Source organism: Panicum virgatum, chromosome 5N, assembly GCF_016808335.1.
Source record: "Panicum virgatum strain AP13 chromosome 5N, P.virgatum_v5, whole genome shotgun sequence".
Taxonomy (NCBI): domain Eukaryota; kingdom Viridiplantae; phylum Streptophyta; class Magnoliopsida; order Poales; family Poaceae; genus Panicum; species Panicum virgatum.
In genome coordinates this window covers 28,815,578-28,887,666 of record NC_053149.1, presented here as the reverse complement: position 1 = coordinate 28,887,666, position 72,089 = coordinate 28,815,578, and the positions used below count along the sequence as shown (strand labels likewise).

Here is a 72,089-nt window from a genome sequence, read left to right as displayed (position 1 = left end):
GGAGCCAGAGGAGGAGGACATCGCAATGGCTGATGTGGGCTATGGGAGGAAGGTGAGTTTGTGGTGAAAGGAGTTGATTCAGGGTGAGATTAAATAATAAAGAATGGAAGATGGATCGGCATATTCACATTCTACGAGGAGCTGGCTGCAGAGACGTTGTTGCGTCTTCCGTGGTGGTTGTAGTGCGTTTTTAATGAGCATCAACAGGAAGATGAAGCAATGAGATGGTTTTGGAATTATTATTGCCAAAACCAGGGGGCATGTGTTATCGTCATAAATTAACAGGGTTAATTAATGGGCCGCGAGCAAGTTGGGCTTAAAGCAGGAACTAAAGAAGGCTTGTGAATTGGCTTTTGCGTGAGTGTTTGGGCCGTGTGGGCCATGTATCTTTAGATTTAGTTCAGTTTGGGTTAGGGATAGAGTCCAATTTGGACACGTTAGTTTAGATTGTTTTCCAAGTCTCTGGACTATAAATATGTACCCTATGATATTTGTAAAGGAGAGAGAACATCATCACGTCTCGCAACAATAATTCTCGGCGCACCGCCACCCCTAATCCTAGGGTTTCATCCAAGTAAGCGCCATGCTGCCCTGATCACTTCTTGTGATCAGGGCAACATTGTTCTTACGTTTATCTTGGTATTACTCGTACTGAAGCATTTTTTATGGCGAGTAATGCTAGTTATCCCGATGTGGATTGGATTAACTATATCTAATTGAAGCAGTTTTTGCAGTTATTTTCTTTATCTTTTAACATCCAGATATGCAGATCTGATCTGACACCGGGACTCGATCGGCTCTTTAAAGCTGATGCAAGAGTCGTCCCGGGGAGCCGACCACGGCTCGGACTAATGTTTACATGTGTTTGTGCATGCAGGCAAACCATTGAAAGCACGTTTGCACCTTCCTAATCGGGTATAGGTTAGGTGGCACGCCCTGCATCTCCGGAAGCGTCGGTGTGTGCCAGGATCTGGGCCGTTCACCGAGGGACCGGTGACAGCCAGCACCCCGACAGCCTCCCGGCTCTTCGTGTTGCCTGTCGCTACTCGCCGGTGGGTTTTGACCGACAACACTATGGGTATTAGATACTTGTGTCAGTAGTTCTTGTGTGAGTCAGAGAATTTTATGCCAAGTCTGTGTTTGTGTATTTGATAAAGTATTATTCGTTCCTTGAGCAACTATTTTACATTGATTGTCAAGTTTGTGAGTTGTCCGTGAAACTCTTTGTACATTGTGATGTTGTTCTAAATAGTCTATAGTCTACATCATTACGTGGGACGATAATGATATACCGACTAGCACGTGGATTAATTGAGGATTACATTTCATTAATCATGGATATAGAGATATCAAATTAATGATGTGGTCACATGTTAGTGAACGTGGTGTTAGATTGACTTACTCCGAGACACTGTTGGGATTGTTATTGTATATGTGCCATCAGTTGGTCTCGAACGATACACCTACTAGATCCTTAGACCTGAGATCATCATTGTTTCTTACTGTGTGTAGAGGTGCGCTTTGGAGCTGCCAAACAATACTCCGTAACTGGGTAGCTATAACAGCAGTTTTCGGGTGTATCATGAAACATGGAATGGGATGTGTGTGGATCAAGATGAAATTTGCCCCTCCTAATAATGCGAGAGATATCTCTGGGCCCCTCGAGGTAGTTGGATTGGGAAGTGCATGGCAATGCCAAAGTGATTAATGAATTAATCACACTGACTAAAGGTTAGTCATATTGGATTCACTATTTGATCGAGTGAATGGTTGAGCTATCATAAGGGTGGCACAAATCTCGCCTTGAGCTTGATTGGTATCGTGTGGCAAAAGGACTAGTGTATGTGTGTATCTAGGTTTAATTTGGCCAATATGATCTTTATGTGCATTCGGGAGTCAGTATGCCCTGCTAGGTGTCGCTATTGACTTGTGGATTGGAAACGGTTTCTTCCACCAGCCGTCTACACATGAACCTAACAGGGCACACACTTAAGGGGTTGGAATGTTGAGAAAATTGGCTAGATGATTGTCTCTAGTGCAAGTGGGAGATTGTTGGTGATATGCCCAAGAGGCAATCATAACAATATGGATTAAAGGCCCACATGGATATTGATCTATGAGCGATTAGGGTTACTAATGGGCCTACATGGTCGATGGCCCATTAGCATGCTCTATATATATGTGGGAGGGGGGCTAGGGGCGCACCTACCCCTGCCGCGCCCCAAACCCGGCCCTCTTTCCTCCTGGTCGCCGCTCTCTTCTAGCCTTGCGCGCAGTGCTAGCACATCGATGCACGGCATTTCCTTCTCCCGCACGTGTGGACTCCGTGGTGGCACTACTGCTGTTGCAGTGCTGATCGGCAAGGAGAGACTGTCAGACCCGGTGCAGCGGGACTGCTTATAGGCATAGAATGTTCTAGAGTAAAGGATAGCTCATGGATATACCTTACATCTCTTGTAAATTACCCGAATAGGCATAGAACTAGCTACAGTACAAAGGAAACTACCCGATCGTGCTATAGTAGGACTTCATCTGTACTCGGCTAGGACTTTCTATGTAACCCTGTACCCCCGGATATATAAGAGCGGGAACGGACCCTTTTGAAAGAGATCAACACCTAAGGCAATACAAACCACCACACAGGACGTTGGGTATTACGCAACTCGCGGCCCGAACCTGTCTAAATCTTTGTGTTCCTTGGACCATCGAGTTCCAGAGCCGTCGATCCCTACCTACAAACCCTACTGCTAAGGGTATCCCTGAGCAGGCTTGGCGGTAAACACCGACAACTAGCGCACTAGGTAGGGAACTCGACGAGTTCATCGGCGAGTTCGATGGCCACCTTCGCTCTCAGCACCATGACGCCTCCCCGAGGCGCCACCTTCATCTTCGGCTCGTGGGGCTGCATCGCCAATGGTTCGGGCGGCTTCGACATCCACCTAACCAACTCTTCCACACTAAAGATCTCTACGTCGGAAGATTCCAACAAACTCGCCAGATCTCACGATCGTGGCATTATGTTGCTTCCCGACCTCGCCAAGGAGATCGAGACGAAACTTGAAAACAACTTGAGTTCCACTCGAACTCAGATTGATCTCAAACCGAAATCTACTCGGATTGGGACTCCTCTTGCGCAACCCATCTTCGGCTTGCGCAATTCATCATCTGCTTACAAACAAACAATTAAATCCATCTATGAAAATAGCTTGGATCATCTACTCTGCGTCGAAAACCACTCAGTCACCGCTAGTTGGGAGGCACCCGTTTTCGACGTATACCCAGATCCAGTCGAGTCACCTCAAGACAGCCTAAATTTCATCACCAATGTGCTGGCTAAGATGCAACTCAAATCTTGCCAAAGCCATACCCTCGCAGAACTACTCGACAACCTGCGAGAAGTCGCCAGCATCGATGATCTTCCGTTCCAACACGGTACTCCCCTCGCAACCGAGAGGGAAACTGGGTCCGGAGGAACTATCCTAGCTGACTACGATTCAGACCTAGAAAGCTTCTCTACCGAACGACTGGTTCCAGTGATCATCCAACAACCGGAACCTAGCTAGCACGATCTAAACGAAGCCTTGGATTAGATTTCAGCAGACAATCTGACCCAAGATGCTCCACTAGAAGAAGATGAAGCCACTCTCACGGCCCGCAGGGCAAGGAATCGACGCAAAGAGGAGCACAGGGTTCATGCAGCTGAACGCGCCTGTCTTCCCCCCCCCTCCCCCCCGCAACCTCAACCACGAATTCGACAATGTCGCTGACCCTGCCTTCAGAACACCAATTGCTGCGATGACAGAAGCGACCCTGCGACTCATGCAGATGCCTCAAAACCCGGAGATGGAGCGTGTCATACACCTTGCCCAGAATGATGTTGAACAACTCGAGAGACAAAACCCATTGTCCTCACTCCATGGCACCCGATCAAGGGTCACTGCAACAGTCATACCTCAAGCAAGTCGCACTCCTGGAGGCCATCACCGACAACAACAGTTGGAGGAGCAAAATCAAAGAAACTAGGAGGATCAAGAAGTTGCAAGTAACCATTGACCCAGGGCAAACCAAGCCCCTGGGCCTCAGCCAAATCGCAACAACAACAACAACAACTGCGGGCGCAACAGGGAGGAAGTAGCCGATTCCATTGTGGACACACGGGACATCATCAACGCAAGACGCAGATCGCAGCTCGCAGACAACTCCGACTGCTTCCAAGCCATTAGCAGAGTATTCGACAACGCCGAGTACCCGAAGGATTTCAAGCCCACGAATATCCAAAAGTACGATGGTAAGCAAGACCCTGCCCAATGGTTACGTTTATATTCGACCGCTATTAGTGTTGCAGGGAAAGACACCAACACCAAGGTCCTCTACTTCCCGATGGCCCTGGAACCTGCACCCCTCACGTGGCTCGAAAGCTTGGCGCACGAATCGATACACTCATGGGAGAACCTCAAGAAGGTGTTCGTCGACAACTTTCAAGGGTCACTACATCGAGTGGCTACTCGCCATGCCCTGTCCATGTGCAAGAAGAAGCAAGGCGAGTCGATCAGATCCTACGTCAAGCGCTTCTTCGACACAAGGGCCACCATCCCCAACATCGCCGACGACGACATCATCGACTACTTCCAGAGCGGCATCACCGTCTAGTCTCTATACCGTGATTTTGGGTGTAACCACCCCAAAACGGTAGTGGAGCCACGAGACATGATGAAGCGCTGGGTGGACGAAGAAGAGCAAGAACGCAGCCGCTTCCCGCGTCGCAACAATGACAACAATGGGAAGCGCCACAATGACCATGAAGGGCCTAGCAACCAGCGGGATCCTACGCGCAAGCGTAAGCTTGACGATACAGTCAGCACTATGGATCGCACCCCGCGTGGTAAGAAGGGCGACAAGCCGCAGGACCAGTTCGACAAGATTCTCCACAACAAGAGATGCCCAATTCACCCCAAGAGCAATCACTCGATGTGGGAATGCACGATCCTGCGCAAGTCCTTCCAATCGGCACCTGCAGAAGCTCCTAAGAAAAAACAAGACAAAGATGATGAAGATGACAAGAAAGACCACGACGGTTTCCAACAGCAACAAAACATCGTCAATGTCATATTCGGAGGAGATCTCGGCTTCTCCAAGCGAGCGCAAAAGCTCCTACTCAGAGAGATCCTCTCAGTCGAGCCAGCAATTCAGAGGCCACTGAAACATAGCGAGGTCCCCATTACCTTCTCCAGGGAAGATCAATGGACCAGCTTCTCTGAACCTAGAAAGTTCCCGCTAGTACTCGATCTAGTCGTACAGGACTCCAAGCTTACTCGAGTACTCATTGACGGCGGAAGTGGGGTCAACCTGATCTTTGCAAGTACTTTGGCAAAGATGGGCCTCAACTACATGAGTCTACTTACTCCAAGCAAGGCTCCATCCTATGGCATCATCCCCAGGAATTCCTCTACACCAATCGGCTTAGTTACTCTCCCAGTTACATTTGGTACAGAACAGAACTTCCGGACAGAATACATCAAGTTCGAAGTAGCTGACTTCGAATCTTCTTACCATGCTATCTTGGGAAGACCTGCTCTAGCCAAGTTCATGGTAGTACCGCACTATGTCTACCTGCTCCTCAAGATGCCAAGCAACACAGGAGTACTTTCATTGCGTGGAGACCTCCTCAAGTCCTTCGAGTGTGACAAGGAAGCAATAGATCATGCAGCCACAATCCGGTCCCTAGCTCTGTCAGCGAAATACTTGCTGCTTCTAGGGAACTCTCACTCATGGAGTCGATGCCTTCCAAGAAGCCAAACCAATCATCGGTTAAACCAACTGGTGATGTGGGCACCAAGACTATCTAGCTACAAGAGGGAGACGACTCCAAAACAGTCATCATCGGAGCAAGACTGGGCGACAAATAGGAACTCAAGCTCGTCAACTTCCTTAGGGTCAACCGAGACGTGTTTGTGTGGAAACCAGCGGATATGCCAGGAGTGCCCAAGGAGTTGATCGAGCATGCCTTGAAGGTCGACCCTAAAGCCACACCAAAAAAGCAACGGTTGCGGCGTTTCTCACCGGACAAGCGAGAGGCCATTAAGAAAGCGAGAGGCCACACCAAAGAAGTCTACCATCCCAAATGGCTGGCTAACCCTGTGCTCGTCCAGAAGAAAAACAACAATGTATCGAGGATGTGCGTCGACTACACCGATCTAAACAATTATTGCCCAAAGGATCCTTTCGGGCTACCACGTATTGATCAAGTAATTGACTCGACAGCAGGATGTGTCCTGTTATCCTTCCTCAACTGCTAGTCAGGGTATCATCAGATCGCAAAGAAAGATGAAGACCAAATCAAGACAACCTTCATCACACCCTACGGGGCATTCGCCTACAAGACCATGTCCTTCGGGTTGAAGAATGCTGGTGCCAACTACCTGCGTGCAATACAGCTGTGCTTCGCCGATCAGCTACATCGCAATGTTGAAGCCTATGTTGACGACGTCATTGTCAAAACCAAGACCCAGGATCAATTCATTACTGACCTGGAAGAGACCTGCAATAGCCTCCGAAAATTCCGCTGGAAGCTCAACCCAACCAAGTGCGTCTTTGGCGTACCCTCTGGAAAACTACTCGGATTTATCGTCAGTAACCGAGGAATTGAGGCCAATCCAGAAAAGATCAACGCCATCATGGCCATGGATGCTCCAGCTACCATCAAGGACGTCCAGAAGCTTATAGGCTACATGGTAGCTTTGAATTGATTCTTGTCCAGGCTTGGCGAACGGGGCTTACCCTTCTTTAAGCTCCTAAAGCGACAAGATAAATTCGAGTGGACTACAGAAGCCGCGGCAGCACTCGAGAACCTCAAACATCATCTCCAGTCACCGCCGATTCTAACAGCTCCACTACCTAGCAAGGAATTACTCCTCTACATCGCTGCGACTAAACATGTAGTCAGTACGGCGATAATAGTCGAACGCCCGGAGGAAGGCCACGCCTACGGCGTTCAGAGACCGGTCTACTTCATCAGTGAAGTACTCTCTGAATCAAAAGTTAGATATCCATCAATTCAGAAACTTCTGTATGGAATTCTAATCACCTCCTGGAAGCTCTGGTATTACTTCGACGAGTACAAGATCTCAGTCATAACTGACTTCCCATTGGGGGATATACTCCACAATCGGGATGCCACTGGACGAATTTCAAAGTGGGCAGTTGAACTGGGAGCCTTGGAAATCAACTTCAAGCCAAGAACAGCAATCAAATCACAGGAACTAGTCGACTTCTTAGCTGAATGGCAGAAAAATCAAATTCCAGCACCCTAGAATATTCCAGAGCATTGGGTGATGTATTTCGATGGCTCACTTAAGCTCGACAGAGGCGGCGCGGGAGTTCTATTCATCTCCCCCAAGGGAGAGCAATTGAAGTATGTGTTCCAAATCATGTTCAAGGTCTCCAACAATGAAACTGAATACGAGACACTGCTACATGGTCTTCTACTAACTGTTTCTCTTGGCATCAAGCGACTACTCGTTTACAGCGATTCTCTACTCGTCGTCCAACAAGTCAATAAAGAATGGGACATCAACAAGGATACAATGGATGCATACGTTGAAGAAATCAGAAAGCTCGAAAACAAGTTCTCAGGATTGGAAATCTACAACGTAGACCGAGACAACAATGTGGGAGCCGATGTCCTCTCGAAACTTGGGTCCACTCGAGCAGCTGTTCCACTGGGAGTTTTTGTCCATGAACTTCACCACCCATCAGTTAAGGTACAAAGCCAACAAGCCACTGACACGGAGGCCCCAGCCACATGCAGTGAAGTGCTGATGATTGAAGAAGATTGGCGGACTCAACTTATCGACTTCATCAAAGAGTTCAAGCTTCCACCACATGTCGATCCTAAAAGTGCTGAAGCTGCCCGCATCATCAGGCGTAGCAAGGGTTTCGTCCTGGTTGGCGACAACCTATACAAGCGCTCTGCTTCAGCATCCTCATGAAGTGTGTTACTCTTGAAGAAGGCAAAGACATCCTCAGAGAAATACACGAAGGAGTTTGCGGCAATCACGCCGCATCAAGGACACTAGTCGGCAAGGTGCATATGTTAGGTTTCTTCTGGCCAACAGCTGTTTCAGACGCAGAAGACCTTGTCAGACGATGCCCTGGCAGCCAATTTTTTGGCAAAAAGACTCACGTCCCAGCACACAACCGGATAACAATCCCTCCATCATGGTTGTTCGCCTGTTGGAGTTTGGACATGATCGGACCTTTAACCGTAGCTCCAGGAAGATTCAATCATGTGCTGGTAGCAGTCGACAAGTTCACCAAGTGGATCGAGTACAAGCCCATTGTCAAGATTTTATCTGACAGAGCAGTTGATTTCATCTCTGGCATTATCCACCGGTTCGGCTTTCCTCACACCATCATCACAAATCTTGGCTCTAATTTCACATCACAATCTTTTTGGGATTTCTGTTACAACTCCTGCATCGAGATCAAATATGCTTCAGTGGCTCATCCTCGGGCAAACGGTCAAGTTGAGCGCATCAATGGTTTAGTACCCGATGGCTTGAAGAAAAGACTCTATGACGCCAACACCAAGAAAGGTGGCAAGTGGATTCAAGAATTACCTCATGTAGTCTGGGGGCTGCGAACCCAGCCAAGCAAAGCAACAGGATGATCTCCTTTCTTCCTCAGTTATGGGTTAGAGGCTATACTACCCGCTGATATCATGTAGAAATCTCCAAGAGTAGAAGCCTACCAAGAAGGAGAAGCAGATGAAGCTCGACAACTCAAGCTAGATTCAGTCGAAGAAGCCAGAGTCAATGCTTTCACTCAATCGGCTAGATATCTTCAAGGGATCAGACGCTATCATGACCGCAATGTCCAGCAAAGATCTTTCAATGTCGGAGATCTAGTATTACGAAGGATCCAAGACGAGACGGGACTGCACAAGTTAAATTCCAGATGGGAAGGTCCTTTCACCGTAATCAAGGTTACAAGACCAGAATCACTGATGCAGATGGCAATGAAGTACCAAATTCCTGGAATATTGAGCACTTGCGCAAGTTCTATCCTTGATCCAAGCAATATGGTGATGTCAGTTGATTTCTTTGATAAAGAAAGGGTCTTTACCAGTATATCGACTACATTAAAGACAATTTCTCTATCTGATAGCATCACCAGTCTAGGATAGCTTACACAGTTTTCCATCAGGAAAACTACACAAGGCACATCCTTGTCCTTAATATAAGGGCACAACCTACTCACCTAGCTCGAGAAGGTGTATGGATACCTTTACTAGTTGTCCATCTTGGGTAACTCGACGGAGTTCATCCTCACAGGTCAACTATAAGGAACTCCAGCCTTGCTGTAAAGGCAAAAGTACTCGCTTGCTCGAGTATGTTATGGATACTACTACATTTTGTCCATCTTGTGCAACCCGACGGGGTTCGTCTTAATAGATCAATCTTAGCAGTTACTCAAGTCTAAAAGTTAGACACCTTACTCGCTCCGCTCGAGTAATTTTTGGATATCTTTCTGGCATTTACGTCTTGGATAGCCCGACGGGGTTCATACCTTCTGCCTTAAGGATTACTCCAGTCCTTAGATAAAGGACACCTTACTCGCCTTGCTCAAGTAATTTATGGATATCTCTTCGACATTTACGTCTTGGGCAACCCGACGGGGTTCGTACCTAATAGTTTTGTCTTATGGATTACTCCAGTCTTTGGTCAAGACACACTACTCGCTTGCTCGAGTAGTTTATGGATATCTTTACATGTTTTTTCTATTTGGATAGTTTGACGGGACTCATCCTAACTGATTAAATTTAAAGATTTGTAACACCCGGTTTATAAAAGAACATAAACCGAGCAATCATATACGTGCCAGGATCAAGTCACACGTATATACAACAGAATGAACAGTATATCACAGCACATATCACGAATAAGACATAATAAATCGAAATACGAATGTTATTTATTACATTAATGACAAAAATGTCTGATACAGCGGAAGCAAAGTACAAGTACGATAAAAGCTCTCCGAAGCTAAGCAGGGCGCCACAGGGACGTCGACTGGGAGACGAACACCTAGAAGTCCTCGTAGTCCTGGTAGCGCTGGACGAACTCCCTCGAGTCGGCAGGAACTGAGCAGCAGTAGCGTAGCCAAGAGGAAAAAGTAGAGAAGAGGCAAGAGTGAGTACACAACTTGTACTCAACAAGTATAACACAAACTATGAGGCTCTAAGGTTGGCTGACTCAACTGCATTAGCTTTTAAGTATTGGCAAAATTTTATTAAAGCTATTTACTACGAGTTGATGAATTACCATTAACCCAGTTATATAGTACTTAGTCAAATTTACTCATGATACTACTGAGAACCAGACCAAAACCAAGCCACCAAGGTAACCCCGAGAGGCACCCCCTCGTCGGAAGGGGCTAACCCCACTAATCAAAAGGAGGATCTGGGCCACTCATAACCGTGAGCACGGCTAGTATACCAGTTTTACACTCTACAGAGGTTGCACATCTTTACCCACAAGTCGTGAGCTACGCTAGAGGTTCATCACACTTCCTTAGGTGAGATGACTAGCGACTCACTACGAGGCCGTTACAAAGAATCTCGTTGGTAAGGCGTAACCGCGAGAGTTAGGTCAGCGACGATGGGGCCCACCTCCGGGGGTACAAGCACAGGAGCACAATCCAAGCACAGACCAAGCCGGAGGAGCAGGGACCATTGAAGCTTACTACTCTTGCCCCGCAGGTAAGTTACTCCAAACCAAAAAGACCTAATTAGTAAGCCAAGTCTATCCCATTCTAGCCTTGTAGTAGCGCTGTTGTCCCAGGTTGTCGCTCTATGAACCGGTCCTTATGAAGAGTGGCCAGCCAAGCACTAAGCACCGTGCTGGCCCCCTAAACCATGTTTCTACAAAAACCATCTTTTAACGAGACGTGAGCCACTCATCCACACAGAGTGCCACTCTCAGAATTAAGTTCAAGTAAACCATTAGTCAAATTAATTAAAAAGGACCAGAGTGTGTAAAAGCGCAGCAACCTAGCACAACTAACCAAAATGCAACCCAAAGGTAATTATATAAAGGATAAAAAGTGGCTAGGAAATCCTTATAGGCATACAGTATTAAAATGCAGTATGTAAATGTATTTAAAAGTGATAGGTTGTTCATGTTATACTTGCCTTCCTCGTACTGCTCCTGCTGCTGCTCAAAGTGCTCGGAAGACGGCTGCTCCGGGTACTGGTACTGGGGCTCCTCAGATGGATCAACGTCTACTCACGAACACATGGCCAAAACAAAGCACAATAATAAGCATACAAGCAAACACTAACAAAAACTAAGAAACAGTACATCAATACATAAAAACAGCACACTAAACTAGTCTAAAACTATTCTACGCATTACAACGATCGCATGGATATAAAGAACGCTTAAAACGGAGCTAAAACACGTAATCTAGGCTAAAAACAAAGTTCAGGGGCTAAACTACAAGAAAACTAAGGTTCCAGGGGGTTTTCTGCAAAAACCGAGGACCTAAATGTAATTAAATGTTAACTCCAGGGTCTAACTCATAAAAGAACTAGGGCTGGACTGCGGGTACTAATTTGGGAAAGCTTAGGGGCTTAAGTGAATAAAACAGGCCTAATCTGTAATTATTTTTGAAAGGCTGTGGACCGCGGGTTGATTTAGAAGAAAGCTAGGGTCTCTTTAGAAAAAGAGCCAGGCCGAACCGTTATGCGCGGTTTCTGGCCGCTGGATCTAGATCTGAGGGCTAGCAATAGATCAGCGCGGGATCTAATCGTGGCCGTCCATCCGATATCGGGCAGCCAGGGCGGTTCGGGCGCGTGGGGGCGGCGGCGCTCAACGCCGGCGGCTCTGTTTTGCGGTGGCGCGGGCTGAGCTCGCCGGAGTTCGCCGTATATGGCGTTCCAGGGGTTAATCCGGCCGGGGTTTGGCTCTAGGGCGGTCAGTGTGATACGCGTAAACCACCTGAGGCTAAAGCACGGTGGATTAGGACTCGGGGCGGGGCGCTCGACGGCGAAGGCGGGTCTGGGCGGCGCACCTCGTCGGCGTGCGATGTGCTGACCTCGGGAGCGGCTAAGGGCTAACACAACTAGCGCAAATGAACCAAGGGGGAACAAGAGATGCTCACCGGGGTTGGATCGAAGAACGAGCCCGGCGCAGGGGGTCGACGGCGTGCTCCGGCGGTGAGGTCGGCGCTGCGCACGTGGAGAAGGGTGTTGCGGGGGTCGGGGTCGGAGAAGAAAGGTCCGCGGAGGCTCCTGGCGCCGTGGCGGAGCGGGTGCGCTGCTCGGCCGGAGCTCCGGTGTGGCGGAGCGGCGTAGCCGCGGCGGCGCAGAGCGGCGGCACGGTAGAGCTGCGCTGTTGCGGCGGCTAGGGTTTGTGGGTTGTGCTGCGGGATAGGCTGGACGCAGGGGGGTCTGCGGGGGTTTAAAGAAGGCACCGGGGATCTTGGGGAGGCGCGCCCGTCGTGATCCCGGTGGGGATTGCGGCGAGGCTGTTGCAGCGCGGGGAAAGCGGGGGTGGGGATGACAGGCGGGCCCGGGGGCGCAGCGAGAGAGGCGCGCGCGCGGGCGTGGGAGAGGCGACTGACACGCGGGGCCCAGTTGGCAGGGACAGCGCGCGCACGCCTGAGCGGAGAGCGGGAGCGGGCATGGGCCGTGCGCGCAGCTGGGCCATCGCAGAGTGAAGCTGGTGGAGACGGGCCGAGCGTGAGAGGGGAGGAGAGGAGCTGACCCGGTGTGGGCCGTGCGGGTGAACTGGGCCGCGAGAAAGGGTGCTGGGCCGGCACAGGGAAAGGGAGAGCTGGGTCGCGCTGGCTGGGCTGCGGCGGTTGGGGTTTGGGCCGGGTTTCAGGCTGGGTTGGGTTTTCTAGTTTTGGGTTTTCTCTTCCTTTCTATTTCTAAACTTTTCTTCTCCTAATTCAAACAAGGTTTGAATTCAAATACAAATTTGAATTCAACCACACTCAAATCATTGAAACTATGCACCAGCATGAATGCAACACAAAAATTAAACCTATGATAAATTATAATTACTTAAGGAACAAAAATTAGATTAAATGCCAACTAAACACAATAAACCTTAGAAACTTAAATAAAGCCAATTAAATTTATTATTAATTACTGAAATTTAAATTAGGGTGTTACAAGATTACTCCATACGAGTATTCTGCTCGATTGATCGATTAGTTCATACTTATCCTACGATATTAGAACATGCTTCTGAAGACACACCAACAGGATACAAGCTATGAACAGTGACGAAATCTTACTGAAGATTACAAGAGTTGTTACAAGCAGTTTACACTGCCATATTCTTCAGAATTTCCTCAGCAATCACCTCTGATTTTTTACATTAGTCCCGGAATTTCTCATCAGAGCAATTGGGAGCTATTCCTTTAGCTATCGGAGCTAAATTAAACTGAGGCAAGTAAGATTTGACAACTCCTATTATATGGGTTAGATAATTCTTGGAGGTAGCTGTCATAACATCAAAAATCTTTTTGGGAGCTTCTTCTAAGCGCTCCACCAAGGACTTGCTATTTGACGACCCCACTTCAGAATCAATCGTCTCCACAAGGACTTGAGCTGCTGGTATCAATCGAGCGTGGTCATCTGGAGAACCTGGTGGAAGGATATTTCAGTAATTATTATTGACAAAGCAAATATCAAGACAACAGACCGAGTACTCACAAGCTTGAGCAGTCTGCAATTGTTCTTAAAGCCTGGAATTTTCTTCTTGAAGCTTTGACCATTCTTCTTCAAGGCTCTTAATTTGCCGCTTCATATCACAAAGTTCCAGATGATGCTGTTGGTTTGTTTCATAAAGCTTGTTCCGAGCAGCAAGAGATTCATCTAGTCGTTTGGCAATCATGGCATTTTGTTGCTCCAGGGTTTTCCGATTATCTACAGTCTTATACAAAGCCTAAGACTTCAGGAAAGATCGATTGGCAACATCCTATGACATACAGGGCAAGACTGGTCAGATGTCAATAACTACTCGAGAAAAACAAATAGCAGTAGAATACTCACCTTGGTATATTTGAAGCTCCATTGCATATAATCAGCAAGCTTTTTCATGTTGTCTATAGACAGCAGTGGATCATCAAACAGTTCTTTTCCCAACTCCTCCTGGGTTGACTGAGGCATAGATTGAAAAGGCACTAGTCGAATGGCAGGACTTCTCGATCCTTCAGCTCCACTACTACCAGTCCCACCGGCATTGGAGTCTCCTTCAGCTGCCCCAGGAGTATGATCAGGTGTTTCAGGGTTTGGCTCGTTTGATTTTACAGCCGTGTCTACATTTGGCAAACCGGCAACTGGGTTCTCGATTAACCCAATTACAGGTGATTCGGGGGCTGATCGACTAGTTCCCTCTGAACTACTCGACACCCAGTTGCGGAAATCTTGAATCTGTTCCTTCTCATGCACCGGGAGATATTGGATCCTAGCCAAGCAAGATTCTGATTAAAAAGCTGAGGCAAACAGGATGAAATCAAAAGAATATCAGATCCTTACTAGCTGGCATCAAAACGAGGAACTTTTCTCTGCAACAAAGATCCGGGAGTTGCCTTCCGTTTCTTACTGCCATCAGAGTCAGCATCTACAGACGTCGGAGGCATACAATACCAGGACATATAATTTTTCTGCAAAAGAAGCAAAGAATTCATCAAAAGATCAAAAATGTTAACTACAAGTACTCGACATGGTTTTCGAACCACATACCCATGCATTCTCGGGAGGATTGTTTGCCCAGAAGAGTGTTGGAAGCTTCAGAGACTTGTCAAAGTTGTCGAGTACCTTGCAGCACCTCTTGACTACCTTCAACTGAGTCATTGGTTCTGGAGACATTCTGGTAGGGTCTTGTGTGCCTTCATATCTGAAGGTAGGATGCTTCCGATGCTAGAGAGACTGGACCTGACGGCTTACAAAAGAAAAGACTACATGATCACCAGTGATTCCTTTATTTTTCAAATGAGCAATGACTTTTAGGATGCAGTCAACTTGCTCGCCACCAGGTCCTTTACTCGACCAGCTCTCTTGGACTTGGGGGGCCCCAGGAATTCTTTCTGGGAGGGGAGATTCAAAGTTTCCAATATGAAACCAGAATTTTTTCCACTCGACTCCTTTGCCCGATGGATCATAAGCCAAGTACTCGTCTCGGGTCTCAAGACGGAGTACTAATTCACAACCCCCGACAACGGCGAGTTTGGTGGAATTCGAAATGGGGACAATGGTGAAAAAGTGTTGGAAAAGGTGAAAATGCGGAAGAATGCAAAGGAATGCTTCGCAGAAATGGGTAAAAATGGAAAGATGCAAAATGGAATGAGGAGTCAGATGATGCAGTTGGATTCCCCAAAACTGCAGAAGAGCATAGAAAAATTCCGATACAGGAAGCGCAAGTCCACGTTCCACGAAGTCACGAAATACAACGGTCTCGAGGGTACCTTCCATGGGGTAATCCTCTCCTTCCCCTGCACGCTATTGGATCACACCTTGAGCCAGGAGGAAACCCAAATTCTCCAATTCATGCACTGCTGCTTCAGACATTTTGCTCTTGTACCAACCGGTTGACATATTGGCGATGGATTCCTCTTCAACCTTGGATTTGTTCTTCTTGGGAGCCATCTCAAAGTCATGAGTTTTGACTCGGGGGCTACGAGAGGGCCTATGAATCTCACTGAGAAGGGACAAGTGTGAATCTAAGTTTGACGGCGGCCAGGAGTTCAAGGGATAAAACCCTCAGAAGTTTTTAGATGGCTTTATATGGTCTCCGGTTGCAATTCCATGAATATTTGGAATATCAGTGGATTCTTTCCTTTTCAGGAAAGTTTCCATTTTGCCACGAGTTTACTTTGATTCTTAAATCCAAATGGAGAGATTTAAATTCAAGACTCGGGGGCTGCGGAATATATGTATCAGAGATTTATTTTTCAAATTTTTTGGGAAATAAAGAAGAGAAAAAAGACTGAAGTGACCCTCAGCCTGATTCTGCGATTCAATCTAAGGCTCGGGGGCTACTCCATATGGAGCGCGAGTACTTCGCGCACCATATATGATCAAGATTTCGGGGCTTGAGCACCTCACAGCCTCAAAGCAAACGGAAGTACTTGGAGGATTACTCGGCATACCTGGAGGAAGGCCTAGAAGCAGCCAGAAGGATATTCTGACCACTTGAAGTACTTGAAGATGCCTAGCCAAGTACTCGACGCCTGCAGGACTCGGCTACGAAGAGCTCGGGGGCTTGTCAGACCTGGGGCAGCGGGACTGCTTATAGGCATAGAATGTTCTAGAGTAAGGAATAGCTCATAGATGTATCTTACCTCTCTTGTAACTACCCGAATAGGCGTAGAACTAGCTGCAGTACAAAGAAAACTACCCGATCATACTATAATAGGACTCCATCTGTACTTGGCTAGGACTTTCCATGTAACCCTGTCCCCCCGGATATATAAGGGCGGGAAGGGACCCCCTCGAAAGAGATCAACACCTAAGGCAATACAAACCACCACACAGGACGTAGGGTATTACGCAACTCGCGGCCCGAACCTGTCTAAATCTTTGTGTTCCTTGCACCATCGAGTTCTAGAGCCGTCGATCCCTACCTACAAACCCTACTGCTAAGGGTATCCCTGAGCAGGCTTGGTGATAAACACCGACAGAGACTATCTATTCGTGACGTGATCGACTACTTCCTCTACCTCGACGTGCGACTATGTTGGACAAGTCTACTCCGACACATCTTCCACTATGCTGCGCGTCGAGGGGTAACGATCCAAAATCATGCTTACATGAGATCTTTGGTGAACACGGTAGAATTGGGCATTCTTGCTAGCGTAGCGTTCTGTTTCCTCCTTACACCAACGGCCAATGTTCGTGTCGCCCCGGCCTCGTTCATTTGCGTTGATGTCGCGCCATGGCCCCCTGATGCCGCGCGGCTGTGCCTTCCCGCTCGCATCGCCTCTGCCTGCACCGACGCCCGCACCAAGCCTACACCAACGCCCGTCGTCCCCGAGGCTGCCTGCACCATCGCCGTCGCGCGCGTCGCCCCGAGGCCGTGCACTGTCGCAGCTTGCCTCGGACGGCTCCGGTGGTGGCCGCGGCGCCGGCCCTCAAACAGCACCACTCCCTTGAGCTCCTCCTCCTCGTCATCCATCTCTGCCATGGACCCAATGCCGTGCCCACCGCCCCAACGCCGTGCCCACCACCAGCAGCCGACTACGCATGCCGCCCCATGTTGTGGGCCCACGCCAGGACAACGGCCATCACCCCAACACCGTGGCCACGGCCTCCGCAACGCCGTGCCGATGTGGTTTGTAATCAATGTATTGTAACACTTGTTATAACATTTGATGGGTTTACCATGTGAGCTTGATATGTATTTACTTTATGTGTACTTTTTTTGACGCAAAAATTGTGGGGCCCCACAACACTTTTTTATTAAGAAAGAGAGAAATTTACAGAGAGTTTGGGAATACTAACAAAAAGAGAGGAGAAAGGGGGAGAGGGCACTGGATTACAAAGTGGAACTAAGCCATTGTAGCACTATTGGTCTAAACTCCTCACTGAGCCTCTGGAGTTGGAGGAGGCTTTGCTCTTTGAAGCTCACAGTCCAAAGTTGAAAGCTTACTGGACGCAAATTTTCCAAGCTGCTATGATGAAGATTTCGATGAAGAAAGGCAAAGCCATCTTGATACGACCCTGTGTAATACGATAATGAATATCATCAGCATTGTTCCAGACGAATCCCAGCTTTTGCCAGCAAGCCAAGGCTGTTGGATATGATCCGAATTATAACGTGTGTCTTGTGGGGACGCCTGGAGGGCCCACGGTTCGGGTTATGTGATTAGCGGATTTATTTTCGTGTTTGACTCCAGTCAGTTCAGTCCGCCCTATATATACATCTTGTAAGCCGCACGGGAAGAATTGACGACCCATTATATTCTCTGCGTTGTAACTCTCCTCATTATAGTGAAGATCGCCGGTTGGCGCCTGTGGTTTTTTCTGCAAGGGTTTTCTACATAAAAATCGTGTCTCGTGTTCGATCTTATTTTCGTATTATTTACTAACAAGTGGTACCAGAGCCGTATACGAGATCGATAGAAAAAAAATTAGGGTTCCATCCTGTTCACCGTGCGCCGCCGCCGTCCGAGCAAATCTGTGTTATTGCTGACGCCCCGCGCCGTCAGCTCGCTTGCGCTACCCCGCCCGTGAATCCCGTCGCCAGCCGCGCCCAGGCGGCATTCGCACGCGCCATCGCGCAGATCCACGGAGCAGGCCGCCCGCTGGTTTCCATCGGAGAAGGAATTTGCTGCTGCTCCACGCGGATCGAGACCACCAGAGCCGCGCGCGTGAATTCCCCCCAAATTGAGGACCTTTGCTACGCGCACACATGGAAGTCTACCAGGGTTTCTTCGATTTTCTCCTGAACGTACACGAAAGTGTACACAGGCTGCAGGTTATTTTCTAGGGTTATACAGTTTCATACCTAGATTATTTACTGCAGATTATTTTTGCTGGTTATTTTTTCTAATGGCTTTGATGAAATATGATCTTCCACCTTTGGATCATGATACAAGGTTCGCTCTATGGCAAGTCAAGATGGGGGCTCTTCTGACTCAGGCTGAAGTGGATGATGCTCTTGAAAAATTCGGTAACAAGGATTCAAAGTCTTGGACCGAAGAGGAGAAGAGGAAAGATCGTAAGGCCTTGTCTCACATTCATCTTCATCTTTCAAATAATATTTTGCAAGAGGTTTTGCTAGAGAAAACTGCAGCTGCTCTATGGCTCAAGATGGAGTCAATTTGCATGTCTAAAGATTTGACTAGCAAGATGCATTTGAAGATGAAGTTGTACACGCATAAGTTGCAAGAAGGTGGTTCTGTCTCTAACCATCTTTCGGTCTTTAAGGAGATCGTTGCTGACCTACAGTCTATGGAGGTAACTTATGATGATGAGGACTTTGGGTCTTATTCTTTTGTGCTCACTGCATAGTTCTTATGCAAACTTCAGAGATACTATATTGTATAGTCATGATACTCTAACCATGAATGATGTTTATGAGGCTTTGCAAGCTAAAGAAAAGATGAAACAAATGGTGTCTTCTGAAAGTTCAACTTCCAATGGGGAAGCTTTGTCTATTCGTGGCAGGACACATAAGAAATCAAATAATGGTTATAGAGGCAAGAGTTCGAATGGCTATCACAGCCGTTCAAAGTCAAGAGGCAAGGATGAGAAATTTTACAGATATTGCAAGAAAAACACTCATTTCATATATGAGTGTATTAAATTGAAAAGCAAAGAAAAGAGAGCTAGCACATACAGACCGAAAGGTAAACCCAATGAAGAAGATAATGCTTCTGTTGCTACCGATGGTAGTTCTGATGGTAATGAGGTTCTTGTTGCTTTTGCTGGATGTGCAAATAATGGTGATGAATGGATTCTTGATTACGTTGCATCCTTTCATATCTGCATTAATAGAGATTGGTTCATCACATATGATTTTGTCAATGTTGGTTCTATTAAATAGGGTGATGTCAGTCCATGTCAGATTATTGGTATTGGTTCTGTTCAGATCAAGATGCATGATGGTATTATCAGAACTTTGACAGATGTGAGACATATTCCAGATATGAGAAAGAATCTTATTTCTTTGAGTACTCTTGACGGCAAAGGGTACAAGTACTCCAGTGGAGATGGGGTTTTGAAGGTGTCAAAAGGCTCTCTTATTGTTATGAAAAGAGATTTGAAATCTACCAACCTGTACCGTCTTCGTGGTACTACAATTACAGGTGATGCTGCTGTAATTTCTAATTCATTATCCAATTCTGATGCTACTAATCTTTGGCATATGCGTCTTGGGCATATGAGTGAACTTGGTTTGGCAGTGTTGAGCAAGAGAGGACTTCTCGATGGGCATAGCATCAGCAAGTTGGATTTCTGTGAGCATTGTGTATTTGGCAAACACAAGAGGGTGAAGTTTAATACCTCTACTCATACAAGTAAAGGTATTCTTGATTATGTGCATTCTGATTTATGGGGACCATCTCGCAAGCCTTCTCTTGGTGGTGCTCGTTATATGTTGACCATAATTGATGATTATTCTAGAAAGGTATGGCCTTATTTCTTGAAAGATAAATCAGAAGCATTTTCAACATTTAAAGAGTGAAAGATTATGATTGAGAATCAAACTGAAAAGAAGGTTAAGAAGCTTCGTACTGATAATGGGATGAAATTCTGTTCTAAAGAATTTAATGCATATTGTAAATCTGAAGGCATTGTTAGGCACTACATTGTTTCTTATACACCCCAACAGAATGGTGTAGCTGAGCGTATGAATAGGACTATCATCTCTAAGGTTTGTTGCATGTTGTTTAATGCTGGTTTGCATAGACATTTTTGGGCTGAAGTTGCTTCCACGGCTTGCTATCTTATTAATCGTTCACCCAGTATTGCTATTGACAAGAAAACTCCAATTGAGGTATGGTCTGGTTCTCCAGCTGATTATTCGCAATTGAGAGTTTTTAGTTGTACTGCTTATGCTCATGTTGATAATGGTAAATTGGAGCCTAGAGCAATTAAGTAAATCTTTTTTGGTTATAAATATAGTGTTAAAGGCTATAAGTTGTGGAATCCACAAACTTAGAAGGTTGTGATTAGCAGGAATGTTATCTTTAATGAGTCTGTTATGTTACCAGACAACCTATCTACTGATGCTCCAGTTGAGAAATCAAGTGTGCAGGTGGAGCATTTTCTTGATATCGATAATACACCAGAAAATGATGATGCTGCTATTCAAGATGCACCTGTTATTGATGATCCGCCAATTGTTGTTGATTCATCTGCTGATGAGCATTCTTCTCTAGTTGTGCAGCCTCCACAACATTATATTGCAGCTAATAGGGCCAGAAGGGCTCCTAAACCAGTTAAAAGGTTGATCGAAGAATGCAATGTTACTTATGCTTTGAGTGTTGCAGAACCTTCCAATTATTCTGAGGCTATTACTTATGCTGATTGCAATAATTGGTTGATCGCTATGCAAGATGAGATGGAGTCACTTGAAAAGAATGGTACTTGGGATTTAGTCAAATTGCCCAAGGATAAAAAGTTTGTCCGTTGCAAATGAATTTTCAAATGGATTTTCAAAAGAAAGGAAGCAATGTCTCCAAGTGAGCCAGCAAGGTATAAAGCAAGGTTGGTTGCTAAAGGCTATAGTCAGATTTCATGTATTGATTTCAATGATGTCTTTTCCCCAGTTGTGAAGCACAGTTCTATTCGCATATTACTCAGCATTGTTGCTATGCATAATTATGAACTTGAGCAATTAGATGTTAAAATAGCTTTCTTACATGGGGAGTTAGAAGAGGACATTTATATGGACCAACCAGAAGGTTTTGTTGTTCCTGGAAAAGAAAACCTTGTTTGTAGATTAAAGAAATCTCTTTATGGCTTGAAACAATCTCCTAGGCAATGGTACAAGAGGTTTGACTCATTTATGCTCTCTCATGGTTTTAAGTGGTCTGATTATGATAGCTGTGTTTATTTGAAGACAGTTAATGGTTCAGCTATTTATTTGCTTCTTTATGTTGATGGTATGTTGATTGCTGCAAAAGATAAATCAGAAATAGCTAAATTAAAAGGCACAATTGAATACAGAATTTGAGATGAAGGACTTGGGTGCAGCTAAGAAAATTCTTGGTGTGAAAATTATCAGAGATAGAAAATCTGGTATGTTATACATCAGTCAGCGAGGTTATATTGAAAAGGTTCTTCGTTGTTTTAATATGCATGATGCAAAACCAGTGAGTACTCCATTAGCTGCACATTTCAGATTATCTTCAGCTTTATGTCCAGTGCCAGATGATGATATTGAGTACATGTCTAGAATTCCATATTCGAGTGCAGTTGGTCAGCTTTATCTTCAGCTTTAGGGTTTAGGGTTTGTTCTCATCCTGATTTATCTCATGCATTGAGTGTTGTCTGTAGATTCATGGCTAATCCTGGCAAAGAGCATTGGAAAGCTGTTCAGTGGATTTTCAGATATTTGCGAGGTACTTTCTAGTGCTTGTTTGCAGTTTGAGAAATCTAGAGATGGACTTGTTGGTTGTGTTGATTCTGATTATGCTGGTGATTTGGATAAGAGGAGGTTTCTCAAGGGGTAAGTTTTCACCATTAGTGGTTGTGCTGTTAGTTGGAAAGTAAGTTTGCAGGCTACTATTACTTTGTCCACTACTGAAGCTGAATATATGGCTATTTCTAAAACTTGTAAAGAAGCTATTTGGTTGAGAGGTTTATACTCTGAACTTTGCGGGGGTTTCTTCTTGCATCACTATACATTGTGATAGTCAAAGTGTTATTTGTCTTACTAAAGGTCAAATATTTCATGAAAGAACAAAGCACATTGATGTGAGATATCACTTTATTTGAGGCGTTGTTGCTGATATTGATGTTAAAGTATACAAGATAAGTACTCATGACAATCCTGCTGATATGATGACTAAGCATGTTCCTATAGCTAAGTTTGAGCTATGCTCAAGCAGGTTGGTGTTAAAGTTTAAGTCCTAGTGACTTTTGGCGTCGACGATTATTTATTATTGAAGTGAGTTAATTGATGGTACTTCATTTGCTAAAGATAGAATTCGTCTCAAGGTGGAGTTTGTTGGATATGATTCGAATTATAACGTGTGTCTTGTGGGGACGCCTGGAGGGGCCCACGGTTCGGGTTATGTGATTAGCAGATTTGTTTTCGTGTTTGACTGCAGTCAGTTCAGTCCGCCCTATATATACATCTTGTAAGCCGCACGGGAAGAGTTGACGACTCATTGTATTCCCTGTGTTGTAACTCTCCTCATTATAGTGAAGATCGCCGGTTGGTGCCTGTGGTTTTTTTTTCCGCAAGGGTTTTCCACGTAAAAATCGTGTCTCGTGTTCGATCTTGTTTTCGCATTATTTGCTAACAAAAGCAAAGGGGCAATCAAAGAAGAGATGGGCTAAGTCTTCCACAGCTTGGTCATTGCACATGACACAATGAATATTGGGCTGCACGTTGAAATTCCTTCTCTGAAGCATGTCTCTGGTGTTAAACCTATCCATCAGAATTAACCAAGCAAAGAACTTAAGTCTAGGAATGCATTTTTTCACTTCCAGAACCCAAGAAAAAATTGGTGGTACCGCAAGATGCTTGAAGGCCAATTTATAAAATCGTCTGGAGGTGTATTTGCTGTCTCCCCAGAGGAAGGACCAGATGTCTGTATCATTAACATCATAGAGAACCCTCTGAATATCAATCTGCATGGAGAGAAGTTCATCCACAGCTTGCTCAGAGAGTGGCAAGTTGAAAAGTTCTGAGAGATCATCTGCTTGCATGGTTTTCTGTACTGATATGTTTTGGTCTAGAGTAAAGGAAAAGAGTCTCGGATACTTGGCAGACAAAATTTCACTTTATGTGTGCTTCATCATATTAAATCATTGAAATGTGGTTTAATTCTGAAAATTGAGGTGGAATAAATGTTGCCTCGGTGAAAAAGTTATCACTATCGGTCTCGAGAGCAGATAGGCAGACTGCTCTTCCCTTTGCCGACGCATGGAGCCAGCGTAGTGGAGGGCTCGAGAGAAGGGCGTGCTCTCCCCGAGCCTTGCCTATCGCCTATCGGATCTGGCGAAGTCATCCGATGGTGGACTTCGGATCCGGAGCTTGCTAAGACAAGTCCTCGCTCTCCTCAAAGCCTCAGCGTCCGGATCCGGAGCTTGCTAAGACGGCATGCAGAGGATGAGAGGAGGCACATCAGCGGGGAAACCCGCGGCGGCGTGCTTCATACGAGTAGCCGCTAAGGGTTGTGAAAACTAGCGATGGAAGCTTAAGCTGGACAGCTGGGACTGACGTTCCTGAGATCCAACGGATACCATTACTGGACGACGTGGTCCAATAGCGGTTGAGAAAGTTCACCTATTTTAGATTCTACTAGAAAGCCATATGCAGCATTGCTACGCAGCTTAAGTTATTGGACCATTATGTAATCAACGAACGTAGAGCGGATTAGCTGAAATATTTTTTTAAATGCATATGATGTTTTGGTATGCAAGCAATGTACTTGTTTTTAGATTCGAAGTAAGTTCAGTTCATGTTAGCTACATATTTTGAACCCTATTATTTAAGTACGATATTATTTTGGGTACAAAAATGAAACTATCTGTTTTTTTGTTATATTTACTGTTTTTGGTTGTAGTGTTTTTGGTATGACTTATTTTAAAATTTTGTTGTGTAGTAAAGCTTTAGGTTATGAACATTTGAGCAATGTTTGTATTCAAATCTTTTTTTACGTAAAGATGTTTCAGTGTTCGAATCATAGGTAGAATGGATCCTACATAAATAATTATGCGGATGAACGAATGTGAAATTGTAGTATATGATGAACCTGTAGATTTTGAAATTCTAAGCAATTTTTGTTTTGTTTTTTATTTTAAGTTGTTTTGATGTCCAAATCGTAGGTACAACGGATCACATGGAAGTATTTGTGCAAACGAAGTGTGAGAGCGTTTTGAATTTTTAAAATTTATTTAGATTTTGAATTTTTGAGTAAATTCTATTTTGAACAACTTTTGATTTCGACGTATTTTGGTGTTCAAAATTGTATATAATGCTGCTCGTGTAGAAGTAACAAATGGAATCGGTTGTGGTTTAATTTAATTGAAAGCCAAGGGTTTTACTAAAATAAATTTTAAGAGAGTATTAGACAGGTTGATTTCATAAAAGGTAAGGTTTTTTTTGCAAATTTTCTAGAACCGGGTAGGTTGGACTGCGCGTTAATTTCTCTAATGTATGAGGGTTGTCTGCAAAATTTTCTAAGAGAAGTGGCCAGACCACGGGTTGATTTCCGGAGCTTTTTGCAAAATAACCGGTAAATGCATGGGAAAACTATGTGACTCAATAATAGCTCGAGCTCGAGACGGAGATATATTTTTGAAAACATTTGCAAATGGTACTTCAAATAATTGAAATGCTTGAACTGACGTGGCCCCCGCAAACACGCCTCAACCCCTGTAAACCTGTCCAAGGAGCGCGAGCACAGCCGTGACCACCTCTCGTTCTCGTTAGCCTGTGCCGCCGCAGGCCGCACCCTAACACGGCACCACCCTAGTACATCGGCAAGGCAAGTAGGCGGCTGGCGGCCATGGCGGCGGCGAATGCTGGGGACGTGGAGGTGGTCGACTTCGACTCCGATGACGACGACCTCATGGACGACGACGCCCCCGAGGCCAACCCGGCCCCGGCCGCCCCCCGCCTCCGCTCCACCATCGCCGCCGGCGGGGACTCCGCCGCCGCGCGCAAGACCAAGGGCCGCGGATTCCGCGAGGAGCCTTCCTCCTCGCGCCCCCTAGCCGGCCGCGCCGATTTCGATTCCCTCGGCTCCGACGACGGCCCTGGACCCCTCAGATGTAAGATTCTTTGGGCCTTGCCCCCTTTCCCTCTCCAGCTACGATCCCCTCATAGCCTAGCTTCTTGACGTGGTTCTGGCTATAGTTCCTCCTTTCTTGGCCGGATTCGACTCTGGCTGTTGGTGTCCTAAGATCTTTCTATGGTTGAAACAGATGCTGCGATCTTGCGAGGTTTGTAGGGTTTGATTTTCTTGGGCGATTCGCCGATTCTAAGCTTACATGTTTCCTGCTGGTTGTGCTGGACTACCAGCTCCGAAAGGTTACTACTTTGTTTGCAGTAACAAAGCTAGGGACCTCACGCAGTAGGGTTCATAACTGACGCTGTAGTTTGCCTTGCTCAGCGGTCAATAGATTAGATGGTTTGCTAGCTGTTCTATTTTTAGGAGCAATTCTTTGTGTATAATAATTGAAGCATGGCAACAGCAAGGAGCTTTGATCTCGGCTATTAAATTGTGGTCACTTCCTTTTGGTTTCTGAGTTGGAATGTTGCAAAGTTCTTCTGGGTGAAGGTATTGTCATTCTTAATTTTTCTTATTAATGTGGCTTTGGGATGTATTTTATGCATTCGTTCTGCTTCTGCATTCAAATAATTACAGCAGCAACACAATAACAAAGCCTTTTAGTCCCAAGCAAATTGAGTTACGCTAGAGATGAAGCTCCAAATGTTTGACAGAAAAAAGGAGTAACATAAAAAATAGCCCTTTATTTATGCATTGAAAGGATTAAAGTTGAAGGAAGATATGGCTGGGAATTAGTAGATTGATTATGGAGGTGCAGGGCACTCATACATAAATAGGCAAGGGTCTCCTAGGGTTTGGTTTATAGAAGCACCAATCAAGGAGAGACTTGCCTAAACTACTAAGGCCAAGGGGCCTGCGCACAAAGGCAACAAGCCTGTGCGGCATGCCCATGGGCCAGCCGGATAGCCCACTAAAGTAGTCTAAAAAAATTTGCAAAAAATCGACTATTCATGCTTTACTCTTATAAGTTAGGTTAGGTATTCTTCATTTAACTGCAAATGCAAAAGCTGATGTGTTGATTGATTTGAACAATGTATAAAATTGATTTACCTTTTTTTCCCTAGAGAACGAGCAGTAGCTCGGATGGTAAAGGCTCGAGTCGCACGAGCCGCCGGTCGCGGGTTCGAGCTTTGCTCGGCCCGTGATTCTCATCGGGGTTTTCCCCCATTTCTTTCAGGTACAGGTGGCCCTCATCCGATCGTGCTCTGCACATGAACAGGCAACAATAGAGAATAGGTTGTAGGTCTTAGCTCCCTTGTAGGGTGGTGTTGAGTGAGTTGTGAGTATGCTTGTGCGGTGTGCATCTACATGTGAGTTCAGATACTACAGCTTGTACTCTAGTATAGGACCCTCAAAAAAAAGTATAAAATTGATTTACCTTTTTTTCCCATCTTTCATTCAAATCTATTCCTTGTTTTTGACGAATAATGCTATGCCTGCAAAAAGTTCTCTGGAAATACGACTATTCTGATGTATTACCACCCAATTATGCAAATGAAACCTTTCAATTAACAACTTATCAGATTGCAAGGTTGTTGTTGTCTATGTCAGCATGTAAGTACAATTTTTATAGAGCATTCTGTATGTATAGCTGTCGGTACCCTGTAGCAGGGATATCCACTCTTACTGCAGCAAGGTAGGACTCGCGTAGTCATCCGTAACTACGCGATGAGGGGCGAAGCAGCCAGGCCCCACGGGTCAGGCTCCTTCCTCACCGGGCCAACGGCCTAGGACCCGCTCCCCATTCTAGGACGGGTCCGGTGACGCCATGTGTCTCTAAGGAGGAGAAGCTCCGAGCCAACAGCCGAGGGCTCGGACCACCCTAGGGGTCTGGGACCTCCCGCGTCCATCCGGACCTCCCACACGCGCGTAGAACCAACATACCGCCGGGGGGGGGGGGGGGGTCCGGAGGCGCCACGTGTCCTGCAGGCGCGGGCGCGGGTCTTCCACTGGAAGACTCGCGCACCTACCGCATTCAATGTGGGTGGTTGAGGCGTGCTCTGCCGCCGCGGCACGCGGGGCAGCCTTTGTCAGGTCTCACTGTAGACCGCGTATTACCGAGGTGCACAGTGCAGCCGCCTGCGCCGCATCCGCGCAGGGCCCGTCTGCCGGATTAATTGGATACGACGGCACGACACTTTTCCATCATGCCGCCTACGCCGCAAGCTACACGGCCCGTTCAGTTACGCTGCAGGCGTTGCCGCAAGCTACGCCTGGCGCCGTTTCGACAAGACAGCGCATGGGTATGCTGGACGGAGGATTCCCAGGAGCAGGCAAGAAAATCCAGGAATGCGATCTCCTTCGCCTGCAACGCCATAATGTATGAACAATATGTTATTTTATACTACATCGATTGGGCCCACCTGTCGGGGACCCAACGGCCATGTATGCGCCTCCCTTGAGATATAAAAGGGAGGCACTCGCTGTACACGTGAAGCACTCAAGCTGTCCAGACTCTCTCAGACTCCCTCGAGACGATGGGAACACATGCAATACATCACACAGTGGACGTAGGGTATTACGTTCCGGCGGCCCGAACCACTCTAAACCTGCTGTGTTCTTCGTGTTTTTCCAGCGAGATCGAACTAGTCCTAGCTAACCCCCGAGTACTCATCCTCTGGGCTTAGGCGGGTGCATTACGCCACCCGGCTGTGGGTTTCCACTCCACGACATTTGGCGCGCCAGGTAGGGGGTTAGCTAGGACTACATCGACATTCCACTCCATGACATTACGCCACCCTGCTCGAATCCCCCAGGTAGTCTCCTGAGAACTCCACCCAAGCAGGCGGCGCACCGTGTTCAGCTCCTCTGTCTGGAAACGGCGGGGACGAACGAGGGACGCCATCTCGCTATGGAAGTGAGGAGCAATCTACGCAGAAGAGCAAGGGGCGAGGAGGCTCGAAGGCAAAGGGGCGCAAAGGTTGGAAGGAAGAAGGCGAATGTGGAAAGGTAAGCGCGGTATGCGGTTCGTCCCTTTATGAAGCCTGACCCAACTGGCGCGCCCCGAAATCGTCGCTGGAAGCCAATCGACGCTCATGCCTGGTGTTAGCCGCCTAGTCCATGGCAAGGGGGCCCAGGCCCGCCTGTCAGGGAGGGCGGGTAACAAACAAAGGTGTGAAAAGGCGGGATCTGAACCGTCGCCCGCGCGCGAAGCAAGGCGGAAGCTGAGTTGACGTGCGTGCATAAAGCGCTGGCATGACCAGGCTCTTCGGGAACTGCGCTGGTGGTAAATATCCCGTTCACTCTGGACGCAACAATGCCGAGCGTCGCTCGCGTGACTAGGTGTACCACTGTATGTGGGGACCGCGAGTCAGTAAGCCGTTGCGATGTGATGAGGCAGCAAAAACCCGATGGATGGTCAAAGCCAGTCAAGACTCCTGCAGAAAGAGGCTTCAAGTTATGCAGTGCCAAATCGCAGTAGTGGCCCCACCTGCGGGTTCGTCACCTCTCCCGAGGTGGGCCCCGCGGCCACTGTCGGTACCCTGTAGCAGGGATACTCTTACTACAGTAAGGCAGGACTCGCGTAGTCATTCGTAACTACGCGATGAGGGGCGAAGCAGCCAGGCCCCACGGGTCAGGCTCCTTCCTCACCGGGCCAACGGCCCCGGACCCGCTCCCCGCTCTGGGACGGGTCCGGTGACGCCACGTGTCCCTGAGGAGGGGAAGCTCCGAGCCAACAGCCGAGGGCCCGGACCCCCCCATAGGGGTCCGGGACCTCTCGCGTCCATCCGGACCTCCCACACGCGCGTAGAACCAACATACCGCCCGGGGGGGTCCGGAGGCGTCACGTGTCCCGCAGGCGTGGGCGCGGGTCTTCCACTGGAAGACTCGCCCACCTACCGCATTCAATGCGGGTGGTTGAGGCGTGCTCTGCCGCCGCGGCACGCGGGGCAGCCTTTGTCAGGTCTCATTGTAGACCGCGTATTACCGAGGTGCACAGTGCTGCCGCCTGCGCCGCATCCGCACAGAGCCCGTCTGCCGGATTAATTGGATATGACGGCACGACACTTTTCCATCATGCCGCCTACGCCGCAAGCTATACAGCCCGTTCAGCTACGCTGCAGGCGACGCCGCAAGCTACGCCTGGCGCCGTTTCGACAAGACAACGCATGGTTATGCTGGACGGAGGATCTCCCGGAGCAGGCAAGAAAATCCAGGAATGCGATCTCCTTCGCCTGCAACGCCATAATGTATGAACAATATGTTATTTTATACTATATCGATTGGGCCCACCTATCAGGGACCCAACGGCCATGTACGCGCCTCCCTTGAGATATAAAAGGGAGGTGCTCGCTGTACACGGGAAGCACTCAAGCTGTCCAGACTCTCAGACTCTTTCGAGACGAAGGGAACACATGCAATACATCACACAGTGGACGTAGGGTATTACGCTCCGGCGGCCCGAACCACTCTAAACCTGCTGTGTTCTTCGTGTTCTTCCAGCGAGATCGAACTAGTCCTATCTAACCTTCGAGTACTCACCCTCTGGGTTTAGGCGGGTGCATTACGCCATCCGGCTGTGGGTTTCCACTCCACGACAATAGCATTACTCATTTCTGATTGAGGTGAATGTGCTATAAGTTAACAATTTTATGGCAGTAATATTGTTGTTTCCTTATCTCTTGGATGGTTGGATGTTATAAGTGCGTGCTAAAGTTGGAATTGATTGTGTGCGTGTGCGCTCAGAACAGGGATACATGATTGGGGAAGTTCTGAGCATAATATTTTGATATGTGACCTTTCCTTTGTGGTCTGTGTCATATATTGTTCGGTTTGAGATACCAATTAGAGGCATGTGCTACATGCTACATGCTACATTTGTCAAACTATTCTTTTTTTCCGGTCTTATGATTACATATTGGAAGACTTTTAAGATGGTTGTACTATTTTTTTTACCAAGGATTGATCAAAATGTATCGTAACTAAGTCCTATATTATGAGATGCATGTATTATTACTTGTTTAGATCCTTACATGTAAGAACACTACAGTTGCTTGTATGGAGTTTTAGTTGTTGGCTGAAATTTTGTAGCTCAAAGTTTATGTTATGTGTCAAAGATTTGTTGCCTGTTTAACTTTTTTGTTTTACAGCTTTACGTAATGTCTCTGTCAAAATGTATATATCCTGAAGTTGGTATGCATCTTTCTTTCTTCGGTTTTGAAGTATGTAATTCACTTTGCTCTTGCTCAAATGCAAATTTAAGGAAGTTTATCAACAAAAACAAGAACCAAGTACATTACTTCCACGACTATATATCTTTGGTTGAAGCAGTGCTACAAGGACAATCAAACCTTATTGCTTTAGCTCATGCACTTGCCCCCATTTCTGTGTGTTTTCAGCTATTGAGGGGTGGATTATTTTGGTAACCGGCGTCCATGAAGAAGCACAGGAGGATGACCTACATAATGCTTTCCGGGAATTTGGGCAGGTCATGAACCTGCACTTGAATTTAGATCGTCGTACTGGGTTTGTCAAAGTAAGTATTTGTTCATTTATATCACATGTTCTTGCTTTTGTGGGAACTCTATCCAATTCAAGTTGCTGTATTCTTTGAATATATGTAAAAGGTTGTCAAAGTGTTACAAACAGTTCCTGTGTCTGATATAGGTAGTTACCTTTTTGTTGCAAATAAATTTGCAGATGCCATTACTTATGCTTCTAGAACGTATGCTAGATTATAAGACTGATGCAAGATTACAAAACATTTCCCTTCTGTCATTCAAATTTGACTTTAAGTTGGGAAGTCAGGTACTATTAAGGTCATAACTGTCATACTTTCTTGAGCAAATTGACAAAGAACTATATCATAAAGTTATAAGAATGAAAGGGTTTACTTTTCCTTTTCGTGTTCATTTGAAGCATGGAAGTTGGTACCTACAAAGTAAACTAAATTGATATAGTCTGGAATGTGCCAAATACTAAATGAAGCTTGAGCCCAAACGACCCTGGTGCACAACTGAGCAATATATTTTAATATTGGTGAATTCTAGAACTAACAGTGGAAAAAATCGTGTGTACCCTGGTGCCAGTGCACCAGGCACCATCAACGTGGCTTCGCCCCTGTAAAGCATAGTTTCTGTTTAGTAGTCTGTGAGATTTTGTGCTTATACCTCAATAGATGTAAGATCCCTGGACATGCAGAAAATAAGATGCTGCTGAAGCTTTTGTCTTTTTTTGGATAAGAGTGATGCTATAACATGGTTCTCAGTAACCTTTTAGCCATTTTTTAAATATTTTTTGTTTGTTAATATAGTTGCTATATTGTTACATTACGTTCTTGTGGGCTTTGTGGCACAACCTGGTATTACAATTTTCTTGTTAAGTTTTCAACTTCTCCAGAAAACAGGATTTTGATATTTGATATTTGCCTTCAGTTTAGAAAAACTCGATTTCTTAATTTTGAAATGAAGAAAGTTTTAGGTCGTTTTTCATATTTGCCTGAACTATCCTGATGATTAATTATTCTTGTACACGTGGTTGGCACATGCTGGTACCAGTTTTGCTTTAGTTTTCGCTCTCTTAAGCCTTTTACATTGTAGAAAGCAGTCTGTTCATGTAAACAGATCTACGTTTATGTGTTAATATTTGTTCTGTGTGCTTCCAATGAATGTGAGAAACTATCATTTTTTCTGTTGATGTATGCATTTACTTCTTAAATTCTGGCAAACTTTCATAGCTCGTTCCTCTATTTAAAGCTGAAACATTATGTCAAGTAGTAGATTTTCTTAACTCTGTATACAACCTGACTAATATCACGAATGTGCACAAGAAAGAGTGTTAACTGTTTTCTGTGTATCATATGCAGGGATACGCTTTGATTGAATATGAAAGCTTTGACGAAGCTCAGGCTGCAATAAAAGCAATGGACGGAACTGAGCTTGTTACACAGATAATAAATGTTGACTGGGCATTTAGTAGTGGCCCAGTCAAACGAAGAAATGTTCGCAGGAGGTATATATATATATATATTTTTTTTTTTTGATATTATGAAGTGCATCCGGCTCTTTATTTGTGTTGAACTTTTGGTTCGGGCATCAAGCTACACAAGTTCCATATGAAAGAGATGATGTGGCCCACAAAGTGTTGTACTGTCATTCAAACTTATAACGTGCTTATAGGGAAAAATGATAAGTTTGCTTTGAATAGTAATATTGGTCCTTTTTAATTGTTTAACATTTCATAATATCTCAATCATGTTCCATTGGGTAACGTTTGTGCTATACTTATTCATAGGCAGATTGAATTGAAAATACAATGTATTCAACTTGATATTTTTGAGCTTCTCTTATAGATTCAGTACTTGTGAAACAAAAGTATTCCTTGGCTGCACCCTAAAGGGTGTGACCACTAGATATATCTCCATCTTGACCTTGTACTCTTGTCATTTGTTAATTTTTTGCCACATCAAGGGGAAATTTTATGTGTATGTAGTTGCCTTCCAACTTAAAAGGTTTTCAGTCAAAAAGTTTTTAAAATTTTTTTTACCCATTTAGTTCACAGAATATATGAAACATTTCTAATAACAATTTGCATGCTTCATAGGCACTAATGCCTTTTCTTTATACTTGTGCATTTGGGGACATGCTATGATTGTGTTTTTATATACTTGTACGCATGTTTAACAGCATTCACGAAAGTATTCATTATTCTTATCTTTGATGCTTTGTTTGGTTGTCTCTATGGCTAACATTTGTCATGACCAATTTTGCAGATCTAGGAGCCCTGCCAGGAGGAGGTATTGAGCTTGCCTTCACCATGTCATAAGGAGGGCTTGTGCGATGAAACCTGAGCTCGCTTTCTCTATATATTGTCATAAAGAGAGCTTGTGTGATGAAAATTGTCTGTTTTCCAGGTTTTGCAGTTCCCGATTTCATGAGTTCAGTTTGACGCATGATGGTTTGCTTTTGATTTCCATCTATGTAGTATGACTGCTGTATCTAATTTCCTGTTTCCTATTATTTTGGTGTACGTTGGTGTTTGCACAAACATGCCATGAGCACAAATGCCTGGATTGTAATTGCGATCTGTTACTCACTTACTCTGAAATGGATGCTTCGACTTTTATGCTATCTGTGCCACCGCCGGCCCATTGTATAGTATGGTTCACATGATAGGTGCCTAAATACATGTAGGAAGCCATGCAGTGCGAATTCGAGCCACTCTGTTTGCTGAGCAGAGTACCTGAGGAATGCTATTGTGAATGGTGATTCAATGGTTGACCCAGTGTCCTTACGAACCCAGCATAACGATGAGGTGTAAGTAGGGGCGGTGAAGGGTCTTGAAATTTTTGATTTATATAACTCAGGTCGGGTCTTAAAATGTTTGGGTTTTAATTTTATATAATTTTGAGCTAAAAATGTATAAGGGTCAATATGATTGTGAATCGTTACCACCCTGGTGTACGGGACCAGAGAATCAAATACGAACACAATCTATAGACTCAATATGAATCTGATACACATGAGTGCTACTTCGCTAGATACAGTTGATAACCTGGATTGAATTTTCCATGGTTGAACACATCATTGTTACAGTTGATAGCATGTGTGCGTGGGGTGTGCGTGTGTGTTGTGGTGTGAGTGCTACAGTATGGTGCGTTTCAAGTACGGTTAGCGTGGGCGCCCAAAATCTTACATGACTCCCCAATGCTCCTGGGTGCTTTAAAAAAATATTTTATGTGAAAAATCGGTGGAAACCATCTTCATCACTCCCATTGAGAAATCAAATTCTTTTCCAGTTTTTACATAGAAATAATATTGATCTAGTGATTCAGATTGAAGTTTGCACGATTTGCATGAAAAAGTTAGTTTGCACTAATACGTTCCCTAACTAAAAAGAGCACCTTATTTATAACATGATTAAGTTAAGTGCCACATCAGAGGGATGCAAGACATTTGTTAAGTACATACGGCATTATGCAAATATAGGTACTGTGCACACGACTGTTATAATACGATGCTACAACCTTATGGAAATGTTGAAACTTCACTCAATTGAACATGTGGGGTAACATAATAAAAAGTTAATATTTTTTTGCTTCTTGTGAGGAAAATCTTCTTGGTTGGACAGGGCGCGAAATCATGGGCGAAGCTGAGAGGGGTAAAATCGGAAAGACGCACATATTCCTTGGCACTAAGAGCAAGAGGCATCCGTAGCGATTACCCGGGTCTTCCTCGCCTCTCTTCGGTCGGCAGCAATCATCGGGGCAAGGAAAGGAAATCCTCGATCTCCCGTCCCCACTCCCAACTCCCCAGCAAGCGCGTCGAGAGGAGGAGCGAAGCCATGTCCATGCCGGGGGCAGGGCAAGCGGCGGAGAGAGATGAGCGCGGGAGGGACGACTACGAGCAGCAGCAGGCCCGGGTGCTCATGGCGCTGATGCAGGGTTTCTGCGCCGCGCGGTACCGCAAGGCCGACAACACGCCATGCCCCATCGAGCAGGTCTCGCCGGCGGCTCCATCTTTCGCTGTTTCCAACTCGATCTGTTTTCTGCGTTTCTTTGCTCTCTGTTCCGACCCTGACATGGATTATGCGCTGGCACTAACGATCTTGGTGCCCGACATTGGGATATTGTATTTAGTACATCGATCACCTTCTTTTTGTGGTTTTCTTAGAAGATAATAGCGTTTATCTTCAGTAAGAAGAGCTCCCCGTCTCAATAAGTTCATCTGATTTGTTCTCGTTAAGAGAAACGAATATTGCTTGTGTAACATATTTTTTAATAATGAAATTGTTATGTTAAAACTGCTGCATATGTTTGATTGTCACACCTTGTAGGGTCTCTACCTGGGATCTGTTGGCGCAGCATTGAACAAGGAGGCTCTTAAGAGTTTGAACATCACCCATGTATTGATTGTAGCAAGATAACTGAATCCAGCTTTTCCAGCTGAATTCAATTACAAGAAGATCGAGGGTAACTCCTGTCCTTTCTTTCTTGATGAATTTGCAAAAACTGCACATGTCTTTTCATATCTGTTGAAAGCATAGTTTAGTTTTCATTTTCTGAAATTATACACTATAAAATTTGAGCAAGGAATCCTGATGCATCACACTGACAGAAATTTAAAGGGTCTGCACATAAAGGACTCGTTGACGTTTTGGCCCTGTGCCCCTGCTATACTGGGCAAATTACTGGTCATGTGCCCATTATGCAAAATTTTTGAACTACAAAGGAAACTGTCCATTTAAGCAAAACGCAGTAGTCATTGATGGCAACAGCCCTAGTGACGCAATTGTGGCATTATTATGCTCCTTATCTTCATGATGATACCATGAACTTCCTCATTCTCCTTGACGTTTGCACCATGCGGCAAGGCTAGATCAGAGGAGACCCTTGTGCCAGACTTCATCATTTATATAGTAGCCACAAAATTTTCAAGCGAAGCTTCAATAAACAACACTATAATTTGATTTGTACTCTGGTGCCTATGCACCATGGTGAATGAACTTGGCGTTGCCCCTGTGTGTGATATGGTCTATCACCTCCTTGGGCTCAAGAAAATTATCATCACCTGTCTTGCTGATATATTCATTTGATGTATGTGTTGCCACATGTCCCATTCTTCAATCATAATTACTTACTATTTCATGCACTATTTGCTAACGGATTATAGGAAAACATATTTGAGTTAGGAAAGTAGTAAATTGGTGAAAATCCGTAGATTAAAGGCCAGATGTATGAAACATAGACTAAGTGGAGCAAAACCAGATGTGCCATCTTCACAACCTACTACAGTGACCAATTGTGGCCCCATTTTCTCTGGCTGCTTGAGCAGATCTTTTGTGGGATGTGTTCATTGAAACTAAAACTTTGCAGATATAGTATTAGTTTAGTCAACAAATCTATTGTTGTCAAGCCCATATGGAAAATGCTGCACTGCTATGCAGCCAGCAGGCCTGCCCTGCTTGTTTCTGTCAGGTATGACAGATATGTTCCTTAATCAAATTGGTTGAAATGTGTGGCAAAAGAGAAAAGTGTCCTTCCCTGGAAAATTGAGTCCTTTTTGTCGTCTGTATGAAACAGAAAAGTAAAAATATTAATTGTTCAATTTTCTTATAGTTTTTGCCACCTTGTTCTGTTGACATTTTTTCAATCTTCATTGATTTGGATATACCTTTATCAATTTCATTGCTTTTTTTTAAATATAAGCTCCATGCAGTACTAAGCCATGCTTTGTTTTATCAATGTAGTACTTGACAGCCCTGACACTGATCTGTTAATGCACTTTGATGAATGCTTTAGTTTCATAGATGAAGCTATAAGCTCTGGAGGCAATGTGTTAGTCCATTGCTTTGCTGGGCGGTCAAGGAGGTAATCCCTCTCTCCCTCTCACTCCCCCTCATTTTAACTACTAAAACTACGTTACCAGCAACCCAGTGAGGTGGTAAAGGGAACAATAAGGTTATCATGAGGTGGTGTGTGGTTTCATACAGCACCTGAATTTTCTTAGCATGATCATGATTTGCCTCCAGTAGATCATATTAATATATTTAACAGTAGAATTAACAATGTTGCCAACAACATGTTGCTCGATAGCTGCCAACACTGAGGTAATCAAAATGCTCTCCTCTGTCTGTCAAACATGACTTATCAGTTCATATCTAACCAAAGAGTTAGGATCAAGATATAAGTCGCCCATTACTGCAGTATTTCACTTCACAGAAATTTTAATGCAACCTGTGTGGCTTGCTAAGTTTGTCAGTCTGATTACTAAAGTTGGTTAATTTGGGACCGAGTGATAGAAATTCACAGCAAATTGATAGAAGTCAATCTAAAGACTTCTGTTTTTTGATAACACATCTACTATGCCTGGATGTTTACTTAATAATGGAAGACCTATGTGCTACTCTAGAATAATCTCTACAGTTACAAAATCTTTTATCACTTACATGGAAAGATTTTTATCAACATTTTATACTTACTAGATCTGATTAACTGTTTGTGATCAATAGCAGAATATATCAATAGTTATCACTTTGCCTTTCAGAAGCTAGTTGTATTCCATAATTCATCCACTCAGAATTCATTTGTTAGATAAAGGATGCAATGATATGTTCCTTAACCGTTTCACATTGACTGTCTTAATTGATAAGTATCATATTATACTGCATTACTTATTTTTTGTTTGCCACTAAGTTATCTTTGTCAAATGTTTAGTGTGACAATTGTTGTTGCATATCTAATGAAGAAGCATCAAATGAGCCTCGAAAGTGCCTTATCTCTAGTTAGAAGCAAACGACCTCAAGTGGCTCCTAATGAGGGGTTTATTTCCCAGCTGGAAAACTTTGAGAAATCCCTGGAAGGTAAATCACAAATAGCTGCACTGTTCTACTTTATGTTAAACCGGTTTCAGAGGAAGGTGTTATCTGTATCTTGGTTCATGAATTTTTTTTCTTTCTTTTCTCTTTGTTGTTGATTACCTTTATTTTTTAGCGGTAGCAACACACATCTGTTACTCGGTTGTCTTTTCCTAGTTGTTTTAGTTGAAAACTGTAACATGCTGTTTCCAACTTGTGCTATACTATGGACTGCAACCTAGGCACTTGTATGCAAGCAAAAGAATCCCTGACTAATGAAAATTGTGTGAAAACACAATTGAGATTTGAACCACAATACAACTATTTTATCTGAAGGTGTTTCATCTAGTTGAACAGCTATATGGGGGTCTGCAGCTGCACAGTAGATTTCCATCTTTAGTTATGAGTTATTGCTTCATAAATGATACCAGTGTCATCAGCACATATCATTCTTTTAGTAGTTAAATCTTTATGCATATTATTTCTTACCTTGATTTTGTAATGGGGTTTCAGTTTTGGTGTTCTGTTACATTTTTCTGTGGATTTGTTAAACAACATTAGCTGTCAACTTTTACGAAAAACCTGGTGCAGCATGCATCCTTCCACATAGTCCTTTTTTACAAGTTGCATAGAAAATGTAATGGTAGGGGAGGTACCTACCCTCGGAGGGTGCCACGCAAAGCCTCTCACCCACGACACTGACACCTCACCGCCATGCGCCACCCTAGCCACCTCGGGGAAGAAGCATTAGGTGGTCTCTCCCTTCTTCTCATTCTCCACAGGAAGGCTTTGGAGCCGCCGGATCCGAGCCGCACAGGGAGGAGGAGGCGCAGCACAGGAAGGTCTTGGGGCCACCGGTTCTAGGCCGGATAGGGAGGAGGAGACACGGCGCAGGGGCCCAGATTCGACGAAGAGAGCCGACGGCAGCATGGAAGAAAGTGGCGGCGGCAGGTGGCATCGGGAGGGGATGAGATGGGGAAGAGGAACGGAGGTGGATGAGTTAATGCGTATGGGCTACGTGGATGGACTCACTGTTGGGGGAGCCACCTTCGGGTGACGAGCGAAGGCGCGGCACCCGAAGGTCCAGAGCTCGAGGTCAAGACGACCACGCATTGACGTGGCACGAAGGTCACGGGACGAAGCCTCTCGGCGAAGCCCATGAGCAAAGGAGCGAAGGTCACGCGGCGAAGCCCGTGAGCGAAGTCCCGGTGATCCGAAGTAGGACTCTCAGCAGGACACGATGCGGGGCGAGTCGGACAAAGTCCAGGCGGCGAAAGCCTGCGGGCGAAGACCCGCTGACGAAGGTGCACGTCCGAAGGAAGAACGGATGACTGGGTCTGTGGAGGCCAATCCCGAAGGTCCAGTGGAAAGCCGGACAGGCGAAGGTCAAAGAAGCCCGCGGAGAGGCCCACTTGCCAGTCCAGCTGTAACCCACTACCGTTGTCTTTGCTGTAATGTTACATTAATACTCACGGAATATTCCAGGAATATAGCAGTTAGAGGGCATTACGGAGAATTTACACTGGCGGGTACTTGAGCTGCCGGCTATAAATACACATGTAAGTGTGTTTGATGGGACATTGAATACTTAGAGTTATTGCTTGTGCTTTGATTTTCGTGCCGCTGTCCTTGGCACTACTCTCTCTGGAGGTTTCGCCCTCCAAGACTTGAGCTGTTGTGATACGCCTTCGCCCTGAAGGGTATCTTGCACCAACAGTTTTGGCGCCCACCCGCGGTTCGTTCCGACACGACCACATGGCAGCGAAGAAGAAGACCAACACCAGCGCTTCGACGGAGCCCCCCGCCTCGGCGGACGCTTGGGCTTCGGCGGACAACACCCTCGTCACAACCAACGACACCGGCACCAAGAACCGCGAAGACAACAGCGAAGACACCTCGGTCGATGACCTCACTGACGGGGAGTTCGAGGTCGAGCTCCTCAACATGGGTGTCTCCAGCGAAGACATCCAAGCCATGCGAGAATCGACGCGCGCCTCGCAGAGCGCCTACGCCATGCTCGGCAGGCAGCAACCTAGGCCGGTCCATCAACCACAGCAGTCATGACAAGATCGAAGTGCAAACAACGGGAACTCACCGCAGAAGAGGTGGAAGAGCAACTCAACAGGCTCAAGGAGGAAGAGCTTCGCTACAAGGCTATGCGGCAACAAATCTGCAAGCGCATGGCAATGCTACAACAAGATCAAGCCCCTCGCCCAGAGCCAGCGCCGACGCCGCACGGACCTCAGCCTGTAAGGCCTCGCCCAAGACCCATCATGTACTCCGACGAAGAATAAGGTGAATACAAAATGATGCAGCAGCAGCATCGGCAGCACTGAGGAGGCCTCAGCACTCCTCTTTCGGTGGAATTCGAAGAGCTCCAGTTGCCGCCACGCTTCAACCCGGCCATCCTCCCACAATACGACGGAGACTCCGACCCACGAGAATTCCTCCTCAAGTACGAATCAGTAGTTGAAGCAACCGGAGGAGGCGCCGCCTGCAAGGTCAAAGCCCTCGTTCTCTCCCTGAGGGGCCTCGCACAACACTAGTACTCAAACCGTCCAAATGGGCACATCTATGCTTGGGACCAGCTGCGAGCAGAGCTGACCGCTGCGTTTTGGGCGCTGAAGCCTGATGAAATCAATTCATGTGACTTCCACAATCTGAAGCAGGGAGGCTCCACCTTACAAGAGTACCTACACCGCCTCGTCAAGCTTCGCACAAGGGCTTCGGACGTGGCGGAGAAAACCATCTTCGATGCCGCAGTTGTGGGTCTAAGCCTCGGCCCGTGCGGAGAGTACCTTGAGCGCCGCAAACCGAAGACCATCGACAGGCTCTTCGAGATAATGCAAGAAATTGCATCTCGGACAAGGGCAAGCGGCGAAGACTCGAAGAGATGAACGAGCAGTGGGCTTGTAACCGCGACCGAGCAAGGCCGCACCAGGCCGAGCAAGCGAAGACCATGAAGGCCGTGAATACGGTCTTCAGCGACGAAGATCGCGACTCTCGGCCTCAAAACAATAGAGGAGGGAGGAGTGACCGAAGCAACACCAACCACGGCCATGGAGATAACATTGGTCGAAGGCAGAAAGTCCCGTACTGGTGCATCCATGGCGGGGACAAGGGGCATTGGACAAGCGATTGCCCCTCGTCAAGGAGAAGAAAGAAGAATTCGATCGAAGCACCAACACCCAGCCACCGAAGCCCGTCAATTACACCACCCGAAACAACTAGCCGCGAAGCTTGCCCCCAACCATCTAGTGGCAACCTTTGCACCAACCTCATTGGACTTTGGCGTACCCTACACTTTCCCCATCCTTCCCTACCTTCCATTACAACCCCACATACACACCTCCAGCCCTGCAAGCCCCTTCGGCACCCCAACTCCCACAAACCCCAACCCCTTCAGCGCCACAACAAACATGGTAGCAACCACCTGTAGCACAAACCCCCACCCACCACCTCTTCCCACCTCCGAAGGTAGAGCAGGCCAAGCTCCAGAAAGAGCCAACGATCCCGCCGGAGGCATGGTAAATATCATCAATGCCATCTCCGGTACTGAACGTGACGAAGAGCTGTACACGAGACGAAGAGGCAGAGGAAAGAATACCTCCGCAAAGTCTCACATGTGTGCGAAGGCAAGCACTTCCGCACCCCTTGGTCCCATGTCCCAATCACGTTTTCCGAAGTTGACCTCAGGCTTCAACACTACCCACACAACGACCCCCTCGTCATCCGTGTCAACATTGGCAAGAATTCCGTGCACTTCGCCGAAAACGATGTGGGCCGGATCCTCGTCGATAACGGCAGCTCCATAGATATTATTACTTGGCAGTGCTTCGTCAAGATGATGGTGTTGCACAAATCCCAGTATCCCCTCATTGGCTTCAGAGGGAAAAATTGAGGCCCTTGGAAAAATCGAACTGAGCGTGACCTTCGGTGAAAGGAACACCTAGAGGACGGAGCTCATAACCTACGACATGGTAGACATTACCTACCCGTACAATGCCATCTTCGGTCGCAACACCATCATCAAGTTTGCAGCAGTCATCCATCAAGCATGCCTCTGCATGAAGATGCCAACCGCCGGAGTAGTCATCACGATCCTCGGCAACCATTAGGAGGCAAGGAGGTGCAAAGACAATGCAGCAAGTGCAACAAAAAATGTGCATGCAATCGAAGCAGCAGATGCCGAAGAAGAAGAAGAGGTGATGCCGAAGCCTTCCAAGTTCGACCAAGCACACAGGGCAGAGGGGGTCATGTCGGGCGAACACACGAAGAAAGTACCGCTCTGCGAAGACGTCCCCGATCGTACAGTAACCATCAGCAAGGGGCTCGACGAAGTCGAGGAGGCCAGACTAATCCAGTTCTTGAGGAACAATCAGGACGTTTTCGCATGGTCATCTTTGGACCTGCGAGGGGTCAGCAGAGAAATCATGGAGCACTTCCTGTGGGTGGACCCAAAGGTCAAGCCCCGAAAGCAGCGCCTTCGGACTATGTTCGAGGACAGAAAGAAGGAAGCCCAAGGTGAACTCCAGAAACTGTTGATGCGGGTGTCTTTCGCGAAGTACAACACCTCGAGTGGCTGGCTAACGTGGTCTTGGTCCCAAAGAAAAATGGCAGTTGGAGGATGTGCATCGACTTCATGACCCTGAACAAGTTCTGCCCGAAGTATGAATACCCCCTACCTTGCATTGACACTCTGGTGGATACAGTAGCGGGTTCGGAGATGTTGAGCATGCTGGATTGCTTTTCGGGTTACCACCAGATCTTTATGAAAAAATCTGACGAAGAGAAAACCAGTTTCACAACACCATTTGTCACGTATTGTTATGTCAGAATGCCAAAAGGGCTTCGCAACGCGGGATGTACCTTTAACAGAACCATCGGGGAAGTCCTTGGGACTCAGTTGGACAGAAACATTTCAGCATACGTCGACGACGTCGTCGTACGGAGTAAGAAGCACGAAGATCACATCTCAGACCTCCGTGAGACCTTCGCAACCTGTGAAAACACAGATTCAAACTGAACCCGGAGAAATGTGTCTTCGGCGTAAGGCGAGGGAAGCTGCTGGGATGCATGATCATAGAAAAGGGCATCAAGGCTAACCCCGTAAAAATCGAAGCCATAAGAAGAATGCAGCCGCCAACGACGAAGAGGGGGGGGGGGTCTAGAAGTTGACAGGCCGGCTGGCTTTGCTGAACAGATTTATCTCACAGTCAGCAAAGAAGTCGCTCCCCTCCTTCAAGGTACTCAAGAGCTCTGAAAATTTCCAGTGGGGACCAGAACAGGATAAGGCTTTCGAAGATCTCAAGCAATATCTGGAGAACCTCGCAGTCATGACAAGCCCTTCGCCGGAGGCAGAACTATTGCTATACATCGCGACATCTAGCTCTGCAGTGAGCGCAACACTGGTGGAAGAAAGGATGGCCGAAGGACACTGAAGCAGTTGCCAATCTACTTCGTATCCAAAGACCTTTGCGGATTGAAGTTATTGTACTCAGAGATGGAGAAGATGGCATATGCAGTAGTGATGGCGGCCCGGAAACTCCGGCATTATTTTCAGAGCTTCAAGATTAAAGTCCCGACCTCTTACCCTATTTGGGACATGTTTGAGAATAGGGAGGCCTCTGGAAGAATTGGAAAATGGGCAACTCAATTGGCAGCACACACCATCGACTTCGTTCCTCGGAGTGCCATCAAGTCCCAGGTCCTCGCAGACTTTGTCACCGACTGGACACCAGCAGCACCTTCGCAGGATCCTCCAATGATTGAAGCCATATGGCAATTGGAATGTGACGGAGCATATTGCAAGAACGGCTCCGGGGCTTCGGCAGTTCTCACAGTACCTTCGGGCACCCAACTCAAATATGCAGCCAGGCTCGACTTCACAGGATGCACAAATGACGTGGCCGAGTACGAAGTCCTGCTTCTAGGTCTTCGCAAAGCCAGAGCACTTGGAGCGAGGAGGCTGTCCATCAGATCCGATTCGGAGCTCATCACGAACCACATTGGCAAAACCTATTGAGCGCTCAAACTTGAGCTCGCGAAGTATCTGGCAGTGGTGCGAAGCATGGAAAAATACTTTTTGGGTTTCAACATCCGAAGCTTCCCCAGGCTGCAAAATAAGCAGGCAAATGTCTTAGCGAAGGCTGTAGTAGAAAATGACCCACTACCTCCAGATGTGTTCTTCGAAACACTCAAGCACGGCTTAGTCAATTGTGCTGATGAGCCAGCGAAGTTCGTCAATGCCATCTCTACCGAAGACTGGAGGGCCACCATAATGGCTTACCTTCAGGGACACTTCGTCCTGGAGGATGAGAAGGAGGAAAAACAAATGTCCCTCCACGCACGTAACTACTCAATCATCAACGAAGCATTGTATCGAGGCGGTGTCTGTGCACCAATGTTGAAATGTATCTCACAAGCCAAAGGAAGGCATCTGCTACAGAAGATCCACATAGGCATGTGCTCTTCGCACATCGGCACAATGGCCCTGGTAGGCAAAGCTTTTTGCGAAGGCTTTTACTGGCCTTCGGCGGTAGCAGATGCCCATGAAGTTGTTCGCACGTGCTCCAATTGCCAAAAGCATGCCCACTACAGCAAGTTTCCCCCGGACGAAGTTCACCTCATACCTTCGGTGTGGCCCCTCGCTCGATGGGGCATCGACATCGTCGGTCCTCTGCCCACAGCTCCGGGCAACTACAAGTACGCAACAGCAGTGGAGTACTTCTCAAAATGGATCGAAGCCAAGGTGCTTCGAGACATTACAGCTGCAGCCATGCAGAAGTTCTTCTGGCAGAATATTGTATGCCGCTTCGGCGTCCCGAAGGAGGTCATCGTCGACAACGGCAAACAGTTTGATTGCACCACATTCAGAGAGTTTTGTTCTCAGTTGGGAACCAAACTTTGCTTTACTTCGGTGTACCACCCGCAATCCAACGGAGCCGTCAAAAGAGCCAATGACATCATCTTCATCGGCATCAAGAAAAACATCACAGAACAGTTGATGAGAACACACCTACGATACCCAAATATTTGTCCCAATCTTTCACGGTACAGAAATTCCAATTAACAAGTACCAGACTTCACAAGATTTACTCAATTGATAAATAATCCCAATAATCAAGAAAATTGTTCAGATCAACAGCTATAACAAAACTGCACCGCAATATGCTTCCAAAGACTTAAAGAACTGCTGGACCTAGGTCTGATTGAATTGACGATAATTTAATTATCCAACCAGTCACAGCAATACACAACTTGACGAGATTGATTCTCATGGCAATAACTTGTATCAGAGATATTGACGGAACCAAACAAACGATAAGCAGTATAATCTACGATAGCTCCGTTTGATCAATCAACACAAGCAGACAGAAACTGGCCTGAGCAAGCAGACTGAATATTCCCGATATATGAAATAACCAGCGGTCAAACAGCAATAGCCACACACCACACCTATGGCTAATAATTCAACGATCTGAAAAAGTACTTGCACAAAGATAAATTGATCTGGTTTACAGTGATTGCAACCCAAACCCTAGATAATTTCTTCCACCCACGGTGAACCACGATCAGAAGAAAAGGAACTCTGAGAATTCCAAGCGACGCACTCGAGCCGAAGAAACTCGATCACGCACTACACGCAAATCCACAAGGATCCGGAAAACACCCGCTAGGGTTTTCTCCAGCGGTGGCTCGACAAGGGAATAACTCCACAATAAAATTCTAATCTCCTGCGCAAGGACTCTAACCCCACACGATATATAGCACGCATGCCCCCTTCGACTCCAGGTCGGACTTGGACTTAGACTCACGCAAACCACCGAACCAGACTTTGCACGAAGTCTGACTTAGCCTACATGTACATGACGCTGAAATAGGCCTGGACCAAAATTAGTGCACGCAGGCACCATGACACATACATGAATAATAATATAATATTACGACAACATTAATAACCATGCTAATAATCAATTGCCAAATAAAGTTGACGCATTCTGATTGGGCTGCCTTTTATCTCCACGTGCATGGTTTCTCTGGATCAATAAAAATATCCGGCCAGCGGCCAATGTATTTCTTGCTTCTTTTCTCCCTTGTGCAAATTATTTCCTTGAAAAATAAGCTTAGTCTCTAAAGTTGCAGTATTAGCTAGAACCCCCTCTTTCATCATAATAGTTTTATTTGCATCAAATATAAATGACCCAAGCTGAATAATTTGAGGAGCTATGTGCTCATCATCCTCTCCTCCTTGAAGCAAAGCCGTCCTCAGCTTTGGCATAATCTCAACCGGCTTCTTCATCTCTGTAAATATTATATTTTGATCTTTCTTTCTATGGTGTCCCACAAAATTAGAAAGAGAGCCAAACTGTATAGGAGATTTACTAGCATCACATGATTCACCCAAACAATGAATAATAACAGAAGAGTTCCCTTTGATGGTTTGATCATGTTCTGATGGCTCATTCAGTTGAGCATTGATGTCGGGGATCTTTGCAGCAAGAGTACCTCTTGTCATCACCACATTGTTCCCAAAAATATTATTAGAGATAGAACCAAATTGGATTGATAATTTAATTGGCTCCTTGCAACGAATCACAGACTCACTAGCAGCAGCAAAAGTAGGAACATTCACACCATTCTCTCCCTCTTGAAGCAAAACCGTCCTCTGCTTTTGGATAGTAGGAGCAACATCTTATTTTTCCTTATACTAGCAAAAACCTCAGATTTTATAGTACTCTCATGCATTGGTTTCAGCACATGATGGACACCTTTATGCACAAACAAATAAGAATTGGAACGACCACCGTGTGTTGCATCAAGATCATACTGCCATGGACGACCCAATAATAAATGGCATGCACTCATCGGCGCAACATCGCAATCAACAGTATCAACATATTTTCCCATAGAAAATTTTACTCTCACCTTGTGAGTAATTTTGAGTGTACCACTTTGATTCATCCACTGCACATAATGCGGTTTCGGAAGCCTCCACGTAGACAAAGATAATGTATTCACTAAATCTGAACTAATAGCATTTGTAAAACTACCACCATCAATAATAAGCTTGCATACCTTGTCATGAATTTTGCACTCTGACTGAAATATATTGGACCGTTGTCCCTTCGTACTAGTAACGGTACCATCACTGCACACTTCCTTTGCCAGCATAGATATTCCATCCGATGCATCATTTGTATCATCCAATTTAACTTCAGAGTTAGTATGACAAGGAGAAGCATTAGAATGCAGCCCATATGCTAAAGAAAAATCAGCACACACGATTGGTGGTTCGGTTACTGCAACCTTCGGCGGTTAATGAGAATCTGCTTTATTCTGATGCTTAGAACTATCAATTGCCTTGGTGGTGCGAGATGTTGAACTATAATCTTCAGCTATCATTTTCCTTAAAGAAAATGGAGAAAGAAAAAGGTGTTGTATTACAGTCTTCATATCGCTCCATGTCTCACAAGGAAATTTGTTGTTATAGTCAATCCACCAATAAAAAAGATCTTTAGCCAGAGTCTCTTCAGCATAATATATATCTGAGAGCCAACAGCCATAGAAGAAATCATCCAAACTTTCTTCCCATTCAAAATACTCCAGGGCACTAGATTCTAGAGATAGCTTTGGCAAATATTTAACTTCCTCGAGTAATTCTCGAGCAATACTCCAGGGCTCTGATACCAATTGTTGAGGACACACCTACGATGCCCAAATATTTATCCCAATCTTTCACAGTACAGAAATTCCAATTAACAAGTATCAGACTTCACAAGATTTACTCAATTGATAAATAATCCCAATAATCAAGAAAATCAATCAGATCAGCAGCTATAACAAAACCGCACCGCAATATGCTTCCAAAGACTCAAAGAATTGCTGGCCTAGGTCTGATTGAATGGACAATAATTTAATTATCCAACCAGTCACAACAATACACAACTTGACGAGATCGATTCTCACGGCAATAACTTGTACCAGAGATATTGACGGAACCAAACAAACGATAAGCAGTATAATCTACGATAGCTCCGTTTGATCAATCAACACAAGCAGACAGAAACTGGCCTGAGCAAGCCGACTGAATATTCCAGATATATGAAATAACCAGCGGTCAAACAGCAATAGCCACACACCACACCTATGGCTAATAATTCAACGATCTGAAAAAGTACTTGCACAAAGATAAATCGATCTGGCTTACAGTGATTGCAACCTCCCTAGATAATTTCTTCCACCCACGGTGAACCATGATCAGAAGAGAAGGAATTTATGAGAATTCCAAGCGACGCACTCGAGCCAAAGAAACTCGATCACGCATTCCACGCAAATCCACAAGAATCCGGAAAACACCCGCTAGGGTTTTCTCGAGCGGCGGCTCGACAAGAGAATAACTCCACAATAAAATTCTAATCTCCTGCCCAAGGACTCTAACCCCACACGATATATAGCACGCAGGCCCCCTTCGACTCCAGTCGGACTTGGACTTAGACTCACGCACACCAGCGAACCAGACTTTGCACCAAGTCTGACTTAGCCTACATGTACATGACGCTGAAATAGGCCTGGACCAAAATTAGTGCACGCAGGCACCATGACACATACATGAGTAATAATATAATATAATATTACGGCAACATCAATGTATTTCTTGCTTCTTTTCTCCCTTGTGCAAATTATTTCCTTGAAAAATAATCTTGGTCTCTAAAGTTGCAGTATTAGCTAGAACCCCCTCTTTCATCATAATAGTTTTATTTGCATCAAATATAAATGACCCAAGCTGAATAATTTGAGGAGCTATGTGCTCATCAACAGTCGAAGGGCAAATGGGTGGATGAACTGCCGAAGGTCATCTGGTCACACAATACAACCCAGTCAAGGGCAACAAAGTTTACACCCTTCAAGCTGCTCCTCTATGGCGAAGAAGCAATGACCCCAGAAGAGCTTTGGCATGGGTCCTACAGAATAGAGAATTCCGAGGAAGACATGAAGCCAACTATCGACACAATCGAAGCCGTCAACACACAAGCAACTATCAATCTCGGCAAATACTAGGAGGAGACCCAAAGGTGGCGCAACAAGAAAGTAAGGCCGAGGGAGATCAAAGAGGGTGACCTCGTGCTTCGCCGCATCCCGAAGAACAAGCTGAAGGGGAAGATGCATAGCAAGTGGGAAGGACTATTCCTGGTCACTTCGATGGCAAGATCCGAAGCTTGTAGGCTTCGTGCCCTTGATGGGGTCAAAGACTTGTACTCTTGGAACAAAGACATGCTCTAGCATTATTATTGTAAGGATCACCGGGGTGTCCGACCCTAGAGGGGGAGGGGGTGAATAGGATCGCTAATCGCTTTTTAACCTAGGGCTCAATCTAATTGCATAAGATAAACCTAACACGTCCTACACATGCTAGTTATGACTAAGGTTTATCTATGCTACCTTCTACTTACCCCAAAAGACTTGCAACCTATAGCCAATCCTAATCAAACTAACTAGGAAAGTAAAGGTAAGCAAGAGAGAGTAAATGCGGAAACGTAATGCGGTAAGTAAAGCGGTAAGGGAGAGGATATGCAAACTCCCGTGAAGACACCAAGACACACGATTTAACGTGGTTCGGTTAGGACACCAAAGTCCCTCCCTACGTCCACGGCCACTTGTCCAACACGAACAAGTGTGATGCCGAGTCTCTTCGCTTGATCACCGTCTTGCCACACCTCCAAGGCTCCCGACAAGCAAAGGCTAAGTGACGCCAAGTCACAAAGACGAGGTCACCGCCACCGTCTATCTCGAAGCGTCACCATGGCACCGTCTTCACTATCTTGGAGCTTTAACACCAAGTAGGGGCCTCCTTCCCCGCACAAAGTGTCGTTGCCACTCCACACCAAGTCGGAGGGTCACACGACAAGTACACAAGGTGCTTGCCGCAGCAAGGCTTTCTCTCAAGCTAGTTCTCTCAAGAACTAAGCCTAAACAAGCACTAAGCACTCTCACAAGTGTGTTTAAGCCTATATGATGTACAATGAAGCTCTATGGTGGTTGGAGATGATCTTTTGCTCTTGTATACTTCCTTGAACTCCAGCAACCTCAAATGACCCGGCCTTGGGGGTATATATAGGCAGCACAAGCAAATATAGCCAGTTGGAGAAAAGCTGCCAGAAATGTGCTTAACGCCGGTTAATCCGACGTACCCCAAAAGCCATCATCGGTTCAACCGGTGTATGTAAACTGCCACTTGAAAAACTAGCCGTTAGCAATTAACCGGTGTATCACCGGTTTAACCGATGCAATCAACCGGTGTATGTAAAATTAGTGTCGGTTTAACCGGTGATAGTAACTTCTTCACGTTCCTCCAAAAACCACCTCTCTGGACAACTGAACCGATGCAATTGACCGATGCATCGTCGGTTCAACCGGTGTATGTATTTTCATCGGTCTTCGTTTGGCAATGCACCGACGTATGCATTTTCTTCAACGTCGGTTAATCTGGTGAGTGTATCTTCAGTTTCCAGCTTCTGGACAATTACACCGGCTTGTGTCTTTTCCTTAACATCGGTTCAACCGGTGTATTGAATTTCTTCACAGTCTCTTCGATTCTTGTCCTTTGGACCGAAGAGGCGGTCCCCCGTAGGGGCGGCCCTTCGGGCCTAGCTACGCCTATCTTCTCTTTGTCATCACTTGAACCTAAAAAGCCTGGGAATGTTCATCTTAACAATCACATTAGTCCAAGTGTTGTGTGTGTCATCAATCGCCAAAATATTATATTGAAATATGGCATGAGAGGCCATTTTCGCTACAATTATGTTTAGTTTTTTTTTTCTCATTTTTGAAAATAAGTTGTAAACTCTTCCTTCGCAACAAGTTTGCATCATGTACCGAAGAGCCCATACTCTTTTCCTCATAGAGGAAGCCTTCGCTCAATCTCTTTGGTTGTCGAAGGTGTGACGTTTTTAACGAGGCGGCAACCCTATGTAACCCCTTGTGAAATATAAACAAGGTCCCCGAAAAAAATAGCAATGCACACAGAAGAGAGCGCCGAAGCGTCTATCCCTCTTCGTCACAGTGAAGAGGGCAGTCATCGGCGCATTACAAGTGAATAACACTTGGAGAAGTAAGCCCAGGGCTCGCGAGCTGAATTGCCTGCAGCACCCATAGGCTTCACTTTGCAAATTTTTCAATCGTAAAGTCTTTTTGCACAAAGCGCCGAAGGCAGGGAAAGTCCTATCGAGCGAAAGCCGAAGGTTAGGGCCCACCTGTGCGTGCTAAAGTGCTGAAGGTCCCCCCTAAAGAGAAGTCCTCTCGCGCCAAGGGCCGAAGGCATGGAAATTCCTATCGAGCGAAAGCCGAAGGCTAGGGCCCACCTATGCGCGCTAAAGAGCCGAAGGTCCCCCTAAAGAAAAGTCCTTCTGAGAGAAACGCTGAAGGCACATTACCATTTTGCCACAACGCATCCCAAAATTCTGGGGAGCAACACCCCAAGATGATGATTTTTGGTGCGCCCCGCCATCCAAGCACGGAAGAGAGGGGGGGGGGGGGTGGCGCTTCGCGAACATAAGTATTGTGTACTTGCAGAGTCAGACACCCCTAAAATATCGCCAAACACAAGGTGTAGGTGTGACACCTTAGGTGTCTGCACAGTAGAACTGTATTTATTTTATGCATCATGTGCTTAATTGCTTGAATAAGGGTCTTATTTAAAAAAATAATAAGGTTAGTTGTGTAAATATGATTTGATGCATGGACCTTCCTATAATTTAATTTGAATAAGATGGGTGAATATTACTTTTGTGGAGGGTTTCTTTCTAAAATTTAGTGTAATCATTACATGGCAGGAAATTTTACTTTTAAGTCTGAAATTAAGGTGAATTTGCTTTGGAAAAGATGAAAGTCCATTAAATTCAAAAGCCTTTCTATGTTTTCAAAATAACCTTTCAACCTTTGGTCAAATCAAATTTTTGCACAACATCAAAGTTGTAAATCTTGAAAAGATGAACAACTTTCATGTTGGGCACTTTTTCATTTGAGCCCTAGTTTAGGAGTTATTTTTGTTTTACAGTAGGACCCCTAAACTTTTCTGAAATTGCAAACAAGTCCAGCCTGTGTCTTCCTCCTCTCTCCCTCTCTGTTTCCTCTGCTGCCGGCGCAGAGCGGCGCCGCTCGCCGCCGAGGGAGGGCCGCAGGCCACCTCCTGCTGCCCACCGCCACACGTGGCACCCCCGCAACCCCCTGGCCCCACTCCAACTGCGCTGGAGCCCCCTTTCCCTCGCCACGATATCCCGGTCATGCTCCGCGGCCGCCACCTCGCCGCCGCCGTGGCAAGCTTGGGGAAGAGCCCCGGCTCCCCTTCTCTCGCGCGCTTCAGCACTAGGGGAACCCCCGCATTCCAATCCCCTTGCTCTCTCGCCAGTTCCCAGCCCCAAACCCCCAGAACGCCGCCACCGCCCGACCGAACGCCGGCGAGCTAGAGCTCATCGTCGCCCCGCTTCTCCACGGCCGCTCCGCTCGCGCAGACCCCACCTTTAGCTTCACCTCGCTCTTGCGCAGCTCCCCGGCCACTCCTTTTCCACCCTCGACCGCCAGAGCATCCTCGCCGCCGATCCCCTACGCCGAACGCCGCTATTCGCCGCCGACGAGTCCCCTCCCGACCATCTCCCACCGAGCCAGGGCCACCAAAAGTTGCAGCTCGAGATCCTCATCGTTTCCCCCCACCTTTCCCTCATCGCCGGTGCCGAACTTCACCGGAATCCGAGCCGAAACGGCGGCTCTGTTCTTGTTTCCCGGCAAAGGACCTATTCGTAATTTAGAAACTTGATTCCAGGGGTCCAAGTGTAAAACAACATGAACTCTAGAATTCAAATCAGTGAACTTTGAAAATGCCTAGAAATTCGTAGAAAAATCAGAAAAATACAAATCCAAATGTTTTGGAATCCTTGTTACAAGACCTATAAGTTTTGGTACATACACATCTTCAGTTTTGGTCTGCATGTTAATCCAAGAAAAAGAATAAAATAAATAGGCTTTAATTGTTCTAGGACTTGTACTCAGTTACTTCATGTGGTTTTTGGCTAGAATGTGTCTTGCAGTGTTACTAGTACCTGGTAAAAATTTGAACATTTTTGACATATTTAACTAGGTCAAAGTTTCAAGATTCCTAGATCTACTAGTTTTGCTAATGTATTTATGCTAGTTGAAATATTAAAGTTCTGTGTCTGAAACTGTTTTCATGCATGCATGGCACTAAATCCTTGCTATTGCGAAAGTTTGGGAAATTTTAGATCTGTTTAACTATATCTTTGATTTAATACTTGTTAAGTAGTCTTTAATTATAGTAAATAGTTTCGTTACTTAGAAAAATCTGAGAATATTTGTGGAACTCTATTTTAGTAATATGTTCATGTCTGTAAAATTTAGGATCCAGAAACATTATAGAACTTTATGTACTAATTAGTTTTACCATATGTGGTTTAATTTTGTCAAAATTATTACTTCTGTTTTATGCCTAGATAAATTCTGAAATATTTGCAGTAGCTGTGTTAGCTCTGTATCGATATCTTGTTAAATTTATAGCCTCTGATTTGCTCTAGTTTAGTCTGTAGAATTTAATCTTGTTCTAGGTGCTGTCTGAGTAAATGTTTTATTCTGAATAATTGGCTGCATGAAATGGTATGAAATTTTCAGGATAGATTGCTCTCTGTACTTCCTGTTGGAAGTAATTTTGTTGAATTTAAATACTGGTTGTGTACTGAGTTGCTTAATTCTTAGCAAACCATGATTTACATGCTATGTGAACTAACTAAAACTTACTTTGTGAAGAGAATCAAGTTGTCTTGTGAGGTTAATCATGTTATTTTGTGTAGTAAGACATGTTAAATAACTACTCTATAAATGATTGCCCATATGCTAAGTTATGTTTGCTAATTGTTAGACTGCAACTTTATCGCGAAGTGTGTATGTTGTAATACCGTTTCTTGCATCACATATAGATACGACTGTTCTAGTGGACGGGACGTACGAGCTGATTCTAGAGTCCGAAGGAGGTGGTCAAGAAGCCCAGGTGAATGCCGCTACACTGACTGAAGACCCGGGCCAAAGTCCGGAAGAGCCCAAGGCTGATTTAGCTAGGGACTACCGCGAAGGCAAGCCCCGGACATAAACCTAGTATTTCAAATTATGCACTTTATATACTACTTACTTGTGCATTTACAGTTCTTAGGATTTGAATTGAAACCCGAGATGCATGATCCTAGGAACCTATGTGCTGAACACTAGACTTGAGTTCGAGTAACTGCTATGCTTATAGGACCGGTAAAAGTCGAGTGATTGCATGTCACTCGCGAGCTTAATAGGAGTTTCTTGTTTTCTTTTATCTACAATCACTATAAGGACGTCGGACGGGGTCATGTTCGATATCATGACCTTGGGTGAGACCCCATCTGTGTTGATGAATTCTGCTAAGGTCACGGTGTGTGGTAGCGGTGGTTAAGTGTTTGAACGTACTAGCCACATGCCGTAAATATGGTACGCGGTAAGCCTAGTAGCTGATCGGACTGGCGAGTGGATATACCTTTCACTCTCTCTTAGAGATAGGTTTTTATTTATGTTTATGTTGCGCAACACCACGGGTGCAGGGATGAAGTTGTTGCCCTGTAGTCGGGGAGAGTGACCCTATCCACAAGACGGAATGAAAGGTCAACGGTTGTGTGGGAACGACCCGACGGTGTTCCAAACGTGTGTGTTAGGTTTACCTTGCAAGGTTGAAAATCCGATTCGAATCATTCGTCTCTCGCGGATATTGAGACTACTTGATCCCTTTGCCACACAGAGTAATAAGAGTAATATTATTATGATCAATCTTGATGTTTGACTAAAGTTCTACCATGGTTGATTAGAATTAGTTGCTTACATAGAATGGTTAATCAACTAGAATATTGAAAGCTAAAATGTGAAATTAAGGACCTACTCTTTGTTACTTTTCAGAAAAAGGAAAACTAGAGCCTTACAAAACCCTGCATAGTCTAGCTAAGTGGACTAAGTATATCCGTTGACGGTTAAGTATTGCTCAGTATTAGTATACTCAGCCTTGCTGTTGAATCCTGTTTCAGATATGAGTTTTGAGGACCAGACCGCTAGTCTGACTTGGCCCTGCTCATTGCCCTATGGCTGGTCCGTAGAGTGGGATCCGTCTCCGGTGGCAATGACCCCGACGAGTGATACCTTGCTTGGCTAGCTTGGTATCCTTTTGCGACGTGTTGTAGCCGTTGTGTTTTCTTTTCGCTGCTTAAACTCTGAACTTTAAACTTATGTCTTGTATAACGTTTTACTGAGTTTGGACCTGTAATAATACTTTGAACTTGTTGTAATAACTACTATGCCTGTGTTGTAAGATATATGGTTGTAATATCTCTGGACTCGCCTTCACGCAGGGTATGCTTGTTCATTCCGAGATCCGGTGGTTGTATCGGGACGTTACCCGACAAACCAAGAATTGTTCCGTTTGAAGTGCGTTTGAGTCGGTGTTGCCTTTATGGTGATGGCCAGCATACTTGAGCCGAGATAATTCAGTTGGTTTTGCCACAGTAGGGGGTGCGCTTTGCACACAAATTAATCGCATAGGTATGAGGCGCAAGTCATCATACTTCGGAAATAAAAAATTCGATTACAAAGGGCTTTGCCCAGTTTTCACTTACAAGACGAAGGTGTCAAGTTACAAACACCTCTTCACCAAGACTGGCGAAGTCACAATTACATATGGGGCTTTGCCCATCAAATCACTACATCGTTACATCGGAAGCTTCTTCCTCAAACACTATGCGGTGCACATCTTCAATGACTTTGCGGACCGCGCGGTCTAGAATTTCTTCGGCCATCCTTCGTAGATAAGCCTCGAATGCTGGCCTTGCAATGAAAGAAGCCTGCCATCAGTCCCCTTCGGACATGGTGTCACCTCGGAAGTGATACGAGAAGTGCCCAGCATCGGGAACTTCATCAACAGGCTCCGACTTGGGTTCAAGAAGCCCCGCCGCAAGCGCATAAGGACTATCGGTGTCTAAAATATGTTTAATTTTGCATCGAAGTGAGCGATCAGCAAGAATCTTCACTTGTTTCTCCTTGTCACGTGAAAACTCGGCCCATATGCATTTGGCCTTCGCATTACCCACTTCCTAATTTCGCTCCCTACGTTCCCACCATTCCTCGAAGGTACCCCACGGGTGCCCAAACAAATACTTCGCCCATAAACCACCGGCAACATAGAAAGTACCCTGATTCATCCATAATGGTAGAATACCTTCGGTAATCGGCGCAGGTTCCAATGTAGGGTCCTGTGCAGACACCGAAGGTGTTAGTTTCTTAAGAAAATACTTGTCTCTTACAAAATAACGACTAACTCTGAAAATATTCACCCCTCGACATTTACATCTTCGTCGTCGTTGGACCGAGGAGCTTCGGGACCACCTTCGCCGCCGGCAGGGGCTTCTCCTTTGCCCACAGGCTGCGTCCTGAAGGTTCCCAACGTTAGTAGGGCCAAGGAAGGTGCGCGCATAGGCCTCGACGTTGGCTTGAAGTTGCAAAACGAATGATGTTAGTGCTCCAACCAAACAAAAACACTACGGATCCAAAACCCTTAGGTTACCTGCTGTTTCAACCGCTCGGGTTCGGCCCAGACGAGGACTCGCCCACACGTCTTGAAGAAAGTCGCCGTGAAGTTCTTGGTGATGTTCTTTGGCAGCAGGGGCAGGGCGTTGGGGTGGACCTCCTCCGGCGAAGGCCACTCGAACGATGCATCGCGCATAGAACAAAGCTGGGCCTTCATCACGGTGGCGTCAACACTACCACCACCAGCATGACCATAGACTAAATCCATCAAGGTAGGTTGATTGGGATTGAAATTTGAGTTTCCATTGCCTCCTTGATAGAATGGGCGTCGTTGGTTCCACCTTGATCTACTTGTGGACGAAATTCATTGTTGTTGATAAACATGGCTTCTTCATGGGTTTCTGGGCCGTCATTGCCTGAGTGTCCAGTATTTCCATAGACCTCGCATATCATGCAAGAATCTAAGGCTTGAAGTGTCTGCATTGGAGCCTTATCTTGTGGATATACCTCAAATTTCTTGAGGAGGAGATCAATTTTCGTAGCTAGCACGTCAGCTTTCTTGATGGAGTGCGTGCCCAACTGATGTGATTGGAGTCGATCATCACTCCAATCTTGGTTGGAAACCATCTTCTCAACTAAAGATATAGCTCTTTCAGGGGCCAGAGAGAAGAAAGCTCCACCAGCTGCAGCGTCTACATGATCACGGGTTGTCTAAGTTAGTCTATTGTAGAAACTTTGTAATATGAGCCAATTGTCCATCCCATGGTGCGGGCATTCTAGGATGTACTCCTGAAGTTGCTCCCAAGCTTCATAAATGGTCTCCTTGGACACTTGCTGAAAACTCGAAATTCTTCCACGTGGGGCATTGGTTTTGCCCGTTGGGAAGAACTTCACGAGGAATGCCTTGGTGCAACTATCCCAAGTGTTCACTGAACTTCTGTTAGCATAGAATCACTGCTCCGCTCTCCCTAGAAGAGAGAACAGAAACAATTGGAACCGGATAGCATCTTGCGAAACTCCCTTGATAACAAAAGTACTGCAAAGCTCCAGGAATTGCTGGAGGTGGGCGCTGACATCCTCATTGGCCTTGCCACAGAAAGGGCTGGCCTGCACCATCGTGACTAAGCCCGTCTTGATCTTGAAATTCTCTCCCCCAGTATTGACATCAAGCCCAACTGGGACATTGCTGGCAGAAGGAGTAGAGAAATCCCGGAGAGTCTTCTGAGCCATGGAGTTAGAAGCGGATGGTGCACTGATGACTGGTTCTGATGCCGAGAGTGTACGCTGAGGAGGTATGACACGAGGCCGAACTCTTCTTAAAAGTGACTCTGGATTCTACGTGAAGGCATAAGTCATACACTACCATGTTTTCATCACAACAAAGGAGGAAATAAGCCAAGTTAGCCTGGTTAGCAAATGAATATTCCATTTCCCTTTTGCCCATGACCTTGCCTACACAATTAACTTATGCCTTTCCCGGCAACGGCGCAAAAAATGCTTGTTGGTATTTTGTAACATCTACTTCAGAAACAAGGTCGTTCAGCCTGGTTTTTGTAAGGACTTCAGAAATCCCCGGCAATGGCGCCAAAAATGCTTGTTGGTATTTCGTAACATCTACTTCAGAAATAGGGTCGTTCAGCCTGGTTCCGGTAAAGGCTTTAGAATTGCCCATCATCGGTGCCAACAATGCCTCGACATTTCATATAGCAATTACTGAAAATCAAACTATCATGAACCATGAATCATTCCGCAAGCGGACAGAATCACCGATGCAATATTTTACCCAAAGATTATTCCAGTGTGTTATTTATATTTCTGCAGGGAAGGCGGTGACTAAATTTTGTAGATATGCAGTATGAACTAATCTCAATGGAATATTTAAGTGCATGAACAGTGGTAAGATAAATATGGTTGAAGGTAGTGTGAAACACAAGCAAACTCAGCTCTAACAAAAGTAAAAAGTGGCATGGAGCTAGGTAGAAGTTAGTTAGTCAAAGTCTATCTAATGTTCTTAAAGATATTTGTACTGTTTACTAATACTTTACACTTTGCACTTAATATGATTAGTCTCTATCTAGTTATTCCTAATACAAGGGAGAACCGTGCAAATGGCTGACATATATGATTGTCAAGCCATCACAGTATTTTATAACCCACCTACCTCCTAACCGAACATGGAGGATTACAATGGCACTAAATAGGGCTATCAACACCTGCAAGCTACCTCTACAAACTGTGGGAAAGGGCGACATCTAGCAATACTTAACTAACCCAGACGCCATGTCTACACTAGTAAGCGATACTCCAGTATCCCGCGTGGAGCCCCCAGCATTCGGATGGACAAACATCATACTAGAGCAAACATACGAATACTGAAGCACATAAAATTTAACTAAAACTAAGTCTCTAACCAGGCAAAGCATATAGTAACAAAGTAAACTAATCATGAAATCTATGTCTGACACCGCAGGGCATAATTCATGCAAAAACAAATAACTATAAATAAGTCAAGTATACATGACCGAATATTACAAAAGAGAACTAGTAGCGAACCCATACCTATTCTTTGAAGCACGTCCGGTGACCCGACAACTACTTGACCTAAACTCCACTAGCATAGAACTACTCAAGTGAGAAATGGAGAAGAGCTTCAACTTGTGCTTTCCTCATTCTTATCCCCCCCTCTCATATTTATAGGGAGAGCTAACAGGGGGTCTTGTGCCGAGTTTCATCAGTTCTGGCACCTGGAACCGACTTAAGGAAGGAGGGAGAAAGCTTCCTGCAGAGGCTAGAGGTTGGTCGAGGCTGGGCCCACTCGACCGACTGCCAGGTGGGCCCAACCACCTCCAGTCTACTCTTGTGGCCTCCCACGTGTCCTCTTGTCACTTCTCTGCGTGCATAAACTTCTGGTATGTTGGTTTGATGCTGCATGCAGGGCCTTTGATCCATGTGAGCTTGAATTTTGTCGTATGATTGGTCAGTGATTTTTTTTCCACGGATCACAAGGCCCTCACAACCTGCAATTTAGTCCTTTTCCCAATATTATATAGTTTCTAAGACCATAGTGGGTTTTTACTTTATTTAATAAAAATGCATATGAAATATTTAATCTCTAAAGATTTTCTGATTTTCAAATTAACGCTTGAAATTGGTCGTTAAGAAGCGTGAACATGCCCTTAATGGTTCAGGAACCAAACTCAATCTTTGGACTAGAACTTAACCAAACTCACTGAAATCTCAAATCGGGTTATGGGTTGTGGAAATTTTTGGTATTTTCAGTTTAGGATAGTAAATGAAAGGGGAAACTAGAGGTAAAGATCCTACTGAGTAAACCGTAGCTCTGAATACCAAGATGATATGGGAGCTAGCCCGATCATCACAGTGTAGGATCTAGGGATAACTTGACTCGTGCAACTTGATGAACAAATGGCACCAACAGTTGCTCGAACAACCACTTGTGACAAATGATTTCGCCCAACCACACGATTTAGTCGATGCCTAACCTGAACCATACAAGGTAGAGGCAATGCTCTTGCAAATCACAAGGAAACACAAGAACAAATGGTAGAGAAAACTCCCAATCTTTAAGGGGGCAGCTATGGCACAACCCTAAGGACAAGAGCATTTGGCTTCTCTAGTTTTTGAGTTCAGTTCGTGTTTAGGGTTTCCACTAGGTGTACAAGTGATATTTATACTAGGAACATCCTTCCTAGTTGGGCTGGTGGCCTTACAAACAAGCCCATTTAAAAAATACAGAAGTTGGAACACTTCACGGGGTGTTCAGATCGAACCAGTCCGAACTACATGGTTCTAGAGCAGTCTTCACTAAATTACTCGAATCTCATTGCTGGGTTATCCAAAGTACTCGAATTGGATATCTTTGTAAAGTAGACTTCAAGACACTTCCAACGGTATAGGATACTCTGGTGAAGCCTTCAGGATTGGTACAGTTCTTGCCTTGAACTTCTGTCACAAAATTTGGTGCAGTTCTGAAGCAGTCTTCACAAAACTACTTGAATCTCATTACTGTGTTATCAAAGTACTCGAATTAAGTGCCATTGGAAAATAGACTTCAAGACTGTTTCAACGGTATTGTATGCTCATGGTGAAACCTTCAGGATTGGTACAGTTCTTACCTTGAACTTCTGTCCTAAAATTTGGTGCCATCACATGGATTGCAACTTGTTCTCTATCATTTGGACAGACTTCCCTTATCCTCCTCTTGGAATCTAATGACAAGAAGTGCACTTCCATTAGTCAGTATGAAATTCTGAGTAGTGGCATGTTCACATTCATTAAATACTAGATTCACCTCATCTGGTAGTAGTTGTGCTCTAGCTCGAGTCAACGGCCCCTTGCAGACATCATTGTCTTGTACATCATGTGGGCTGTCTTGTACATCATTTGGGATGTGCTCATCATCCCCCCCTTCTTCAAAAAGGGTCGACCTTGACTCTGACTCTTCAGGACCAAGGAATGGAGATAAATTAGAAACGTTGAATGTGTTGCTCACTACATAATTATCTACCGTAAGCTCAATCATGTAGGCATTGTCATTTATGTTTGCAAGAACTTTGAATGGACCATCTCCATGGGGCAACAACTTTGATTTTTGTTTCTCTGGAAATCTATCCTTCCGAAGATGCACCTAAATAAGGTCTCTAGGTTCAAAGGTCATCTTTTTTGCGTTGTTTGCCTTGGTAGCATAGTGCTTGGATTTATTCTCAATCACTTGCTTGGCCTTCATGTGGATGCTCTTCACATATTCAGCTATCTTAGAAGCCTCCATATTTGCACACTCTTTGAGTGGAAGTGGCAACAAATCAAGTGGCGTGATCGGTTTCGAATCGTACACCACCTCAAATGGGCACATGTGTGTGGTAGAGTGGACTTCTCGATTGTATGCAAACTCAACATGTGGCAATCAATCTTCCCATACCTTTAGATTCTTCTTGATCATTGTCAGCAGCAGCATGGAAAGTGTGCGGTTCACCACCTCCATCTGTCCATCAGTTTGTGGGTGACAAGTTGTTGAAATAACAACTTTGTTCCAAGCTTGGCCCACAAAGTCTTCCAAAAATAACTCATGAATTTCACATCATGATATGAAACAATGGTCTTTGGCATCCCGTGGAGTCTCACAACTTCCCTAAAAAACAAGTCAGCTACATGCGACGCATCGTCGCTCTTGTGGCAAGGAATAAAATGTGCTATTTTAGAGAACCTATCCACAACAACAAACACTGAATCCCATCCATTCTTAGTCCTAAGTAATCCCAAGACAAAATCCATGCTTATGTCTTCCCAAGTAGCATTTGGGGTAGGGAGTGCGGTGTACAAACCGTGAGGGTTCAGTTTTGATTTAGCCTTGTGGAAGATGGTACATCACTGCACGAACCTCTGCACGTCACGCCTCATCTTAGGCTAGTAGAAGTGATCACTCAGCAGCAAGTAAGTCTTTTCTCTTCCAAAGTGACCCATCAATCCAATCGTATGTGATTCCTGCAATAAGAGCAATCGAATGGATGAATCTAGAATACACAACTTGTTGGCTCGGAACAAGAACCCATCATGCAAATGGTACTTGTCCCACCCTTTTTCTTCTTGACATTTCAAATATGGTTATGCAAAAACAAGGTTAGTAGCATATAATTCCTTTATGTTCTCTAATCCTGGGACCTCGACTTCCAATTGATTTAGCAAAACACTCTTTCTAGAGAAAGCATCAGCAACAACATTTTCTTTCCTTTTTTTGTACTTGACAACATAAGAAAAAGACTCAATGAACTCAACCCACTTGGCATGCCTATGGTTTAGTTTTGCTTGGCCTTTCAAGTATTTCAAAGCTTCATGATCAGAACGAATGATGTATTCTTTAGGCCAAAGATAATGTTGCCAAGTTTCAAGCGCACGAACTGGAGCATACAATTCTTTGTCATAACATAATAATTCAGCTGAGCAACATCAAGTTTCTCACTAAAGTATGCTATGGGTTTTCCTTCTTGCATCAAAACACCTCCTATGCCTATCCCACTAGCATCACATTCGATCTCAAAAGGTTTATTAAAATCAACTTGGCTCACATTCAACACCCTTCTTGTGACTTACCCCACACAAATTCAACACCCTTCTTGGTTAGCTCACTCAATGGGGCTGCAATGGTGCTGATATTCTTCATAAAACATCAGTAGAAGCCGGCAAGACCATGAAAGATTCTCACTTGGCTCACATTGATAGGAGTAGGCCAATTCTTGATAGCTTCTAATTTGGATTCATCCACCTCTACACCCTATCCTGAAACAACAAAACCCAAGAACACAACCTTGTCATTGCAAAAGGTGCGCTTCTCCATGTTAGCATACACTTTTCAGTTCTAAAGCACCTCTAGCACGATTTTAATGTGTTCAACATGTTCTGCCATGGTGCGGCTGTATATCAAAATGTCATCAAAATAAACCACCATAAATTTCCCAATGAAAGCCCTCAAAGCATGGAAGTGCTGGGTGCATTAGTTAAACCAAAAGGCACCACTAACCACTCATACAAACCAAATTTTGTTTTAAGGCTGTTTTCCATTCATCGCCTTGCTTCATCCTAATCCGATGGTATCCACTGCGTAGGTCAATTTTAGAGAATATAACAGCAACATTAAGTTCATCAAGCATGTCGCAAGCCTAGGGATAGGATGACGGTATCGAACAGTGATATTGTTAATAGCTCTACAATCAACACACATTCTCCATGTACCATCTTTCTTAGGAACAAGAATAACAGGGACAACACAATGGTTAAGGCTTTCATGGAGATACCCTTTGTTAAGAAGATCTTGTACTTGTCGCTGAATTTCTTTTGTCTCTTCCGGGCTTGTGCGGTATGGCAGCCGATTTGGAAGGGAGGCTCCCGGAATGAGGTCAATTTGATGTTCAATACCTCAGAGTGGAGGTAGACATCATTGAAGGCCTACAACACATTAGAAATAACACTAGAAAGAAGATTTATATGTTGTTAGTGGAAAGAATGGCATCTTTGTACAATAGCACAAAGTGCATCATGTGGGTTTTGTTTCTCACTTCTCTCATTTCAGATTTAGTAGCTAACATGACCATTCATTTTCCCTCATGCTCTCTTTTTCCACTCATGTTTGGCTTGTGCCACTCACTCATAGATTTTTGGGCAGCACTAGTGTTTTTATTTTCCCTGTTGCTCTCAATTTTTTTTGCATGTTGGCTGCCATGATTTGAGTTGGTGTCATTGGCAACAATTTGATCCCTTTCCCTTGCCATTTGAAAGCATGTGTGTTTTCAAACCCATCGTGTACAACACGCCTATCAAATTGCCACGGCCTTCCCAACAGTAAGTGACAAACCATCATGGGAACAACATCACAATCAATAGTGTTGGTGTAGTCATGTATGCTGAATGTTACTCTCACCATATGCTGCACCTTGACATCTCCACAATCACAAAGCCATTGCACATGATAAGTTTGAGGGTGTTTTATCATAGTCAGCCCCAATTTCTCACACATTTCATTGCTAGCTAGGTTGTGGCAGCTACCACCATCAATTATCATCTTGATCAACTAGCGATTTACCTTTCCTTGGGTGTGGAACAAGTTGAATCACTATGCTTGTGTCTCATCTTTGAGCTGAACACACAATTCCTTAGTGACTACAATGGTGTGACCAGCCTCAAAAGAATGAGTCTTGTAGTCAGCATCTTCATCTTCATGTGTGTCATCAATCTCATCATTTTTAGCAAAATAGTTCACACTCTCCTTCACTAGCTGAATCATATTCTCCATCTTCAGTAACAATCATGACTCGATTGTTAGAACAATCCTTGATGACATGGCCCCTTCCCAAGCACTTGAAACATTGAATTCCACTACTTCTAGAGGTGGAACTTGCTAGAGTATTGGTCTTAGATGAGGTTGGCCTAGCGGATTTCTCCATATTTGGTGATGCATTTGATTTTTCACTAGCTAAGGAATGAACATTAGAATTGGAGCTTGAACTGGATGAAAATATGCCTCGTCCTAAATCAAACCTTGTTGTTTTTGGATCACTTGATGAGGCCTTCGAGCTGAAAGTTGAATGCTTTGTTGGTTTAGCATCATCATGCAATTGCCTCTCAGCCTTTTGTGCAATGTGCACTAGCTCCACTACATTGTTGTAGGTCTGAAATTCCACAATATGTTTGATTAGCTTGTTTAGACAGGAGAGAAAACATGCCATGGACTACTCTTCATCCTCATGAACACGAGGTCCAATCATGGCTTGCTCCATTTCCTTGTAGTATTCTTCCAAGGATTTGCTTCCTTTCTTCAAATTCTGCAGCTTGTCAAAGAGGTCACATTTATAATGTTTTGGGACAAAACATGCTCTCATTTCTCTCTTCATTTCAGCCCAGGGTGCCACTGGAAATTCACCATTCTCCTCTCTTTGATTCTGAATTTGTTCCCACCAAATCAGAGCATATCCATCAAAGTCAAGTGCAGCCATATGAACCTTCTTTTCCTCTGAATAATTATGCACATAAAATATCATCTCAACCTTTAACTTCCATGTGAGATATGCATCAGGGTCAGATGTGCCTTCAAATTTAGGCATGCTGAATTTCAGCTTTCCGAACTTCTCTTCAGTGGGCTGGTTATTGATGACATTGCGATGGCATTGAAAATTATCATTGCGATGTAGCATGAAAGTATCTAGATCTATTGTTTCATCTGTAGCACCATTACCATGCCCGTGGCCTCTTCCTTGACAAAAGGCATCACCACCTATTCCTCCTCCACGCCCTCGCCTAAGGACATTCTTTCTTCCTTGCTCTTCACGTTGTAACCGTGCTGCATACTCTTCATCAGTCACATCTAGCTCTTCTTCATGAGAGCCTGCAACACCTTGTGCCCTCAATGCCTTCACAACTTCAGCAACCATATTCTTTTGGGCTGCAACCATGTTCTTATTGAGTTGAAGTCTTGCACTAGCTTCTGTAGTTGCTCTTATGTGACATAGCTTGGTGGCTACTCTCCATCTTCACCTGCCACGGTTAGTGCAAGAAAAGAGACCAATTTAAGTTATGTGGCTTCGTGGAAACACTCAATCTCACCTTCTCTTACCACTGAAGTTCTTATGTGTCATTGCTAAATTGCAACCTGCACTCACCTTGGTGGTAGTAGACATGACAAAAGTGATAGATCAAGCGAAATCAAAGTAACAGTACATACTAAACATAAGTTTATTTGTGGAGCTTGGAAGGTTATGTATGTAGTAATGCAACCTGAAACTTCAAGCTATTGTAAAGTTAAGTAAGAATCCAACCAAGAAAGATGTCTAGTTGCTAAACTGAAAATGGTGGAATTGTGGAATGGGTTTAGTAACTCACACAGAAAGACGGGGAAACTTGTTGCAGCCAAGGAAAAGAGCTAAACTGAAGTTTTGATTGAAAACAAAGCTTAGTGCTGCACAAGTTATGGAGAGATGCTAGCTAGTTGCTCAGAAGAACAACAGGGCTACAAGATTTGCACAAATAATAGATATATGTAAGCTGAATATTATCAAGCATAGCCAATCAAAGTGGTGATCTCAACACTTAAGATTTCTTTTGTTCTTCTTCGTTCTCTCTTTTTTTTGCCTTCTTTTGCTATAGAGATCAGCCACCAAATTGTAAACAAATTAGCGCTTGCTATTGAGATAAATTTCAGAAAGATCAGAGTGCAAAGCCCACAAGCAACAACCTACAACTATTCTCAATAGGTTCAAAGTTTCCTCAAAGGATGAATTTGGTTCACTACCGAAACTTTTTGAGGATAAATCCAACCGCGACTTTGAGATTCACAACTTATCCAACTTAAGCAAGGATTATTCACAACAAGCACAAAAGCACCAAAAATGAAGTTCAAACAAAAAAGTTATGCTTATTTTTGTGTGCCCTTCTCAAACTTCAGATCTGAGCGCGAAATGACTTTGGGATGAAAACCGACCTAAACAAGAACACAGGAAAGAAGCGCAAAATCCTAAGTCGATGCCTAACCTGAACCACGCAAGGTAGAAGCAATGCTCTTGCAAATCACAAGGAAACACAAGAACAAATGGTAGAGAAAACTCCCAATCCTTAAGGGGGCCGCTATGGCACAACCCTAAGGACAAGAGCACTTGCTTCTCAATTTTTTGAGTTCAATTCATTGTTAGGGTTTCCACTTGGTGTACAAATGATATTTATACTAGAACATCCCTCCTAGCTGGGCTGGAGGCCTTACAAACAAGCCCATTTCAAAAATACAGAAGTTGGAACACTTCACGGGGTGTTCAGATCGAACCAATCCGAATTACACGGTTCTGGAGCAGTCTTCACTAAACAACTTGAATCTCATGGCTGGGTTATCCAAAGTACCCGAATTAGATGCCATTGGAAAGAAGACTTCAAGATGTTTCCAACGGTATAGGATACTTCTGGTGAAGCCTTCAGGATTGGTATAGTTCTTGCCTTGAACTTCTGTCACAAAATCTGGTGCTGTTCTGAAGCAGTCTTCACAAAACTACTCGAATCTCATTACTGGGTCAACCAAAGTACTCAAATTAAATGCCATTGGTAAATAGACATCAAGACGGTTCCAACGGTACAGGATACTCATGGTGAAACCTTCAGGATTGGTATAGTTCTTGCCTTGAACTTCTGTCACAAAATTTGGTGCCATCACAGGAATTGCATCTTGCTCTCTATCATTTGGACATACTTCGCATGGCCTCCTCTTGGAATCTAAGGACAAGAAATGCACCTCCATTAGGCAGTAAAAAATTCTTAGTAGTGGCATGTTCACATTCATTAAGTACTAGATTCACCTCATCTTGTAGTAGTTGCGCTCTTGCTCGAGTTAACGACCCCTTGCAGGCATCATTGTCTTGTACATCATGTGGGTTATCTTGTACATCATTTGGGATGTTCTCATTATCATCCATCCTTCTTTTTCTTTCTTATTACTACTCTGTTCTCAAGGTGCATGGCTCCTGTAGTGTGCAGGCGTGGCCGCCCGCGGCAGCGCGTAGCGGCTGGCGAGGTGTGGTCATCGGCAGCAGCCTGCGGCGTCCGGTGAGGTGCGTCCTCCAGCGGCGCACGGGCTCCCACGGCCGCACCTATCGGCGGCCGGGGAGGTGTGGGCGCGGCCACCCACTGCAGCACGTGGCGGCCGGTAGGGCATCGCTGCGTGGCTACTGAGGACCTGGTGGCCATGCTCCTAGTCTCGCTGGCGCTCACTACCGCGCACGTCGCCACGACATAGCGGACCAGTTGTCGCGAGCCCCAACGTATGCTCGTGTACAGGATCGACGCCCAGAGTGCCGACATATGCGTGGTGAGCGGCGCTCAAGATTTTGTTTAAATTAGTTTCTAGGGAGGAACGCCCTGCAATGTACTTTTACGGGCAGATAACGTACCCGCTCCCGCAAACAACTATTTTTAGCTGCGAAAAGCATAGACGAGTACCGCACCCGCACCTAAAATTACATTTTCAACCTCCCTTACAAACATTTTTTGCAGTAGTGTATAGCTATAACAATTATCATCATCTACCGCATTCACCTAGGAAACTTGCAAGTAAAAAGGGTCATAGATCGTTACCACTAGATGCGCAGTGCAACGAAAGAGTTGGAGCAGCCGATCCAACATAGATGCGCGTTGGTGTAGAGATAATGATCGTCAACCTCGCGGTGCCATAGCCGATCAGCGTAGCAACAGTAGCATATGGGCTGATATGGGTTTTTTTGGGTTCAAAAAAAAATAGACTGCATATTGACCTTTAAAACAAAGACAACACCTAGAAGAACCTCAACCAGTGGAGGCAACGGGCCTTCTTTTTGGGCTCCGGACAATAAACAGCCAGGCATAAAGGGCCACGAGAAAAAAAAAAGTGGGCCTTGGCTTTTGGGCTCGAAACAACAGGACAACAGCCAGACAAAGAGGGCCACGAGGCAAAACAAGTCTTGTTTTAGGCTCTAGACTTACAACAGCGAGGCAAACAGACAAACGCTAATGGGTTGCAACTACAAACTAGCGCACCTGATAATTTTTTAATGGGAACAAATAGTAAATGAGGACCCGGTAAGCACAAACTAGTGTGGGATGTGGGTACAGCCGTACGATAGGAATCAACGGTTATAACCGGTGATTGAGAGATATCTTAAATATCAAACGATTGATCACTAAGATACCACCAAATAAAATTTATATTTACCAGGTCTATGACTTTCTGTTCGCACTTTCTATTGAAGTCTTGTTGATTTCCAAATATGTGCGCAAAGTTTGCGACAATAAGGATCAAAAGGAATAAATATTACATACCAACAGTCCAACACCTGTTAGCTTCGTGTGCGCGAGGTCTTTTTCAACTCGTGCTAAAGGCAACGCACGCAAAATTTTGTAATTAAATGAGATGGGGATTTAATGCAAAAGGTCCGTGGCAGTAGGGGTCGATGATGTGTTCTGTGATAGTGTGATATGTTTCTCTTCCAAGCACCCAGCATTAGGCTTCGCAAGAAGAAGAATACAAGATAAAGTTTAATTAACTACCTCCCGCATGGGCTTGGAAAATCTTCCACGTTACAATTTAAATGGCCGATGGAGTGGTGGAACCTTAGCAACAAGTAGCTAGTGATTTAATCTCTTTTAAGGTGCGCTCATCGATCATCTACTTCTTCCGCACACTAGCTAGTACAACAATTGAAAACGACGGCAAGAAAGTAGATTAGTCATTGCCATAACGCGTTAGGCGATCTCAACTTCTAATATTCGCTGATGTATATACAACCGAAACAAGCGGAGGGTCGCTATATATAGTCAAATAATCTGCGCCAAGATTTGCAGCTTCGTTTTCACCGGATGGAGGAGCGTGCATGTTCACTCGGCGACAACGGACTATATAGAGGTGCTAATTATTGATCATGTTCCTAATGCGCACTTCATAATTAATCCAACGTACTCAGCACTTATCATACTTACCTCGAAAATATATGAGTCTAGCTAGTCCTTCTTAAACCTGAATCTTGACGTTTGAAGGCTAAGTTTCTAGTCATGCGTTTCTACGACCGCCAGTGACAACTGATGTAGAAGAGAACCGACAATCGATCGAGTTCCCCTGGAACAGAACGAGCAGTGCCGTCCAAACTCAGGCGTTGCCAAGTCAGGAGACAAGACATACACCACACCACCCCCGTCTATCTCACACAAGTACACACACTTCACTACTAGAAAATCGGCTTAAGACACCGGTTGCAAATAGCCTTTGGTACCGGTTTTTTGAACCGATACTCCCAAAGTGGTACCAAAGGAGCCTTTGGTAACAGATAAAACAATCGGTGCCTAAGCCTTCAAAATTCACGCAAAATATTCTCTTTGGTTGGGACTTGAACTCGCGACCTCTAGCCTCTCACGTTGCTCCTTTACCATCTCAGCTACACAGTTGTTCTGATCAAGAAGGAGATATTTTCCTTTTAAAGTAACCAATGGATGAGCCTAAGGTACCGGTTGGTGGTACCACCCGGTACTAATATAAAAGTTACCACCCAGTACCTATGGAGAGCCTTAGGTACCAGTTGATAATACCAACTGGTACCTAAGACTCATTCATAAATTCCATCCACCCCAAATGTACCGGTATGGAGATGAACCGGTACCTATCCATACCGGTACTTTTGGGGTGGACCTAAGGCTTGTTTTCCAGTAGTGCTTGAAAATTACTGATTTGATTCAGCCCCAAGTAACTGATGACCGCGCACGTGTGTACATATATGCATGTTGAAAGTACGTTAGGGTTTCGTTTTAAGGATTGATCTATCGAGGAAGGGCATATGAAGTGAAGGAGAAACAGCGGTGACGACAGTGACAGAACGCGCATGCAATTGGAAGCACCTATTATGCATAAATGAATCGGAGGACCCATGCCCTGATGCCCTCCGTGTATTGCGGCTAGGAATTGCAGCCTCTGCCCTCACGTACGTAGTTTTTGTCTTTTCTAAGCAGCTTGGAGTAAATAAAGGATTGCGCGCTGCGCAAGCATGGAGGGCGTTAGTGATGAGAACACGCAACAGAGGCTACTCAAGTTACACATAAACATGTTTATGATGGACCAATTACACATAACCGTGCAAATCTACTCCAAAAAGAGGTGATCTCATTCCTAGCTAAAACTAACTTTAATATACATGAGAATATTATACTACCTAAAAATTCTACATTGATATTGCTAAGGTGCTCACATGAAGAAAAGGATCAAATCGGACAACCAGATCGGAACACTAGATCAGACCAAGTCAGATCGGACAATCAGATCAGACCGCCAGATCGGACCAATCCAGTTCGGACCACCAGTTCGGACCACCAAAAGAAACACCCATAACTCTTGATTCCCGAAAGATCTGAAGGCCCATGAGTACCCGTTGGAAAGCTTATGAAGTCTACATTCCAATTCAATAAGTTTAAAGTCATTTTGATTTCCCAATTAGGATTTATGGTCGAATCATTGAAGACTGCTCTAAATGTCAAGAGTCTGCCCGAGGATTTATCTTGCTCAACTTCCCGTGCAAGACTGTACCATTCTACAATGTTTCATGGTGCACGCCTGGAAACCTTATCAAGTCTAGTTTCACACCCAATAAACGGCTTATCATTTCAACTTCCGAGTAGGGAGAAATGGTCATTTTACTGAAGACTGCGCACAAACCCAGGAGACGCGCGGGAATTGAAGATGATCTCGTGAATGCTTCACCTGTTGGCCTTCCATCTTCCAACATGGAGACTTCAGTTCATACCTATCTAGGAGGGTTGTTCCTAGTATAAATATCTCCTATGTGTACTCAGAAAAGAACTTTTGATCATTTGATAAACCGATATGGTATTCCAGCTGATTTGCTGATGAGTGTCTTACACCTTTGTTCTTGCGAGTTCTTCTTGGACTTGTGAGGAAGATCTCTCTGAGGTCCCCTATTTCGTGCTCTACGGTTTCCAGTTTGGCTGCACCGTTTTGTATGGATTAGTCCCGGTTTGTGGTTCTGCGATCATTCGGATATCGAGTCGAAGTCCTCAAGGTTTCGGTGCCTCTCTCCCCATCGCTTGGTCGCACCCAATCTTGGCAGGTATAAAGCTATTTACCCGCTGTTCGCAGCAAAGTTATCCTTGTTCTTGTACCTACTGTCATGAAGATCGGGCCATACTTGTGCTGGTTTATATCGGCACCTATCATGTGGTATTCAGAGCTATCGTTGTCACGGTAGGTTTGTTTATCATCCGCTTATTTCTCATTTGTTTATCATCTGTTACTGTTTTCATCCATCACATATATTTATTTTGCCATATCTTATAGTCCACTGAAAAGCTATACAAAAACAATCCTATAGCCTTTTGTTGGTACTGATTATCTTGTGTTATTTGCACTCATCTTGTTGCTTGCTAAGTCATATCGTTGTTCTTCCACCGTACTCTTGTTAATTTTTCCCACCCACCCTCCTCGTATGCTATCTTGTGTCTGCTGAAAAAAAAGAGAAAAAAAATAGGGAGATCAGAAAGAAAGAGTTGAAAAAAAAGAGTAAAAAAGAGAAGTTGGAGGGGTTATATTGTGGATTGTGTAGCTGCAAGCTCTGAGTTTAGAATCTGAAAGTTTGTGGTGCTAGTACCAGCAACATTTACCATCTTTGAGTGGCTTACACACTTGAATTTTCAGT

At 45.1% G+C, this 72,089-nt stretch overlaps 1 protein-coding gene and 1 non-coding gene across 2 annotated transcripts; both read left to right on the top strand.

The window, feature by feature from the left end:
- The first annotated feature begins 25,093 nt into the window (after nucleotides 1–25,093).
- Nucleotides 25,094–33,557, top strand: LOC120673366 (RNA-binding protein Y14A-like). The gene is made up of 4 exons (XM_039954169.1): nucleotides 25,094–25,468; nucleotides 30,828–30,964; nucleotides 32,294–32,439; nucleotides 33,200–33,557. Exons 1-4 carry the CDS (start codon nucleotides 25,204–25,206, stop codon nucleotides 33,228–33,230), a joined length of 579 nt encoding a protein of 192 aa, XP_039810103.1. The 5' UTR covers nucleotides 25,094–25,203; the 3' UTR covers nucleotides 33,231–33,557.
- Nucleotides 33,558–57,133: 23,576 nt separating this feature from the next.
- On the top strand, nucleotides 57,134–57,241 carry LOC120677156. Its single transcript, XR_005676218.1, has one exon. It is a non-coding gene; the product is annotated as a small nucleolar RNA R71 (small nucleolar RNA).
- Nucleotides 57,242–72,089: the final 14,848 nt, after the last annotated feature.

What these genes read in the sequence shown, in the direction of transcription:
- LOC120673366 (XM_039954169.1), top strand. Translation starts at nt 25,204, where the DNA reads ATGGCGGCGGCGAATGCTGGGGACGTGGAGGTGGTCGACTTCGACTCC. An exon ending in CGGCCCTGGACCCCTCAGAT is followed by an intron (nt 25,469 to 30,827) that starts GTAAGATTCTTT and finishes GTGTGTTTTCAG; the next exon opens with CTATTGAGGGGTGGATTATT. An exon ending in CGAAGAAATGTTCGCAGGAG is followed by an intron (nt 32,440 to 33,199) that starts GTATATATATAT and finishes CCAATTTTGCAG; the next exon opens with ATCTAGGAGCCCTGCCAGGA.